Below are 72,089 nucleotides of genomic sequence, written 5' to 3'. Positions count from 1 at the left end.
AATAATTAAATAGATAAATTAATTAAATTTGCCTATTTAATTAGGAAATAGAAGAAATGAATTAAGGTGGGAGGAATTAGAAATAATGAACTGTATAAATAAATTATTAAAGTTATTTATGTAGTAGAAGAATAAAAGACTTTAATTAATTAAATAACTTTGTATTTAATCTGTATACAATTGCATTCCCTCTTCTTGCAAGGTGTCATAATCTATCTATTATTGCTTTGTTCTATTTTCAACAAGAGTGACATATTATCATATTCTTTATAACTTCACTCTTATTATAATTCATAATAGCTATTGGGATTATTGTTATTTTGTTTTGTCTTCTCAAAAAAATATGATTTCATTTCCTTTTTTTTATTTTCTAATGATGTGAATATTCATTCCTTGAATGCTTAATGAATGTTATCATGTTTTTTTAATAATTCACATTTTATTTGTTTATTTGAAATCTTATTGCTAACATGAGTAAACCTCTTGTAGATTCTCTATATTATCACTTTACTTTATCAATGGGACTATATCTTTGTATTGCTTTTTTGCATACAAATTGGATCAAAGCCACTAGTCGGTGTCCTACAAAGAGGAGGCTTTCATGGGACCTATTTTAAGTGTGGAGAAGAGTATCATAGAGCTTATGATTTCCCTCATGAGGAAGAAAGAACAAAAAGAAGATATGAAAATCATCCAAGAGTAGAAAATTTGAATGAGGAAGATGCTAAGTCATCACAATCAGAAGATGCAAAAAATGGAGAAACACTTATTGCAAGAAGAGTCTTGATGAATGCAGAAAAAGAATCGGTTAAAAGGAAGAGTTTATTTCAAACAAGATGTAAGTGCAAGGGTAAGGTGTGCAATATGAGTATTGATGGTGCAATTTTAAACAACCTTATTTCAAAAGAAATGGTAAGAAAATTGTAGTTAGAAAGAAGGCACCTACATCCATATCAAATTGCTTGGTTGTGGGATGATCAAAATGTTTTGGTGAGTGAATAATGTCTAGTTAAATTTAAGATAGGAGACTACCATGATGAGGTCTTGTGTGATATTATGTCAATTGATGAATGTTTGTCATATGTTATTGGGAATACTATGCATTTTGATAGGAAGGCGATGCACAATGGTTAAATCCAAACACATATACAGTGATGAAGGATGGAGTTCGACACAAATTGAAACCCTTGAGTAAGAATGATGAAAAGGAATGTAAGAGAACTAGTAGATATTTTATTAATGGAGTTAAAGAACTAGTCAAAGAGGATGAAGATGAAGATTATGATTTTCTCATGCAAGTTGTAGATGTGTTGATTACATTCCAGAAGGGCAAAATGATAGTTTTAATGGAGAAGGGAAAAGAGGTAAAATTTGATTTTTATGAGAACACACTAATACATTTGGACTATATTTTCGACTGAGGTTTCCGACGGACAAGGTATATTGTAGCCAAATTTGATTTTTTTTGAAAAAATGCCCGAATTCGTCATAATTCCGATGGAAATTTCCCATTTGGTTTCAACAAAGAAGGCATTAGCAATGAGAATTTTCTTTTTTTCAAAAATTGCTCGAGTTGGTCGTAATTACGATGACAACGGCCATTACTTAAAAAAAAGAAGAGGGAAATTCATTTGTGAATTGTGCAATATTCCCGCGTAGGCATCCGTGGTGACTTCAACCCGAGCAAGAACATCAAACCCACGTCGAAGGATTTTTGGCATTGCTTGCAATCTTGCATAGGATGTAGATTCAAATTGCCCTAGTTTTTAATTTCATGTTGCAAAACATATACATGTGGTGGTTAATTGTCCTAGTTTAATCTCGTAAAACCATAGAACTGTGATTGAGGAGTGAGCATTCAATTTTGTAGCAGTAATCCCTTCCTCCCATATACGCACGTGTTGATTGTTCACATGAGATCACATCTCTTTGCGGCATCATATCAAATAATTCACAAGCCTTGTCCATGTTTCCACATTTTGCATTCATGTCAAGTAGGGCATTTGCAAGTACAACACCTAACAAAACTCCTCTATCTATTATGCTTTGATGGATGTCCATACCATGTTCCAAAGCTCCCATTTTCGCACAGGCAGGGAGGATGCTAGCAAAGGTTGTGGAATTTGGCTTTATGCCTTCCAATTTCATTTGCTTGAAAGTGTCTAAAGCCTTTTCGTCAAATCCATTTTGTGCATATCCAGCAATTGTTGCAGTCCACGAGACAACATTTCTTTCAGGCATTCTATCAAATAGTTCACGTGCCTTGTCTATGCTTCCACATTTTGCATACCTGTCTACCAGGGCAATTGCAACTACAACATCTGACAAAATTCCTCTATCCTTTATGCTTCAATGAATGTCCATACCCTGTTCCAAATCTCCCATTTTGGCACAGGCAGGGATGATAGTAGCAATGGTAGTGGAATTTGGCTTTACACCTGCCGATTTCATTTGCTTGAAAGTTTCTACAGCCTTCTCAAAAAATCCATGTTGTGCATATCCGGCAATCATTGCAGTCCAAGAAACCACATTTCTTTTGAGGCAATCCGTCAAATAGTTTCCGTGCCTTGTCTATTCTTCCACATTTTGCATACATGCTAACAGAGCAGTTGCAACTACATCTGACAAAATTCCTCTATCTTTTATGCTTTGATGGATGTCCATACCCTATTCCAAAGCTCCCATTTTGGCACAGGCTGGGAGTACGCTAGCAAACGTAACTAAAGAAATGCAATGATCAGCTCCAAAGACATCAAACCACTACTAACAAAACCAAGAGTCTAAAATATGATAGAGAATATTGTGAGATGTCCTGAAATAAAATATTTTATTTTCAATTTCAACTAAAACATAATTACTCAGCCATTTAATGTTATTAATAAGTGTTTAATTTATGAAAGAGATAAATGGTTGGCCACAAGTACATGAGTTACTAAATGCACACAAATAAGTGAATTTGATATTCAAAACTATCTACAATGAATTCAATTCTTGTCCATTAGTCATTTATGTTTGCAATAAGCATCTTTCTTTGTTTTTCTCAATCTTTATTCATAGTTATGTGCATATTTCACATTCTATAATTAGGATATCAATTGCTATGGTTGAACACTAGCATGATGTTTGTGTTCTGGTATAGATGAGTGGAAACATAATTATGGGATTATTATATTATAGAGATCATAAATCTAGATATCGCATATTAGTTCTAGCTCTTCTTGGATTGAGTCTAAAGTTGACATACAGTCATAAAGCCATTATTAGCAGATATATCCATTTCTAGTAAAACAATTAAGAAAGTCATTTTGATATTGAGAGTTTCTTATCTATTTACCTATTGATCATTATTAAGCCATAATATTTAGGTCTATTTATCTCTCTTGCAAAACCTCTATAAGTGTCCTAGATTGTCCCTACTACTCACTCTTCAATGAAATAGTGGAGTTCTAAAAACTTGTTGCACAAGATGGTGTTGAACGTATCAACAAGGCTAGCATGGAAGGCATGTTCAAGCTTCCACTTGTACAACTTACAACAAATGATTTGTTGATAGAAGAAATTCTTGAAATAGGCATACAATCAAAAGACAAGTAAGTACATACAAACCTCCTCAGTTGAAAGTAAAATATGTGTATAAAAAGAGTACATTGAATCCCAATCCATAAACACAATAGAGATACCGATGGAGACTTAATTGGATGTAGCATATCACACCAAAGTTGTTAGAGTATGCTAAGCTAGTACATAATGCTTCCTAAAGCCACATTAGTATTTTACCCAGATCATTATCTACCAAAACTAACTATAGTAATCCTTTTGAGGATTCATTTCATGGTGCTAGATCTTCATTTAGTTCCACTTCTTGTTGGAGAAAAGAATAGCTATTTCTTGAGGTAGATGAATATCCCATCAGCAAAGGAGAAGACCCTTTCTCGAATATAAAAAATTCTACTCCAACAAAAAATCATGGGGGTTTCACTAGAGATATTGAATAAGAGATAGACTTCTACTGCTGCATTAAAGCATTGGCATGTTCTTCATCTATTGATGTAAACTCTCTATGATGCCACGATAACCAAAAAAGGTGTAAAAAGTTGTTTGCAATGCATGGTTTTTTAGGATTGTCCTTTGAGAAAACAGAATTAAAGTATGGAAGTAGGATCTGCCAGCTCCTGAGGGAATCCTGATGAAAAATAACTGTAAAATATTTGGGCGAGCTTATATGCAAAAACTCATGCTTCCTGATGGGTTTATGTACAGAAATAAGCACGAATTAAGTGGTATAGGGGCTTCTGGAAACAAGAGGGACAGAGAGGCAGTGGAAGTGAAAACTTCTGGTGTTGTGTCTGCTCCATCTCAGAATGGGAATGGTGAAGGTGTTGTAAGAGGAGCTGAGAAGGGTGTTGGAAGAAGTGGGGATGTTTACATTCCCCCATTTAAGCTGGCTCAAATGATGAAAGATGTGGAAGACAAGAGCAGTGTGGAATACCAGCGCATGACATGGGATGCCCTTCAGAAGAGTATCAATGGGTTAGTAAACAAGGTAAATGCATTTAACATCAAGAACATCATTCTAGAGTTGTTTGCAGAGAATCTCATCCATGGGAAGGGTCTATTTTGTAGGTCTTGTATGAAATCCCAAATGGCATCCCCTAGATTTACAGATGTTTTTGTTGCATTGGTTGTTGTGGTAAATACAAAATTTCCTAAAGTTGGCAATCTGCTTTTGCGAAGAATTATTTTGCAGCAAGCACATGTTGATAGCAGCAACCAAATTCATAACTCATTTAGTGACTCAACAAGTTGCACATGAGATCATTGCCTTGCAACTTCTCACCCTTTTACTAGAGAACCCCACAGATGACAGTGTAGAGGTTGTTGTTCGGTTCATGAAAGAATGTGGTTCTTTATTGCAAGACCTTTCACCCAAAGGTCTCTCTCAGATTTTTGAAAGATTTAGAGGTATTCTCCATGAGGGGGAAATTGACAAACGAGTACAGTTTTTAATTGAAGGCCTTTTTGCTGTTCGCAAAGCTAAGTTCGAGGGTCATCTAGCTGTGAGTCTAGATCAGTTAACACATGAAATTTTCCTAGAAGATGAACCTGATCAAGAAGCTGGTTTGGATGTTTTCAAGCCAGATTCTGATTTCTTAGAGCATGAGGTAACCTATGAAAAACTCAAGAAAGATATCCTTGGAGATGCTTCTTCAGATGAAGCAGAAGGGGAGAATGATTCGGTTGATGATTCAGATGATGATGATGTTGGTGATGAAGAGGAAGGTGAGGAAGCACTGAGAATACAGGATGAGACAAAGACAAACTTGGTCAATTTAAGACGTATGAAAGCATGACAATGAGTATGAAAAAAAAAGAAGAAAGAAAAGGGCGAGGACATCTGACTCAGAGGATGGAACTGACGGTGAAAAAATCAAAAGGAAAAAGAAAAGGAATTAAAAATCTTTCTAGTCAGTTATTCAAGGCTCCAGTAGACACCGTTTTCCTGGACTGTGACAAACAAAAGAATCACTCCCAAGTGCTTTGGTTTTATAATAGATGATTATAAGATGCTACAATGTTATCTTATGTATTTTAATAGCCACGGGTTTTAGAGTTTTGTACTTGACAAGTAATGGATAAACAGTGTTAGGAGGAGAAAATATTGAAGGCCAAGTGCAGATTGTGATAATACTAGATCAATGAATCCTGCTATTTATTGAGTATTTCTTGTTTTCCATGTTGTGTGATGTACCATAAGCAAACTATAAATCTAAATTCAATAAGATGCTTTGTTCAATGATGATAATTTCTTCTTTTTTGCCTATGAAGAAAGACCATGTCAGACAATATCAAGGAACAACAAAATAAGGAGACAATTGCTAGATTGTGGTCTAACTTGAAAAGAAAAGGTGATGGAAAATGTTATTGTCCGTGCAAAATTTGTAAGCGGTTAAAGACTAGAAGACTTCTAATCAAAACAACGAAGAAACATTGTAGGCTACATGGTCACATTGAAGGTGGACATGATTATCATCCACTGGTAATTTTTTCATTATATCGTTTTGACAATTTATATACATAACAAATCACGTGATGATGAGATCATGATCACGGTTTATTTAGGTTTGTCAATTTTATATAGGTTGAGCACCCTGGAGCACATGGTATGGATCAACACAACCTTGAGAATATGGTTTTCAAAGTGGACGAACATGGAGGTGTGAATATCGAAGCTGAAGATAATGATCCCATGGAAGATGACGATCATGAGCCAGAAAACACAATTGAAGATGATGGTACAAATACATTGATCCATGACTCATTTAGTACTCACGCAGCTGATCATGATGATGAAGATGACCTTGATGTTGTTCATGATGTCCCTCTACTTGAGAAGGCATCTGAGGCCCTTTACAAAGGCTCGCAGGTAACTCTTCTCTCTGTTGTATTGTTGTTGGTGAACTTGAAGGTTATGAATGATTTATCCAACATAACAATGTCACGTATGTTAAGGCATGTCATATATGTCATAATAAACTGTGAATCATGGTGTACCATTAATATTCTTTATTATAACAAATTATATTTTTTTGCTATAGATTGATAGGTGAGTTTTTGTTACCACCATCAAATATTCTACCTCGCTCATACTGAGAATTATCTATCGTTATGAAAGATATTGGAATGGAGTATCAAGCAATAGATGCTTGTCCCAATGATCATATTATATATCACAAATAACATGAATTTCAAACTGAATGTCGTGAATGTCATGCTAGTAGATATCGAACAGATCAAATAACAAAAAAGGTTCCTCGCAAGGTTCTTCGGTATATTCCCATTATTCCACGTATGCAACGATTATTCAAGTGCACTATCTTGGCACAATTTATGGATTACCATGCACGCAATAGAAGTCGAGATGACATTATTCGAATGCCTGCGGATGGTTCAGCATTTATGGACATAGAGGAAAAGTGGCCACACTTTAAAGAAGAACCTCGTAATCTCAAGCTTTCATTGGCAGCGGACGTTGTGAATCCATTTGGAGAGATGAGATATGTTTACTCAGTGTGGCCTATTTTTGTTATCAACAATAACATTCCTCCATGGATGTCAATAAAGAGGGAGCACATAATGTTGGCAATGATTGTTCCAGGTCTTTTATCATTTAAATATATTCGTCTAAATTTAATTATAAATATTGCAATAAAATGGTCATAATAATTATGTAATGTTTTTGTTCATTCGATTAGGTAAGTACCAAGTTAAATATATGAATGTATATATAGAACCTCTTATTGACGAGTTGTTGGAGTTATGGAATGGTGTCACTATGTATGACATCTCTAGACCAATAAGACAAAGACAATTTCAATTCCATGCAATGCTTCTATGGATAATACACGATGCCCTGAGGCTAACATGTTTTCGTGGTATGTTATAGTGTTTAAGTTGTGCATGAACATTATAATTCAAAAAATTATCATATTTAATCCAATTATATATTATCTTCTAGGTCTTCAAACAAAGGGAAAAATTGCATGTCCTATTTGTGGTCCAAAGATGAAATCTCGTCATTCAAAAAGTTTAGGAAAGCAAGTGTTTGATGAGTATAAGCACTTTCTCCACAAAAATCATAAGTATTGAAATACTAAAAAACATTTTTTCAATGGGAAAGAAGAGAATACATCAAAGCCACGAAGAATGACACCTCACCTGTGGAAGTTGGAATATAATAGAATTAATCGTCAAGGTAATGCCATTCCATCTATTGGTTTGTCATAAAACATCTTTTCTATTTTGTTTTGTTTATTGATGATGTGATTGATGATCATGAAGGTCGTGAAGGCATAAATAACCACCTTCCTAAGGGACTAAAAAGTTATCCCCGACAATTTAGTAGGTTGCCCTACTACGAGCAGTTACAAATTGTTCATTTGTTTGATAGTATGCATATTAGAAAGAATATAACAAAGACAATATGGAAAATATTGGACAGAAGGCGTGACAAAGAAAAAATTGTCAAAATATGTAGTGACATTCAAGATTCCAATCATGCAATGATAAATGTCATTCAATCAAATAGCCATGGAGACCGGATTAATATAAGTGAGCTTCCTTGGTTATTAACTGACCAACAAAGCAATGTTATAAAAGAAGTCATACGAAAAATTTGATTTCCCACAAGATTTGCTGCAAACATAAACAATCTCATATCAAAGAAAAGTGAATTTGGGCCAGGGATGAAAACACATGATTGGCATACCTTCATTAAGGTAATTCATGTTCTTGTGTTTTTAGTATGTATTTAAGTATTGCGCGTACGTGTACTTTTCATTATGTTACAAAAAAATAAAAAGATAATTTTATAATTGTTGCAATACGTTCTACCTCTATCTCTCCCAGACGACTTCGACAATAATGTCAAGCAAGTCATATATGATCTTGGAAAATACATGAGGTAAGTAGTGATATTTGTTCAGTTCCTTGTATAGATATTATATTTGCGATTTGTTTTACTTGTTATGTAATATATTTTTTTGTGTCTTGAATACCTTGTAGGCGGTTGTCATGTAAAGAAATCCATAAAGACGATATAAAATATTGGAATAGAAAAATTACTCATTTAATGTGTGAAATGCAAAAGTGTCTACCTCCAACTTTTTTCAATGCACAAGAACACTACCTCATACACCAAGTTGAGGAGATTGAATTGTGTGGACCTGTACACACTAGGTCAATGTGGATGGTTGAGAGGCACTTGAAATTTTTGAAGGCTTTGGTTTGACAAAGAGAACATCCTGAGGATTCTATGGTGGAGGGATATATGGTATACCAGATTATGGTGTACATTTCCGAATATCTTCCTAAGTTTGTAGCAAAGATCCATGTGGATCGCATTTGGGATCCCAACACCATTAACAAATTCGAAGGGGAGTACTTAACGGGGAAAGGTAGATTGAGGAAAGTGAGAGGTAATTATAAGATGTTATTGTAGTTAATTAATTCTTAATCTTCAAAATAAATCGATTGTAAGACGTCTATTTATTTTTTGTACAGTTGGTCGAGAGTGGGATGCACTACATTTGTATATTGCAAACAATCTTGATTGGATGACGGTATGGATTGAACGTTGTCAACATTCTGGATGCACATTAACATGGGAAGGTGTGGCTTCATTGGTTAAAGAAGCACATCGTAATGGAGATTCCAATGTTACACAAAGGGAAATTGATTAAGCATATGGTTTAAGAGATAAACAGGTACGTATAAATTTATTAATCACCCATATGTTTATCAACTCACAATGCAATAAATTTTACATGTTTGACATATCGCAGGTCAAATACCACAACGCTATGTGCTGCAATGGTCATAAATTTCGCATAAAAAAGGTGGATGACACGAAGAAAACTTGTGATTCTGGCATCACTGTAGTATTTGAGGTGACAAATATTTCATCGAGAAATGACATTCATCCTCAACATTCTCAAAATCAATACTATGGCATTTTGGATGATATACTTGAGTGTGACTTTAATTCCTTCAAATTAGTTTTGTTCGTCGTCAAACGGTACAAGCTACGATTGAATAAAAATGATCCTGATAGGACTGTTATTGAACATGATAATGGTTTTATAATGCTAAATACAAGGTCATTTGAACCAGTTGGGGATGAGCCCTATGTTTTTCCAAGCCAATGTGAGCAGGTATTTTACTCAGAGGTTCCACATAAACTGGGTTGGTCATTTGTTGTTAGACATGATCCAAGAGGAAGGCCAATAAAGTATAATGTGATGGAAGAAGAAGATACCGAAGAAGTAGAAGATGAAGTGGATGATGATCATGATCGACAGTTTCTCAATTGCAATGAAGAAGAAGAAGAAGAAGAAGATGAAGATGATGATGATGATAGTGATGGTGATGGTGATGGTGATGGTGATGATGGTACTGATGGTGATGATAATGGCGAAGATGTTGATGATGATGATGATGACGACGACGATGATGGTGGCAAAGACATTGACGACGACGACGACGACGACGACGACGACGACGACGACGACGACGACGACGACGACGACGACGACGACGACGACGACGACGACGACGACGACGACGACGACGACGACGACGATGAGGACGACGATGAGGATGATGATGATGATGATGATGATGATGATGATGATGATGATGATGATGATGATGATGATGATGATGATGTTGGTGATTATTTATTACCTATGTGATGATGGATGGTGATTTAACTTATAAATGTAGTAATGCCTGTGATGCTCAATTGATGGTGTTGATTTCAGGTATAGTCCTTGTGTGATGTTGTCACCCTTGGTGGGAACAAGTCGTTGACTACAGACATCGTCAACCATTTAGTTGAGGATCTTGCATAGTCTACATAAAGTAAAGGTAAGGAATTAAAAAATTTACAATGATTTTGATGACAACATCTTTTTATTATTTAATACTCTTTTTGTCTACAAAGTTCATGTTGTTCATGTTGTGTACTATGTAATTTCGCTAACGTTTTTTATACTTTTTCTTTGTCACAGGCCGACATGGATCCATCACATATCGCAGACAAAGATGTAGCTTGCGACACTTCTACTGAGTAGGTAAACCTCATTGTAATTGTACAAATTAGATAGAAGCAAACTGTTACATTATTATGGTTTTTTTTTTAGTGATTTATACTAATTTTGTAATTGTAAATGATATTCTTGACACAGATGGATGTTTGGGGAAAGGGAAAGGGAGCTGTAGTACTTGAGCACCTTTCTATGGATGTGGAATCATTAGGGTTAAGCAATGATGACCCTGAAGATCCCACAGACCTTGTGAAATTCTTTAAAATGCCTCTTATAAAAATTAGAAAAGAGATTGTTGCTTTGACAGTCGTGCATCCTACCATTGATGAGATACGACAGAGGGTGGAATTATTGTTTAAGATAGCAGAAAACTTGCAAGTAAGCAGTAATGAAACCTTTAATTATAACAAAAGTTCAATAATGGTATATATTTTTTTCTCTTTTATGTCATTAACTAAAATATGTATGTATTGTTTTTATAGCAATTTATTCACCCTCATGAAAGTCGTTCCCACGATCAGGGTGTTGCGGGATGTTCAGGTGATGACGATTTTCTTGTATTATCACTTGCTTGGCTTATCACTCTGAGTACCCAAAACACATCATACTTGATACTGTCAATTTTCAAAATAAAGGTTCATCCTTGTTTACAATTCTTGCACTTTTCATATATTTAATGTTTGATATATTTAATGTATTATTCTTTAGGTGTTGTCAATGTTATTGTGCAAATGCCACCACCGCCTCATCAAAGATCACCCTCACCTGTATTGCCGACTGCAATGTCGGCAACACGTAGCATGCAGACATCCTCTAGTGCACGTCATATTGGCCCGCCCACTGTTGGTAGATCCCTCTTTTGCTCTATCTTATGTCATGTGTTTATTTCCCTTCGAGCGTTCTTTCTTGAATTCTAATGCCATTTCATAGTGGATTCATTTTTTGTAGGAGGAGATGCACATGAGGATGTGCCAAAGGCGACTACTACTGATAACATACCATCATTTCCTAGATCTTCTCATATTGCTAGTACGGAAACGTTGCAGGCCACATTGGTGGTGAGCAACAAAGAAATGATTCCCTTAAAGATACAAAAGGTTCCAGGTACTTTAAAATTATTATTATATATACTCTAATTGTAATTTACTTTATGATCACTCATTTTGGACTAATGATCCCATGAATTTTTTTGCAGGCAATGATATTTTCTATAAACATCTTAGTGACATTGCATTGCAGATATTTGGGCCCACCATACGTAAAAGGTGGTACATCATATGTGAACTAACCCTAATCCACTTTTGATTTCATATCAATGCTAGCATAGTTTTCCTTTGATCCATTTCTTGAAGTGTAATAAATGTAGCTTCAGTTCATTTCTGAATCTAACAGGTTCGTTTTTTGCTTTAAAAGGTGGAATGACCAAGAAAAAAGGTTAAAAGATGAATTGAGAAACCAAATGGTTGAGTGGTTTGGAAATGACACCTTTGACAAAACCAAGCTCCTTGAAAAAGCTGGTACATATCTAAAGTATGTAAGGGACCAATACAGGACCCATTTAGAGAGGAACCTAAAGTACGAGCGTCCCCCCATGATTCTAGATAGGGAATGGAAGGACCTGATTTTGGATGCCAAGGAGAAAATTGAAAGGATAAAAGGAAATACACCACTAGACGCCAGAAGAAGGTATGGGATACTATTAAGAATGTAATTATGTACTAATTAATTACTCTTTATATTTATATAATCTAACATATTTCAAACTTTTTATAGACTGAGTGACACGTCAAAGGCAACCAAGGTAAGGAAAGAAAAGCACGGGCAACCCAAACTCGGCTTTGGTGGTTACATGAAACTTGATGCACGAATTGTAAGTATCTCATGTAAACGAAATATTGCATCAAAATATTAATAAATTGCAAACGTTTTTTTTTATCAAACAATGCAAGCAAAATTCATGGTACCAAGAAAAAATGCAGGGCTCTGAATTCAATAGAGCGCCCACAGAAGATGACAAGAGAATTGCCTACCAGCAAGGCTATTCAACTATGGCTGATCGGCTACAAGAATTGAGTGGGCATACACAACATTCGAGTGCATCCGTCACACAGGTAAATATGGTAAATGGGAGTTGTTTCAAATTGAATACTTTACCAATAATCTAATTGATGTTGAGTTCCAACATAAAGTGACTATATTTGTTTTAAATAAGCAAGCAATGATAACAATGTGCATGTCATTGGAATGCAGCCTGCTAATTGTGAAACACCACCTGCACACGAAGGTTCGGATGTGCATCCCAGTAGTGGAGGTATTAATTTGCTATTCAAATTTATTTATTTAGCTATTAATACAAGTATATATATATCTTAATTTGTAATTAGAGTAGTAATTAATGTAACCTTTTTTGTTAATATTTTAGAGCATGTAGTCGGTGGTGAGCAAGTGGAGCATGATCTAGGTACACAACCTCAAGAATGTGATGTTCCCCACTCAGGTAAAGAGGACCACTGTTATTGCTTTAAACAAATATAATTGCAATTGGTGTTCAGCATTAATGTAACCTTTAGTATTTCAACTCCAGATGATCTAGAGGGTGTTCAGCATGTTGAGGTTGAGGCTACACAAAATGATGTGGCCCCATCAAGTAAAGAGCACAACAATTATGTTCTCTAAATTAATGAAATACTTGTAACAATAATAATTTTTGTTTTTGAATTTAACCCATTTCTTTGTTATTGCAGAGGACCCCCCTTCGCTTCAGTGTCCTCCTCCTCAGTATAGGACTAGGCATACATTGAGATCATGAGCAGTTGGCGGAACATCTGCGGAGGGGGGAAATGATGAAGAAACCGATGTTCCACTTAGTCTTTTCATAGCTTCAAAGAAAAAACAAAGAAAGAAATGATTGTAATCTAACTAATTTGATAATGACTGATTTTTATGTGTTAGTGAATGTAATTATGTGCTAATTAATGGTTATGGATGATATGTGTTAATTAATACGAATGAATGTTGCGTGTTAATTAATGTTAATCAATGTTATGTGTTAATGAACATTATGTGATATTAATGGATGAATGCTATATTTTATTAATGGTAGAAAGAATTAATGAATGAATGTTATAAGATGTTAACGGGGAATTTAGAGTGATGTTAGGCAGGGGGGAGGGGCCAAATGAGCTTCCACCTTCACATGGTTGGCCCTGTTAAGTAGAGAATATTAAACTATTCTCGAAACCAAGCGAAGCTCAACAAGGTAACACACTTTTCAATATTTTATTATGTTGCACAGTTAATCTTATTGAATTATGTATATTGAATCTTAATTGCAGGGTGCAAGTTGAGCCAACACGAACAACAACACCACAAGTTGTTGGGTATAATGAACTCCCATATTGTCTTGTTTGTACACGAACAATATGAGTTGCTTCTAGTGTTGATATCCAAGGTAGGACTGCAAAAGTTAAGAATATGCCTCATCCTTGTAAGTTTTTTATTACTTGTAAGTAATGAATATGCCTCATCCTTGTAAGTTTTTTTATTACTTGTAAGTCATGAATATTGCTCTTTAGTTGATTAAAATTAAATGAAAATCTTTAATGAATACACAAAACTATATACATATGCAAGCACACCATGGTTGAGATGGTCCAACTCCCTAGTCTCATGTCATTTGTTGCTATAATACTTCTTTAGACTTCTCATGTCATTTGTTGCACTTCTTCACTATTTTGGACTGAGTTTCAACTATGAATTTGCCTTGACTTATGACTGTACCTAGCTTTGTCCTATCTTTGTAAGCTTCCTCTTTGAATTGTGGTCGTAGCTTTGATAATACCTTTTTAATGTTGCACTATTTGTAAGGAGGACAACTCCTAATGCATGTTGCAAATTGTGTTCTAGTGACTGAGACTAACCTAATGCATCTCAGAATGCCATAAATTGCCAGGATGGAGATATAGCAGATGAGTTCAAGATTGTTGTTGTAGAAATTATTCGATTTATGTGCTTCAAATTTATGTATATACACTATTTATAGTCTACTCTATATTTCCTACTCAGCTACTCCTATTGCTTTAAAATAAAATGTGAACTGATGAATTGTGTTCTATAGATGACCAGTGCCTTTCTTCATTGTTTGGGCTACAGAGTCCCTTTTTATGTCGAAGAAACCCTGGGCTTCAGTGACTTCCTTTAGTTTTCCATCGAAATGCTTTTTCCATCAATATCACTATGCTCCTTCGATGAATGGGTCTGTTGTCTCACCAAAGCCCCTTTTATCCTCTCTTTGTCGCCTTCCACCAATAAAGTTGTATCGATGAAACCATGTGTATCGAAGACATGCCTTTTAGTCTCCTCAAAACTCATATTCTCATCAAAATCTTTTTGTTGTTCGCTAGGTTTCATGTCGAAGAGACTTTGGACTTCGGTGACTTCTTTTGTCCTCCCATCAAAACTCATATCCTTATCGATATCATTCATCAATGTAGTTTTCTTCTATTTTATCGATATCACTTTTTCAATGAGAATGCTTCTTTTGGTGAATCTTCTTTATCTTGCATCGATGAATTGTTTCTTCGAAAGCCTTTTCTCATCAGTGGGGGCCACCTCTGCTTTCTTCGATACCTTTTGTTGGTGGGACCATCTCTTTCGGTGATTCTTTTTTGTACAGATAGAGTTATATCCTTGAAGACCTTTTCTTGTCGATGAGAACCATCTCCACTTTCCTCGAAATATTTTATCGTTGGAGTTACTATCTTCGATGAGTCCTTTCTAAAGTTGATCGGCATTTGCTTTCTTTGATGCCCCTTTTATATCGATGAGACATCGCTGGGTCTCATTGATAATGTTTGAATCTTAGATACTTCGATAGAATGCTTTTAGACTTGTTCGATAACTTATGGGTTATTATGGTATCAATGAAAATGATGATTTCTTCCAATGAGAGATGGCTTCTATGATTTCTTCCACCAATAAAGTTGTATCGATGAAACCATGTGTATCGGAGACATGCCTTTTAGTCTCCTCGAAACTCATATTCTCATCGAAATCTTTTTGCTATCCGTTGGGTTTCATGTCGAAGAGACTTTGGACTTCGGTGACTTCTTTTGTCCTCCCATCGAAACTCATATCCTTATCGATATCATTCATCAATGTAGTTTTGTTTTGTTTTATCGATATCACTTTTTCGATGAGAATGCTTCTTTCGGTGAATCTTCTTTATCTTGCATCGATGATATTGTTTCTTTGAAATCCTTTTCTCATCAGTGGGGGACACCTCTGCTTTCTTCGATACCTTTTGTTGGTGGGACCATCTCTTTCGGTGACTCTTTTTGTACCGATAGTGTTATATCCTAGAAGACCTTTTCTTGTCAATGAGAACCATCTCCACTTTCCTCGAAATCTTTTATCGATGGAGATACTATCTTCGATGAGTCCTTTCTTAAGTTGATTGGCATTTGCTTTCTTCGATGCCCCTTTTATATCGATGAGATATCGCTAGGTCTCATCGATACTGTTTGAATCTTGTATACTTCGATAGAATGCTTTTAGACTTGTTCGATAACTTATGGGTTATTACAGTATCAATGAAAATGATGATTTCTTCCAAAGAGAGATGGCTTCTATTATTTAATTTCTCAAATCAAGATATTTTACTTAATTCAGATTTGATGCTCAACAGAATGACTGCACTATCACCAATCTATCTTGAAGATTCGACTACTCTTTAGATTATGATTATGATTGTCATGACATTTCATGAGACTGCTCTATCCCCATATGAAACCCTTTGTTCCCACAAATCAATGCTTTGAACTTGACTGCAACTTTATAGTGATCACTGTCTTTGTACAGTAAGCTTGCTACTTTCTCAACTTTTGATATATTGGAGGCTCCTAGGATGGTTTCTATCTTATAGTCACAATACCTTGCTATAATTTGTAGCTATTGTATGTTTATTTGTTTTCTATGTTTATTTGTTTTCCACTCTTAACTCATAGTTCAACCGAATATGGTTCATCTTGGAATCAATGCACATCGGTTATAATCAAATTATAACCAGTCTCCATGGTTGCAAGACCTGAAGAAGGATTCTTATCATCAATTAGATGCATACTTTTGGGAATATAGAAAGACAAAAAATTATATTAGAACCGTATTTTTTGTTGAGTCATAATATGATGTGTTAATTTAGCTAAATAAGGGAACCAATGTTGTATTAGGTTTAATTCCATGATGACAGTTGAAGCTTGTTAGAGATAGGGGATTTGTAGTAGTTGGCTTGTTAGGTTATGTCACAATCCTATGAAGGTCCTTGTAAACCGTTAATGTCAGTAGACATGAGATTGTTATGTAACAAATTGGATCAGCTAAACCTAGAAGTTTTGTAACCAATGGATCAACAGACTCAAGTGTATGTTAATTATCTTATGATGGTCATTTATGACCGTTATTCTTGGTAGACATTAAGCAGTTCGCTAGATAGTTGGTTAGTAAACCAGTGAGTTAGTTGGCTCAAGTGTATGCCAGATGTGGAATATTACATGTGGTATCAGAACAACCAAGTTCGACATTGAACCTCAGGCTTTCCACCTATAAACAAAACTATATACTTATGCAGGCGCACCATGGTTGAGATAATATGCAGGTGCACTATATACAAAACTATATTTGCAAGTAAATCTTTTATTCAAATCCACAATATGAAACACAGTTTTACTGGAAGAACACAAGTAACCTTATCTCCTTTAGATAATATCACAAGCAACTGCCTACAGAAAGATGCAGTAATCCACAACATATACACAAAGGAAAGATGACTGATTATATTATGTATGTTCACAAAATGGTACAATAGTAAGCCTGGGGCTATATTCTACTTCTTCTCTAATGATCCTTATTGTTACAAAAGTTCCCTCATTTATATGAGGGTATACATTGTCACCAAGCATCGTGGCTTTTCAGCACATAACTATTAATTAGCACTTTTGTTAACAAACTGGAAGATAAACAAGTTCAGTATTCCTGTGTGTTGAATGTACTTATCATCTTTATACATTAGAACGTCATTGTTTAGTGTCCTTGTGTCGCTTTCTGTCTAGAAATGATTGGATAGAATATGGTTAACACAAAGTGACAATTCTTTGTCTCGATCCAACTCTGCTACTGCTTGATTCTTCTCATCACTTAACTCTTGTTTCCACTGTTCCAACGATACTAACTCACCATCACTATAAAAAGAGGGCACCCTATGGGTATTCCCATCATCCAGCCTCTGAAGCTCTTTCCTTAATTGATTTTCCAATTCATCATGGGACTTCAAGTAAGCCTCAGCTTCAATTTTCTCACCTGGATTCATCAAACTGTTGTCATTCATCATGTCTTCCAACTGAGACCTGAGCCTTTCATGCTCTTTCAAAGCTCTGACTATTCCAGTGTATGTTTTCCAATAGATTTCTACAACTTGCATCATACTTATGAACCTATGTTCAATGATCTCCAGAATCAACTTATCCATCTTTTGTTGTACCTTTTCTACTTGTCGAGATGTATTTTCGGCCATATTCCTCCAATACATAGCGTCTGTCAAGGCATCCATGGCATCTCTGTCAATACCATATGTCATCCGTGTTTGACTGGTACCTGTATCAATCTGAAGCAATCTTGCTTCCAGCCTCTATTTTTCTTCATCGGTTTTCTCATATAGGCTTTTGTATGTAGAATTTTCTCGGACCAGAAACTCTATCTGATCTTGGTTCAGTTTAGCGACATCCAAATTTAGTTTGGCAGTTGTTCTAGGGTCAGTCTTTCCAACCTGTTGCACCATCAAATGTCCAAAAGCTTCTTTTGTATCAACCAATATAGGTCTTTTATCTTTGGGATAGATAGCCCACTGTAGAAGAGCCTTCTGATCTAGATCATATCCTGATCCTCTAAAGAGTTTATCAATCTCTTTTGGCATCATTTGCCTACTTGGGTCCCGTTTCTTGAGGAATCCATCAAACTACAAGGCAGAGTTCATGTCCCATCCAGAGTATAATAGCACACCAGCTTCCTTAAGCAATTGTCTTCCCTTCTCAGGTGTCATTTCTCTCATCACAAGATCCATCTCCTCTTGTAACTTTTGAAGTTGTTGCTCTTCTTCACTATTTCTCATGTTATTCCTAATTTAAGATCCTTTATGTTGATAGAGGAATGCAGTGAACTCCTTGGAAGCAATGAAGTCACTATCAGCAATGAAATCCTCATGCTCCAAGAATCTGATGTCAGCCACTTCTTAGACATTTTATTGTCATGTTTCCAAGTCTATCGGTGTATCCTCTTCGTAACCAGGGGGGTAATCCTCTCGAGGAGTGAATGGAACGATGCCAGATGTGGAAGCAGGAGACATATGAGCCAAAGGCTCTGTATTCCTAATAGTATCAATGTAATCCCTAAAAACATGAGGCAGGACTCCCTCAAGTATTTCAAATTCATGCTCCACAAGTTTGTTGGCCAACTCCAAGGGGTCTTCAATATTTTGTAGCACGTTCTCATCCATTTTCCTTCTAAAAAGCTTCCATTTATAAGCTTGCATTGCTTTCTCAAAATTTATTCGCTTCACTCTGGCCTCTTCTCTGCCAATATTCTTAATGAGGTCATCTGGTAGGTAAGATTTATGCTCTCCAACCTTCAGCTTTCGTGATGACCGAGTTATCCTTATGTATCCTTCAGGATCAAAATTAGGCCTTGGATCCCCCATAGCCATGCCATAATAATCCAATTTTTTTTGCAATAGGCCATAACTCTTTGAACTTTTCACAATAAAATCTGAAAATACTAACAACCCAGGTACAATTGATTGTTTCCCATGGCTTGTTAGATGTTTTGTACTCACTATTGATAGTTGCCTCACAATTTCCAGACAAGCCACTATGTTAGGGACTGTAAGTGGTAGTAAGTATGGTCTCCCTTCGAATATGTATACCCTGACTTGTGTGCAGTCTGAAAAACAATACCAATCTCCCCAATTGTGTTCAATTGAGGGATCTTCAGCGAAATATTTTGGTCTTAGGAATATTTGAACCTCTGGTGCAAGGGCATGATCGTACGGGCATCCCAATAGTCTATATAATGGCTTGACAAAGAACTCCTCAAAATGCCAATATTGATTATTCGCATACCTTTGGTCCCATGAAGAAACCCATAGTTGCACTAGTTTTCTCATCCCAGCATTGTCATATGTCCTGACACATAACTCTTCTGGCCATAACCCTTCATCTTGGCCCACATACAATAGAATATGCATAAGTAAGGAATAATGCTTGAAATGAACATTGATGACATCCCCTTTTAACTTTTCTAACCCATGATTCAAAACCTCAACCAAATAAGCAGAAAAATCAAAGAAGTGGGGGTCCTTAGATTGCAAATCGGCACAAATGACCATGGCTGCAATATCCATCAAAGGATGGGCTTTTATCCCTAGCACTTGGGCAACACAGTAATAGGTATACTTCAAATATGGATGGAAAGAGTTGACATCATAGGGAGCTTTGTCATCCTGACCTAGTGGCACTAAGGACCTTGCATTCCTAGGTCTATGTATAGGGAGTCTCCACGTTTTGTAAATGTGCTCTAGGTTAAAATATTCACTTGTTAACTTCTTGAGGTCAATCAATTCTTCAAATCCCCAATCTAACTCGAACACGGTGTCAATAACCTCCTTTCTGATTGCAAGAATTGGCTCACCCATGTAGTTATATATGGTCCTGGTTTTAGGGTCATAATTGTTTGCCAATGCCTTCATGAGCTCCACATTCACGAATACATTAGCCACAGCTAACCTTCCTAAGTTCAATCGCCATAAATTGTTGATAGGTTGAGGGGCAACTCTTTTGTTGTACCCATATATGAATAATTCATACCCTCTCAATTCTGTCCATATGTCTCCAAGATCCTCAAACCGGTCCTCCAGGCCTTCCTCATCAGCTCTAATCTTCTTGGACCTCAAACTGGATGATGGGCATTGGTCAATCAGGTCCTAGGCCAAAGAACGCCCTTCCCTTTTCTGTCTTTTAGGTTTTTCTTCTCAGTGATAGGTTATTTTCCCTTTCTGGTCTTATTAGTTTTAGAGGATGATTCCATTTGAATTTTAAAAAAGAGGTCTATGTGCAAACAACTTACTTGGAATTATACTGAGCTTTGTCTGTGAATTCACCCAATTCCTGCTTTCAGTTCGTCACCTGTGAATTCCTTAATGTTGTGTGCTTTGATGTTGATCCACTACTTATGGCGTATTTAATCAGTTAGTAATGGCTGTTTTGGACAACGGTCATTCGGGCACACATTCGAATTTAATGGCGATGTGACCTTTCGTGGGATTTGTTTCTGATTTTCACGGAAATCAATATGTCTTTCGATGAGAATATGTCTTTCGATCATTGATATAAAAGAGCCATCGAAGGAAGGAAACACCAACATCGATAATAATTTTATTTTTTTTTGATAAAAATTATCATCGTCAGAATTATGACGACTACCAAGCTTTCGAGCGACGATGTAATCGGCGGACATACAGTGTCGGCAGAGTCCATTGGATTGTCGTATTTCCAACGAGTATGGCATCGTCGACCAATCCGATGCTAAGTTTTCGACGGTTGATTTTGTCGGCACTCCAATGAAAATTTGTCGCAAATCTGACTAACAGCCGTCAGAAATCAGGTCCAAATGTATTAGTGACATTGTTGAATCTGATTCATTTAAGGATGATAATATTGGTATAGGAGAGGGTGTTGCAGTAAATAATCCATTGGAACATCAAGTTATAAATGGGAAAGAAGATGAACAAGTGAAGGGTGAGTTAAAGGATGATCTCTTGCTTGATAAAGAGATTGTTGAAGATGAAGGTTTTGTAACTAATAGTTTGTTGCGGGATGGGAAAGAAAAATTCATTAGTTGTTTTTTCTAATATTAATGTGAAAGCAAAGGAGTAAAATATTATAGCAAAACAATGTCTTTTGGAAGGCCTCAACAAAGAGGAACATGATGTTACCATAGAGAGGGATGAAGAACAATTTTTGTAGCAATTTCAGGGGATGAGGTAATACAAGAATTTGATTGTTTAACTGAATGGAATGACATTAGAGATTTTAATTTTTCAAATTTCCCTAGTGCATATTGATGGGAAATGGATTATGTAACAAGAGGAAGAAAAAAGGGGAAAATGAAGAATGGGAGAGACGTCAAATTATAGAGGAAACTAGTTAAGCATATTCAGGAAGATGAGGCAAAGAAGTGGAGGCAGAACAAACATAGGAATTATAAATGTTTATGAGTTTCACTCATGAAAAAATTATTTCTGCCTTGGGAATCTAATGCAGGGGCATCCACGTGGATGGACCCCAAATTGAACATTTAAAATCTTCTTCTCCTTTGCATTAGAATTTTGAATGGTTGCACTTGGTAAAGGGGTCTCATAAGATGCTAATTTTAGTAAATGTATAATGGGTTTGCAAGTAACGTGTATGGGGTTAATTTTTTGTCTTTTATTGGAATTTTCGATGGATGTTTTAGCATTTAAAGGTAGCAATTTTTAAGTTGGAGGGGGTTGTTTTAGGGGGGGAAGTGTTGTGCGTAGCGTTTTGGGGGTGTAGGAGAGTAGTAATTGGAGTTGGATTTCTATTTTTGGGGAGAGTTTTGAAAAGGAAATAAATTATACAATTAATTTTTCTTTTATTCTAAGGGTAGAAAATAAGGCATAGAAGTTGTAGGTCTAAGGACAACCATGATCTGAGTTGAATGTTGGTATGAGAATTCAATGGACTAATCCCACTGTTATGTAAACCAATTCAAACTGCAATAATAATATCATTGTTTTCGTTACATCAGTTGGAGTCACGCAATCTTTTTATTTTTCTTAAATTCAATTTGCAAAAGTATTGAAGTGTGTTGCAGGTGTTAGTTTAAAGGTGTTTCAGTTATTCTCATCATCAATTTACTAATAATTCATACAAATTCAGGCCTTTTAGACTCAATCATGTAGTCAGGGTTGGGCTATAATGTGCCATATAAAAAAATTGACAAAACTCTTCTAAGAAAAATAAAGGAATTGCAAATCTTAAACTCTAATACCATGTTGAAGTCACCAAATGGACTCGCAAGAGTAATAATTATCTCCAACATAAAAAATAGCCTTCTACACAAGAGAGAAGTAATAAAAAATTGTTGTTGTGCCAAGACTAGTAGAATAGTATACAATGGAATAGAAAAAAGAAGGTGCATGTTATATAGGCAAGGGTGAGACATAAGAGAACACAAAATGTGACAACTGACATGATCTCATGACTTGAGACATAAAAAGTAAATATCTTAAGTAAAATAGGTGTGAATGAGATCCAAAAGGGAAACTAGTCAGGGAATAACTTCATTCACACCAACATTTTCCCCATAGAAACAAGATTCACTATCTTGTGGCAATGTATCAAGATTGAGCCTTGTTTTCCATGCTAATGTCATTTTGTGATTTTTTTGCCCCTGAGGTTTTAGGACTCAATTTTCTAGACTAGGATGGAGTTGAATCTCGTTTCTTCTCTTCTTGAAATTAAACTAAGAAATGCAACAATCAAAAGAGTAAAATGAAACAACTAAAAGTGAATGGAGTTAAACATGAAATACATATTAACAAGTGTAATCCATATGTATAGTTTTGTATTCTATTATATATACATTGAGTAAGTGTACAAGACTTTGATCTAATCCTTAGATATCAATGCAAATGTCATTGAGAATATCTCATGATGGATGGGAGCACAATATTCAACACTATAATATGTTGAAATCATTGTCCTAACACTCCATTGTTTGAATTCTATGATACTTTCTATCCTTTTTTCATTAGATCATATGCATCCTATCAATGTTAGTAATATCCCGAGTGTATACATTGATTAGTATTGGTAAATCCCCATGTGTACTTGCTTAGGATTGTATGTATTGGTGTTATTGGCATGTGTATGTGTTGGTCATTGTTTATCCCTTGTGTACTTTGCTTAGAAACTATTATGTATGAGATATGATTGGTATGTGTATGCTCAACGATTTTGTTCGCATGTTGTTGAAATACGAAATTGATGACCACTTAGTTCAAAGGGGTAGGGTCAAATGTATCCCTAGAGATACTTGGAGAGCCTACACAATTCTGTTGATACATGTGTTGTAGAACTTTCTTGTTACAAGTAAATGTACATTTGTTTGCATTGGTTAAGTTGTGTAAATGTTAGGAACTATCCTTGAGTTGGCCTATAATCCATGCACAATTGAGATGTGAGCTCCATATTGTAATTGTATATTGAATGACCTTCAAGTGAAATTTGTTTTATGCTTTGAGACATAATCTTGTTATATTTCTATGTCCCAATTATAGTGTTTAAGGTTCATGTTCAATTAAAATTGAAATGATACTTATTCATGCAATATTTTCATTATGATAATATGATTATGTTACAACTTTAGTAAGATGTAATTGCTTATAACCTTATGGGTTAGGGGATATAGATATTTTATGTATTTCCCTACATTAATTTTGAATAGAATTTTTTGGTCAAAGTAGATTAATGACTTTTGTGGAATGAGAGTATGGAATACTATGGTCTTATATTGATGGAATTCAATGTATAAAATTATTCTCTAACAACACCTAAATCAAGGGATCTACAACTCCTTAGTGTTAATACTAGAATTAGCCTAGCCTTGTTCTTGTTTGTCTTATTTTAAACTAGGTTCATGTCCTCGGGAATTGAACACTTTATTTTCTGGGTTACTTAAGCTATTGATCTTATTGAGGAGTCACATAACACCTTTTGAATCAATTAATAAGCCTTTGAGAACCTTATTGTGCTTTTTGGGCCCATGCACTATCCAAAAGCACCCATTTTGGCAAGGGCAATTGGTATTTGTAAAGGTGACATTCCAACATAGCCAATGTAATTTCAACTAGCAAAATAGGCAATTTGGACTAAAATGGGTGATCTTAAAATATTCAATAGTTGTTGATCACATACAAAATGAAAATGATAAACAAAATTCCTATCACCTTAGTTTCATAAGATTTTCTTTTTTTGTGTGTGTTGGATTTTGTGCCTTAAGAGGAAATGGCTAATCTCTTGTGAGACTAGGTGGTGATAATGACTTGACTTATCATTCAATATCCTAATTCGACATTCCTTGAGTCTAGATGTTTCCACATCATGTGGGATGAGTGAGTGTGCCAGGTTGATTTGGTGGGATGTGATTATGCTCAAGTTTCCTTGGACTAGGAAATGGTGGTCATTCCCATATGCTTGTTCCTTATTTGCAAGAGATGGAGATTGTGGTCTACGACCCAATCAATGTTGCCAAAGGTAACTCTATCTTCTCATATGGTCATCACAGACAAGTTGTCACATGATGGTGTAATATTTCCACTTGTCAAATCAAGCTTTGTGCATTAACATTGCACACTATTGTTGAGTTGTGTTGTGACATCTCTACTACATATGTTTGTGTAATAATTGTATCATAAAAATTGTGTTCATCTATTTGTTTGTTGTTAATGTATTGGATGAAAACTTGAGACATTACACATTTTCTATATTAAACTTGTAGGGAATTTAAAGGACGCCAAAGAAATTTATATTTAATTACACATGTAAATTTCTTAAAAAATAAGAAAATATAATTTTTATTTGATAACTAGTAAAGAGTAGATAAATCAAGTATCTCTAAATTAAAACATGTTGAAATGTTTAATTCTTTGGTGTTATCGTCTACTAATTTGAATCACGAGTAAGCTCTCTATAATATGATGCCAAAGACTTCCCATTGAAAGTTTTGTAGAACTAAAAATAGAATATACTAGAGCCTTGTGTAATTGATTGCAAAAGAATAAAAACATTGTTTGCTTCTACCATGCTAAAGAGCATATAGACACATCTAGTTGTATGCTCAAAAGATCCAAATAAATGCATCTAACATTGCCACCATAACAGGATGATGAAAATAATATATTTACACAAATGATGGATTTAAAATTGATGTAGTAATTATACACAAATGTAAAAAGTTGAGTGGGGTCATCGATCAAAAAATATAAAAAGTTGAGTGGGATCGGCGCACAATAATGGTTCCCACTTTTTGGCCAAGTCAGCATGGTAAAATCAACATCTTACACCAGATCGTCACTTTCTCACAGTTATGCCACCTGAACTATTAAGAATTTGAAGATGAAGCTAAATATTGATTTGTGAGGTTTTTTGTGTAGATTATAAATATAGTTAAAAATAATAATAAAAAAAAATTGTGAATCTATTTATGCAACTTTTACAACAAAAAAAAATTTATAGTAATCAACATTTTTTTAAATTGTAATTTATATTGTCATGCATAATGTTTTTTTTTTTTTTAAAAGGATAAAATTCTAAAATATATATTTGTCGCACCAATATAAAAAAAGGATAAAATTCTAAAATATATATTTGTCACACCAATATTGAGTGCACGGATATTTTTTTCATAATTTTTTGTTGCATATAATTTTTTTTAAATCAAAGTAATTATAATCTCAACAAAGATGTATGTCATCATGCATAACCTTTTTTGTATGTATTTGAATTTTTATTTTTTTTTGAAATGAGGATATCAATACCTAGGGAAATTATTTTTATTTTTATTTTTCTGCATGTGAAACAAAGACTTAAGGGAAAGGGTTTGATGGTGGTATGGGCTTGTATAGTTGGGATAGTGGTTCATAGCTTGAGTCCCACTACATGTCAACTAAAACATTAATAGTTGGCAAAAAATTCCCCTCTTTTTTTCAAACAAATTTTATATTTGAAAAAACAACCAACCATGTGATGCCCTATCAACACACCAATAAACATGACTTAGTGGACGTCTATTGGTATTACTTATTTTTTGGACCATTTTGGGCACCTTGGAAAAAAAGGCATGTGATGTGGCATCATATTTGACCACGTGAACTTAAAACCCATTTTTTAAAGTAGGGGACTTGACAAGTTAACAACTGTATAAACTTCAAAAAAAAAGACAAATTTTGAGAGGCACAAACATAGCCCTCACCACCACAAGGCCCTCTCCCTTAATGTACATGAAAAACCTACATCCACAAGCAATAAAATTAAATATTCTCAAAATTATACTATTCGAAAAACTTGTTATAAGAGCTACATACTTACAAAACATTACCCCTAAATGAATTGTTGACCCCCAAAACAACATATGCGATTTCAAGAAGATATCAAAATGTCCCAAATTTGTAACTCATTATTATGGAATTACCCAATGATGAGTCAAGACATCATTGTTTTGCTCCAAATGCAAATACTCAATATTGAAAAAAGTATTACGATTTTCAAGAAGTATAATAAACAAAGTGAAAAAATCACAAGAATAAAATAGTAAACCTTCTTAACAAGTTTTATTCCTCAAAACCAAAACTAATTTATCTTTTCACACAAATATTTTAACAAATATACAACCAATTAATTTCAAATAAAGAAGACTAACAAAAGTTCAAGCAATTAGTATCAGAAATATATGTTTCCATCTTTATTTATCTTTACTTGTAAGAATGTATAGGATTTTGGTGCCACTTCTATTATTTTAATGGTAAAAGCGCGTGAAATGGACATAACCTAGCATTTTATTTTATTTTTAGAAATTGAGTTACCTAATATTTTAAATTAGTAATTACTATGATGTAAACCTATGGATTTTTCATTGTACAATAAATAATTTTGTCTTTCCAAAAGATATTTGAGCAATTGTAGAAAATTGAAAATCACCATGGTTGAATGAATGAATGTTTTTAATAGCGTTCATGAGGCCAAACAGCCTATGGGACTCACAGGTAGCTAACAAAGAAGAGTATGCAAAGACCAAAGTGCAATATGCTAAACCTCCTTTTCCTTTTCATTCTACATCTTGGATCTTAAACTGTGTAACTTGGTCAAGAAATCTGCTACTCTTGTTATCTTTTCTTCTTCAAATAAACTATTCAAGGTGTTTACATTTAGTGTGTCAATGTAGTGGAACCAGATAACATTGGAAGTTGAGCATTCCATGATATAGTGTCATTTTGTCTCCACAACCCCTTGGGTGCAATATCTACATTTTCTATCTACCCACTCCTCTTTAGGTATCATCCATCTTCTGGTTTCACACCTAAGTTGATGTGAACTAGTTCTGATTTGAGCAATTAACATTTTTGCTTTCCATTTTATATCCATTCCTATGTAATTCTTTTGTGTATGGTCATATGTGGGATTGAAATGTCTGATATAATATTGTTTTTTTCTCCCAAGTTGTCATGTCCAAATGTTTTCTCTAAACTTTTCTTGCGTGTACTTTTTAATTTCTATTTTGTTATTTGGGCAGTCACTTATGCTAATATTCCATTTATTGAACCATTTAATGTTTTACTTCATCCATGTTTTCTTTCTTCTTTCTAGCTTCTCTTCCACTGCTATTTTTGGCCAACAATGTGTCCCCATGTTTTCTACTCTTTTTAGATAACTTAGTAACCCGGCCATAGTTGTTGCCTCAATAGGAAAAGCCCCCGCTTTTCCTAGAACAATCTTCTATGGAATAAATTATTTAATCTTGAGGCTATTTGTGATTAATGTTTTTGTAATCTCTCTATGTGCCTTCATTTAATTTCTGAAGTGTTACTTCCCCATACCTCACAACCATATAAACCACTGGAACCATAAGAAGGCCAAAAAGAGTCTTTTTAGTTTTCTAGACCCAATAGCTCGACTCTTCTACATCTATTTTGCAATGAGTATAAGGCTTTCCATCCTCCTTGGATCCTTTTCGCTCTACATGTTTCTCAGCTGGGTTTATTGTGAAAATCAAGGCCAAGGTATTTATTTTCATTGACCATTTGTAATGGGTTTCCCTCAAAACAAAAATCCCTGTGAACCTTTTTTCTCTTCAAGGTAAAGATCATGATCTTAGTTTTGCTAGTGTTCACTTGTATCCCTGCCTCATGACAAAAAAATTCTAAGGCCTTCAAGTGTTTCTTCAAATCTGGTGTTGATTTTGTCATTAAAATAAGATCATCGGCATATAAAAGCAATTTTATTACATAATTGGTCAAATGAACTCCCCCTCCACCAAACTTGTCTATCCAATCTTTTAGTTTGTCAATGTATAACCCAAATAAGGTAGGAGAAAGTGGGCAGCCCTGCTTGACCCCAATGCCACTTCCAAAGCATTCTAATAATCCCTATTTGGTTTGGAGTTTGGCCTAGACTTGGTCATACAACCTATAGACAGCAACCCTATAATGTTTTGGAATTTCTAATTCTTCCATTATGCTCCATAGTTTACTTCTAGAAACTATGTCAAAAGCTTTATTGAAATCAACAAAGCAACAAAAGAACTCACCTCCTTGTTTGTCCCAAAAATTTTCAATTAAGTGTTTGAGCATAATGCAATGGTCGATGGTGGAATGTTTTGACCTAAATCTTGCCTACCCTTTCACCCTTTTTCTCTCTTTTTCAGCCCAAGTATTGATTTGTCTTTCTATCATACTCCCAAAAAGTTTACCAAAAAGAGGATTGATCATTATAGTGCAATAATTTGAGGGATTGTTGATGTCACCACTCTTATGCAAGGGGATGACAACACTTGTCCAATTTGTTGGAAATCCATTTTGAATGACCCCATTGGATATTCTTTTAATGTGTGGTGTGAGAACTTCCATGCCCCATCTTAAATATTCCACTTGTAAGCCATTTGTCTTCAACTTTACATGTTGCAATTTTTTTAATTCCTTCTTTAATGTTGTTTAAGGAGAAGAGCTTAGTTCTTGACTTTATTACCAGCAAGGGGTCTTTATCTTGCACTCTCTCATAGAGTTTCTTTGCATATTCTAACCACTAAAGATTCGTGATGTTATTCTCTTTGACTATGTCTCTTTGTTGTAGCTTTCTCCAAAAGCCTCTTGGATTGTGCTTCCCAAGCAAAATCAGCTCTTTTCTTCTAGTTTTCATAGAGACCTCTTTTTTCATTTTTACTAGCTCGACATATTCTTTGTTATTGCCCCATAGTTTGACCATTTTCTTTGTTGCCTTACATTCTTCGTCATACCATGGATTTGTCGGAAAGCTATTATTGCTACTTCTCTTAGGTCTAGACCTTTTGCATGAATTAAGTGTCTTGAGGATTATTGATGTCAACTTGATGCTTCCTATTATTTCTTTGCTTGAATTGGTCAACCCATTGACTCTTTTTCCTTGCAAGTATTTTTTGAGCATTGTTTGAAATATTTATTTGTTTTCATATATCAAGAGGATTGTACTTTGAGTGCCATCTTTATTTTCTTTTTGTTGTATCTTCTCATGATGGTGGTTATCTTTCGGCATGCTAATCTTCACATATATTGGGCTATGGTCTAATTTCATTTCTATGGGGTAGTCCTTCACCTCAACTTCTATAAAACTTGACATAAGTTTCTTTGAGCTTATAACATAATCCACCACACTTTGACCGTTATAGTTGTGTCATGTGAAGTTCCCTAAGCTTGGCCAAGCTTTTAAACCATTGCATATAATCAAATCATATAGACTGCAAACTCCCAACAATTACCCCTCCATGGCCCTTTCCACTTTCCATTAACTTATTCCAAATGGATATCTTTGTGTAACCCTCAAAAATTGGAATCTAACAACCCTCATGCACATGACTTTCAAGGAGGACAATTATGCCCATCCCCTCAGCTATGGACCCTAAACCAGGCCCTCTCCTTCAAGGATAACCTCTACAATTCCATCTTACCATTGAGAGGTGTGTCTGGGAGGTCTAATTTTCCTATTTATTATATGTTGTTTTGTTGTTGATCTAAGCTTTCCCTTTGTACATCCATGCTTCATTACCTGCACTTGTCGTTGCAACCACTTTTTCTCACTCTTTCCTTCTCTCTTCTAGCTCCAAGGGGGTTAAATCTTCATCTATGAAGAATCTTGTACCTTTGAGAAACCTTTTGTTCTCAAAATTTTGTTCTTGTCCTCTATTTTTCAATGTTACTCTTACTTTCCTATTTCTACCATCTTTTAACACTGCCAATTTTGCTTGCTTGATGAATATGCCCTATCCACTCGACCTTGTTTGCCAGAAAGTTTTTTACTAACCTATCGGTGTGCTCACCTTCTCCATAGTCCTTCAAACATTTTATGATTATATTTGCTGCCCTATCCTTCTGATGCCTTTCTTCCCCTATTTGTACTTAAATCTGCTTCTCTATGATTTCCCTTTGGCTCTCTATTGATCCTTTTGTTACTTGGGCCCATGATTTTGCCTCTTCTAGTTGTTCCTTTAGTTTAGCTTCATTCATCTCTATGTTTGCCAATGCTGATTGGAACTCTTGTAGGTGTGATATATCTCTTTCCTCTACTACTTAAAAAAAAAATCCACTTTTAACCTATTTTATTTCTTCCTTCATGGTCACAATTTCTTGCTGCCTTGTTTTCAAATTGGCTTGCAATTTGACTAGTTCCTCTTTAAGGAACTTGTTCTCTTGCATAAGTTTATGATTGGCATTCATCATCTCTTGCCATTTGTTATGTTCCAAACCTTCCAATCTCCTTTTTAGCCCCATTAGCTCCTAACCTTTTTTAGCCCCATTAGCTCCTAACCTTTCTATTTCCACCTCTTGCTGTTTCATTCCCTCAATGCATTTAAGTTGGTGATTTTGCTAGGCACACTCTTTCAGCTTGTTTCCTAAAATTTTCAGATTATCTAGCATTTTTATTTTTGTCTTTCCTTGCTCTTGTTGCTTCTCATGTATGACCGTTTGGTTGAAGCTTACTATCTTTGGCAGCATTGTAATAAACTTGGTATGCCCTAGCCATCTTAACCTTCTAGCTATTTTGGCTTGCCTTCACTGTAATATTCTCTTGTATTGTTTGGCATTAACATGTGTAAGCTTTTCACTTATTTCTGAAACTTTATCTTGTGTGTAGACATGGGGTTCCAGATCTTTCACAAGGAAAGATGGAGCAAAAGATGCCTCATGCTCCTTTAAGGTCCCTCCCACACATTTTCTATCAGGTTTTACCAAAAGCACATTGTGTGCCTCCTTGTAGTTTAAAAAGTCTATTGTGTGCCTCCTTGTAGTTTAAAAAGTCTATTGTGTGCCTCCTTTAAGGTCCCTCCCACACATTTTCTATCAGGTTTAATGAGAGCCCAAAAAATCCCGTTGCCAAATATTATATTGTTGTCAAATTTGTTTGTGTTGAAGTTGTCACAATTTGATATGCATTCAAAGAAACTAAAAAAAGGAACCGAGTTGTTGCAAAATCCACCACTAATGGAGAGAAACAATAAGGACTTACCTCTTTCTGTTATGCACTTTTAAAATCCCCCGTGAAGCACTTATGGGATCCACGGTATCTTCTTGTTTTGATCTGTAGGGCCCTTTGAGTCTGGTTTGTCCTTGGCTGTGCACTATCTCCAACCTCTATGGACCTCACAATAGACCAAACCCTCAAAAATCATTGCCCTAGCATACGCATAATCTGAAACCCTGTGCCCTTGTCCCAGAAGATGGGAGAAGAGCCAAAACATTGACCCGTAATTTATGAGTTATATATGAAGGTTTGCAGATTGGAGTATTTGTGCAAACTAAATATCTAGGTTGGCACAATAAACATGGGTCATTCAAGGCCACCGCAATTTTGTGGTTGAGTCTGCTTTATATTCCATACTGAGATAGTTGAGAGATGGGCAACAAACTTTTATATTACTAAGCCCAACACAACCACACCATCAAACTCTCAGTACATGAGCGTTTAGCTAACAATTGCTCAAAAATGTCATCACATTGCAGTTCTTGTGAGGCGCAAATTTTTCAGACTTGAAAACCACCAAAATGGTTAGAATGCATTTTGTTTCTAGATTATTGAGATGTAAAGAGGTGAGGCATTTATGGAATAAACATAAACACAGATCCTCGGCACAAAATGTAAATGCCAAGTGTCCTCCTAGATGCTACATGTGAGTGTCGAGGCCCTCGAAGAAATTGCGTATAAGCAATTTCATCAGGGGAGAATGAACTGATATCACTGTAGGTACAATTGTGTGATATTTCCCTATTTCATTCTATTCCAAAATGGAGAGATAGACTGGGCAAAATTCAAGAACCCAAAGAAAAGACGTTAAAAAAGAATAAATAGAACAAATATTTTTAGAAATGTTGCATCCATTATAAAATATTCTATTTATTTTTCTCTACAACTTCTTGGGGTGCGGGGATAGCATGTCTCTGGAAATGCAGGTTTACTGCTGATCACAGTACACAAGGGCTTGCTTCTAAAATCAGCGAGCACTGACCTGGAAAAAGAAACTCATCAATTACCTTTTTTGTCTTCAAGCAATTTCTCTCACAAGCCACTTGAATGCCAACTTTTGGATCAGAAGCAATGTGCTCTTCTGGTATTTTCGGATTTCACTGTATATCAAAATAACATACAATACATAAACATAATCACCCAGTCAATGTTGCATTCGTCTCTGCCTCAAAATCTATGTTGGCAGATTTCAATATAGCCATGGCATATGCAAGTTGCAACCATATGGAAAGCCAAAAATTGCAGCATTATTTTTCGACTTTCAAACTATGCATGCAGCCTACCACTTGCTCAAAATGCATGTAGCCTGACACCTTGCAACCCAATGACCAAGATGGCGGAGAGCAAGTTTTTTCACACAAAAATTCCACCTGGAAAATCGAGCCTTGTTAACAATCAGGTCATTCTTGCCTTTTATTTTTTTGTTATTTTTCCAAACTAAAACTTTGTTGGCCCACCTGGGAAAAAATCCTGTCTACCAATAAATAATTGAAGAAAAATTACTGTTTGCGACTCATAATTGCCCATTTTTCATTAAACATCGGCAGAATAATCTATTAGCTCAAAGCGAAAAAGAAATGTGTCCATGTGAATTTTATAGTAAGGGACTAATAACACAGCCATGCATTACATAAACGGCAAAAGAAGAATTTGTGATAGATATGATAGACATTTATGGATGGCTTCCAGTGAACCAGTGTACCCCATAGGGGAGGCATGGATTTGAATTTAACATCTGGATTTATTAGCAAAGAACTCATTATAATAACATATTGATATATCAATCGGCCCATTACCAAACAAAAAAAACATATTGATATATCAATTAAAATATAATCAAAGAAATTAGAAACCAAAAATGCAGTGAATAATTGAATGCATTGAATGCACAAAGAGAAAACAGTGATAAGTTCCATCCTATTATAAGTATTCCTCCAAATTCTTTTTATAAATGAATTGCATCCACTTCATTTGTACATTCAATGTTCCTTGCATTATCAGTCTATGAGATATAATAAATAAAACCACATTTTCTTAAAAAAACATAAGAACATTTGTTGGCTTTATATGACCAGTCAAAGCGTACTTATGATATACTACATTTTACCATTCATAGACATCACAGCTAAATTATCAGTTACGAGTAAAAATGATATCATTTTAAGATTCTCATGCACTTGTAAGATGTTCTGCTGGCATAAGACTGGCATATGTTTGCTGCAAAAGAAACTCAAACCTTTAGGTACTACAAATGGTAAGCGCCTTACAACTAAAATGCAGAAAACATAGAATAATTAATCAAGACTTCTGTTGTTGACAAATAAGTCTCAGTGGAATCCCCATTCAAAGTTCAAATAGATAATCACGAAACATCTATCTATCTTGCAACGACATCATCTATAATACTTGCAATCAACCTTCTCTGGTTCCTGAAAACTAAGATAAAACATGGGCCAGATTCGTGCTCAGACGTAAAATAATCAACACGTGACTTAAAATAACTAATGTTTTTTTGTTCTATTTGTATCGTATGGTACAATGGAGCAATGTATGCTCATTTTAAACATTAGTAGTGCAACACAGGAGGTGTCAATCCTGACGCCACCTGAACTGGCACTGATTATTACAGCACTTGTAGAATATTGACGTTGGCTCATCTGCTGATCTGATCTGAATTAGCATGAAATATGCTTGGCCATAGTTACATTTGGGGCAGTTGGCTGCACACACAAAATGAATCACAATGAGATGTCATGGAATAGAACAATAAGATGACAATTGTAATGTGCAGAAAAATTATACTATGAAGATGACAATAATAAGACACAGTCTAAGGCCGTAATGTTACAAACTTGTTTTATTAAATGCGTTTTAGTTTAAAGGCCAATGTCAATAATAATGACAGAATGCATAAACAGCCATTAAAAACCAATGTTAGTAAATTTCCACAATCCATGAGACTTTCTGTTGCTGCTTTTAAAAGGTCTCTCAAAGGTAGTTTATCACATCCAGTCAAACAGGGCAAAAATTTGCCACATCTTTGAAATCTGCCTCGAATGAGGCTGACTTAAAATTTTCAAGTTGTCTTGCAGTCAAATTGAATGCCAGATCTAATCATCAATGCTTTAATTGTTATCCTGATATCCACTTAACACTAGGCTAAAATTAATGATTTAAAAAACAACAATTCGCATTCTACTTTTCACAACAGGATAAGTTCCCGAAAGTTGATGGGAGGCCTAAACTCCCCAATCTCACATGCGTAAATTGTATTTAGAACTAGTGTAAATATTGTTCTTAAAAGATTGAAACATTGTCATGGTATTGGTATTTTGGCCAGAGATTACCATCTGTGGAATGCTTTAAATTACTGTCTTGTTCGAATTGATCCTACATACAAGTTCAGGATAATAACTAAAACAACTAAAACTACTGTTTAAGATTTGAATCTCCCCGTAATGGGGTGGGCCACGTAGAGCATATGACATGACGAGTAGCTTTATACCTCAATAAAAACTCTATTTGTCAAGCTTGACTAGAGAAATGTTCCTGGATTCAAACCATGAAAGCGAGCTATGAGGCCACAAAGCAGAATGTGAGAATGTAGGAGAATGATTTTAGGAGGTTTGGCATCAATTAATATCAAAAAGGCCTCAGCTTATGTAAAATGTTCTTACACTGCCAACTGGACACCTAATTGCAGATGCAGATTCCACATTAATGATTGACAAACTCAATAGTCTAGGTGGGACTAAAAGGTCATGGCTGAGCATTGCCAGCATTGCCACAATGAAGATCCAGGTTCAAATCATCATGAGAATTGCTGGGCACAAAATCACACGATGGAAAGAAATGTCCCCCCACCATCCCTCCAAGTGCCACCCCCCCAAAGGTAGGTCATCCCTAGGATGAAATAACAAATAGAGAGGATGTCCCTAGGGCTGATTGTTGATTTTCGTGATCAGATTAACAATAATGAGCAGGAAATAATAATGCAGTCACAAGAATCAAAGCACACAAATAGAAAGGGCACACAACACAAGTTTACCCTGGGAAAACCTCCCTCTTGGAGGTGAAAAACCTAGCAACAAGATTCAAGTTTATATTAGACAATATCAGCATACAACTTTGCTTACTGCACTTAAAGCAACATATAAATAAGAACAGCAGACTGAAGATTCCAAACTAGGGCACAAGGAATAGCTTGATAGACTTATCTGCACTATCGAGATTTGTTGTTTGCTGTCATGCAGATCATTCACAGAGCATAGGAGTGAATTTGCTGACTGTGGATATGATTCGCTGCCACTGAGACAATTCGCTGTTCCTAGGAATGAATCGCTGACACAAGAAGATAGTTCGCTGCTCTTTTAAGGCTGATTCACATAAGGCTAGCAATGAATAATATATATATATATATATATATATATATATATATATATATATATATATATATATATATATATTGTGTAGAATGAATCTTGTTTATATATATATATATATATATTGTGTAGAATGAATCTTGTTTATATACAAGATTCATGTTTAAGTCTTCTAAGTCGGCCTTAACCAATTCTTTATTTTACATATTCTACTTTGCACTTTGGCGCCCAATTTGGGGCCTACATAACTTGCAATTTGTGCCACGTTACCTTTTGGACCCAGCCCTATTGCTTGTCCACACATTACATTGGAATAGGACCCAGCCCTATAGACATCAATTGCTTAATCTACACATTACATGGGAATAGGACCCAGCTGAGTCTCCACGTTACATCAAGAAGAAGGACCCAGCTGAGTCTCCACGTTACATCAAGAAGAAGGGCCCAGCCCTATCCTTATTTATTTTCTTCACTAAGTTACAATAAACTAACACTGGTCACCTTTGTGGAGTGTTCTGGGACACCTTGCCTTCCCCAGGATGGTTGGATCATGCTCATGTACCACAACAATTCCAGCTAAGGCAAGACATCCCCATACCCCAAACAAAGAAAAATGTTAAATTTATTAAGAAACCTTGTAAAAAATTTAAGAAACCCAAACCCCAATAACATTATGAATATTCAAGATGTAACTACATGCTTTATTTAGTCATGAAAAACAGTGAAAGTTATCCTGCAGGCTATTAAAAAAATTCACTTGACACAAAAAAAAGGTGACTACAACCATGAAGATCCCTATGGCCTCAAGTCATTAATTCGGGCTTGGTGGCAAGGCTCCGCCACTCAACCCAGCTTTGTATCACAATAGGGAAAGTGCCAAGCAGAGATAAAAAAATGTTTTGGGATGTGCTGGATTAAACCCTGAGTAATTGAATTCCATTAATAATTTGGTTTGTCAAGACAATTTGGATTCCAAGTAATGCTACAATGGCTATGGTCAAATGATTAGAAAGTAAATATAATGATCTTAGTATCTACTTTTAATCGTTTAATAAATAATGTTGGATCCTAGTACCCAGTTCTCACATGATGAATTGGCAACAGGATTTATCATCTTTAAAAACAGCCAATGCATAAACAATGTCGGAATTTGTTCAGGTTGTGTACATCAGAGCTAACATTGAGACATCAGAGAATGCACAAGATGACCCTACAAAGTCTAATAATAGAGTCTTAGTCAATGGTACAATTTCCACTCAAGATAGGGGTGAAGACATATAAAGATTCGTAATCTCTGATGCAAAATGGCATACATGAGTATAAATTTGGATAAATTTCAGTTTCTTTTACTCCTATTCGTTACAATTACATAATTGATAAATTGCAACTCCCCTCACTATTTTTTGTAAAGAAATTTTCAAATATTAAGTTTTATAACAGTCCCCCCAACATCCCAAAATTTTGGGACTTTTACCATTCTTCTATCCTCAAGACTCCACAGTACACTGACATGAGTAGAGTGTTAAAAACCCATGCCTGGGGGATTGGACCCTGTTTGTGTCCCAAAGGTCATATTATCCGTAGAAAGGCCTCTATCAATTAACCAAAAAAAAAATTAGTACTAACACACCTAATTAGTTTGTCCATCAAGGAATTGGAAATTAGATCATTCATGGCATAAAATTGGATCACAAATCAAATAGTGGGAAGATGAGCTATTATAGCCCTACCTTGAGATACTGTGAACCTTGTTCAGAATAACTTTGACCAGCTTAGGCTCTGGACAGCCATCTTAGACACAATCGACATTTAAATTTTATCTTACTGATAAGCACAATGGCTAAAGCTAGGTCATAGGCCTCCAAGGGGTTAACTTGACCACATAGTTGGCACTTATAATTCCCCACCTTAAAGTTGTGGCAAGAACAAAGAATCTAGGGGAATATTGAACTGATCTTAAATAGGAGCATAAAGTTCAGCATCCATGGTGGTTCGTACCATAGAAGCAAAAAACTCCAAAAAATCACAATTATGCCCTATTTTTTATGAATCGGTCCTGCAAGCGAACTCCCACCCCCCCCACTAAAAAAACCACATCTTTTTAAATACCATTGAGTGCAATTTTCAACTATTTTTCATGTTTAAATCATGTCTGAAATCTTAAGCAATCTCCTACCAACCTATGAAACCCTGCTGCAAATACACTCTACAACTTCATGCCATATAAATAGTATCTGCACAAAATTCAATTAGTGTATACTATATACAAATAGATAAATAATCTATTAAATAAAATTTTCAATGTGCACATTACAAAAAAGGGAAAGGGTACTTTTTAGTCCACGATGCCAGCAACCTGTGTATGGGTCTACAGATGGGTTAGACCAATATGGGACTGCATCATGCTCCTTGCGAGGAGGTACCTAACTGCACTACAAACGAGGCGTACATACCTTACCCCCTTGTGGATTTGAACTTGTGACCTCTCTTTCAAAAACACAAGTTCTCCACCACTAGGCCAACTTAGGCTGTACAAGGATCTTTCAATTAAATTAAAAAGCAAAGTGGCCAGATACTGTACCCACGCGTGCCCAAAAAATCTTGATTTTCCAACCATGCTGAATACTGTGTGATTTGATTTTTTTAAAATTTGACATAAATCTACCTAAATTAAAACTAAAAAAACTTCATTCATGGAAGTTTTTAAAAAATATTTGGTATAAAAAAACCTACACCAAATGAGAAAGACAAATTTTCTATTTCAGTAACCCATTTTTTTGGGTTATCTTCCAATGCAACTCTACTATTTTTGCATATTGTAAATTGTTAAATCAACTTATAATTATTTGTGTAGCAATTATGTGTCTATATTGCTTTTGAAGTAATGAGAATCTCCTCTGATATATGTATATGTGTTTTTTATAAATGTTGTATCCAGCCGTGTCCATATTGGGGTTCTTAAAAAATGGTTGCATCTATATCCGATACCATATCCATATTTGCATCTATATTTGTTTCCATGCAACTTTCTTAAAAAGATAAAAAATGTTGAATATAATTTATTTTGGTGGGGCTTCCGTCCAAAGAGATAGTATTTTACTATTATGACAGGAGAATGGTTTATATTCTGAGGTAGTATTTTAGGTCATTCTTCATACTTCATATTTTGTGTCTACTTCATCATGGTTGAATTTAATCTATATTCAGATGCCACGATTTCCATAATGCCCCTCCCATTTGCAGCCTTGAGGTGTGGAACTCGACATTGTTTTCTAACTATATATCAAAGTATGCATAGGCTGTCTTTGTGCTCATGATTCTTGTTGTTTCGGATGGGCATTACAATTTCTGTCAATACTCTGTCACACATGTTTTGATTTTGGGTCTACTTCTTACCTACACCAATTGTCCTTATCATTCTATTGCCTATTTTTGGTCTTCCAAACCCAAAAATGGGTCTACATGGGACCCTAGGCCTTTATGGTAAAGATGGTGCAAAGTTAAAATAATTCAAAGAAGAAAGTTTATTTACCAGGCCTTTGACTTTATATTATCGAAATAATTAATGAAGAAATAAAGTCTATTAATTTCCTAAAAGTAGAATAAGCATATCTCTCATGTGAATTATGTTAAACACATTATGCATGGTTTGGATGGAAATAGAATTTAGAAGAGAAGTCAGACTTTCCACGTTGCATGTGGAATCAAGAGTCCAAGTCTGCCTTTGTCACATTTGATACCTTAAGAGTTTTTCCACGTTGCATGCAGTGTCATTGAACCTTTATCCACGTAACAAGAGGGTGAACTATGGTTTTTTGGGGAAAGTTTCAGTTATTATACAAGAGAAAGAACCATAGTTTGCTGCATGATTATCTTCACACAGGCCTATGATGGCATTTCAGAACTCCAACAAGAACTCAAGATCAAACCCATGCCTGGATCTGGTCTCTACTTCCAGTTTTGAGTTCATTAACCAGTTTAGTGGCATTAGCAGTCTGTTCTGAAAGATTGGACTAAGAGTAAGTTGTGAATGCAAAACACATGTGAGATTGGTTTTCTTGAATACCTATCAGGTTCAAGCAGCGCCCAAGTGAAGATCATACACACAAACAACTCAAAGGGTCAGTTCTACCTTTCAAAAAACTCTTCCATTGTCATTTGTAGAAGAGAACTTCAAGATTGCATGCATGGGAATGAGTTGTGTTATTGCCATAATGAGTAGGTGTTTTTGTAATCAACTTCTTTTAGCTAAGAGACTATAATGGAAGGGTCTTTGTCATTATTCATAAGATTATGTATTTAACTCAGTCACAAGGGTTAGGGTATCAAAAAAGTTATGGTAGTCATAATGAAAAGAGAGTTTGTTATTGATACATTTCTATGAGATATTTGAAGCTATCAAAATACAAGATAGACAGCCCTTTCCCAGCATCAAAATAGGATCATAGCCTTTGAACAGAGCAAACACAGGTATGAAAGAGCCAGATACACCCATTGAAGAGCCATAGTCATAAGAGACAGTGCAGCAGTAAAACAAGAAAAAGACAGTCCACGCAAGTGTTGTGCAATAGCAAAAGAGCACATATCCACAATGATAATATCTATAATGATAAGAGCAGTAACAACACCATATTCAATTATTTTGTTCACTGTCCGAGAGGTGAGAAAGATATCAGTCCCACAAGGATTCAAAACAATAAAGACACCTTAATCAATATGACCAGAGCAGTGAGACAGTAACATTGGATGCTAAGAAGACAAGAATAAATGACAGTCATTGCCAAGGAATCAGTTGTAGCACCAAGAACAGAGATGGTAAATGTGTTGTTACCTCTTTCAACACAAAAAACAGTGAACACACAGAGGACAGTCATCATTATATAAAAAGACTGACAAGTTTGTCATGATAAATAGCAATGAACACAATCATGATAGTGTATATAAAGAGGCATTCAATTCTCAGTCCACAATAATAATAGCAACTTCAAGCACCAAAAAATACAATCAGCTCAGAGGTTAAGAGGGGCAGTATTTAAAATCCATTGAAGAAGACAAAATAGAAACAGTAACAACATCTCTATGAGATAGTGACTCGAGAAAGAATAGCTACCAAAGCAAGGACAAATCTGAGCTAAAAGAGCAGAACACAGTCTTCTTTAGACAATGTGACCATGAAAGAGAAGCAGTTTGATGTCAAGTTAGTACATAGTCCTAACAGTCACCAAAGTCTGCTACAAAACAGTGAAGAAGACAAGTTCTGAGACAGTAATAACAGAAAACATGATCATGCATACAAAAGGACAGTGCTAATAATCAACAAAGGTTGCAGTCAAAGGTGTAATGAACAGGGTTTGAACAGAGTTTTGAAGACCAGAATAAGAAGATCAAGGCTTGAGAAAAGGACAGTAAGGACAATGGTTATCATGGCAAAGGTGGCAATGATTGATAATTTGACAGCCCTAGGGCTCCAATTAGAGCAACGGTCTATGATAACAGTAAACCATGAATTTTGGACAAAGAGAAAACAGGGATATAGAATCTTTAGAGCTTGGTTGCAGCATTAAGAAAATACAAAGGTGAGGACAATGCACAGCCCAAGATGAAAAGAGAGTGCTCAAGTTATATTGAAGACAGATGATCACACTCAGAAGCCAAATTTCATGAAGAAACGGTGAAAGAATATAACCAGCTATAGGTTACAATGCAATCCATAAAGTTACTCACAGTAGAAAGAAAGTCTGAGATCAGTCACAGCATATGAACATTGTCATTTTTTAGAAAAAGGCATTCAAAGTACACTCATGAATAAACTTTGAGTACAAAATGTTAGAACATATGAATCTTTGAGTACTCAAAAATTCCACATAGATCTTTGAAGACAAAGTCAAACCATAAGCTTCTAAGGTCATGTATTCATTCTCAGGGCATTTCAATCAGTTGAGGAATCATCATAATAGCTCAGCAATCAGTTGGCAAGTCAAGAGGTGGAGCCTCAGAAAAAAGTTATCAGTCTAAGGGCTAGTTAGGCCTTAAAAAAAGAGAGCTTGGAGATGAATACATGAGTTCCACACCAGTTAAGACTCCACATGGGTACCTTATCACTTGAGGCAAGTTTTCCAGCAATTCAACTCCAATTTGGGGCAACTCCGACACTCCTTTTGCATGACTTTTCATCAAATTCGACCCCAAAGAGTAATGTCATGCAAAGTGGATGAAGAATTCGAGGTGGAGACAGTCAGTTCCAGCTGAGTTCAAGGATGAAGAAGTAGAGTTCAAGATCAGTCCCATCCTCAGTTATTTTTTAAGACTTCTCCTATATGTCTTTTCTTCTTCTTCTTTTCTAAGTTAGTTCTTTCTTTGCCTTGCAACATTCAGCAAGCACAAAGCATTGTAGCTCATTTACTTTTCAGTATTCAAGCATTTGAATTGTATAAAACTTCTTTCAGATTAATAAAAAGAGCAGCTGTTCCTTCTCGAATATCTCATGTTTTGGTGTTGCGAATGAATAATCTGATGTATTTCACTGTGTTTCTTTCTTGTAAACCTCTGAATATGTCTTATTTATACACTATTAAAACAAAAGATATCATGTTAGTGCAGGTTAGAGTTTTTGTTTGTTAGTTTTAAGCAAGTTGAGGCTGTGAAACATTGTTTCCTTCCATGCAAATGCTGAAACAAAACCTTTCTATGAAACATTTATGCATTACGTGTTTAAATCTGAGTTGTGAACATTAAACCATCTTTGATTAAGGCTGATTGTAGGTTCAAAATAGCAATCATAATCATTATTTTAGGTGCATCACCTCCTATTAGAATTAGAATTCCAATTTCAGCAATCTCTCTTCCATTTTTCCAATCAAGTTGGTAATTTTAAGAGGTTTTCAAAGACAACCAGCCCTCAATCTAGAGGTTGATTTTCATTATAGGCAACCCACAGATCTGAAAATCATCCCATGTTTCACAGGATTGCTGAGTTTCAGATTTATCATTCAGGGTGCAATCCTCGTGACAACACATTCATAATTTTCTACACAATTAAATTGTTATTGTGAAGATTTGTTGATTATTTGGTCCAAACAACATTTGATGGTCATCTTTTTCTACAGTTGCAGCTTTGTAAATCAGTTCTTCAGAAATAAATAATCCATATTCCTGGCTTAATGGCTTCCTTGTATGTGATGCTAATTTAGGCTTTGTCCTATCATTGCTTTGCTTGATGAATATGACAATGCTATAGTTTCATTTTTTTACCTAGTCTCAATCCTTGAAGTGAAAAGGTAATATTATGTGCAAGTCATCTTTATCTTCATAATATTTTATACTTCTCTCAAGTTGTAGTACAAATTCCCTTGGCTGCATAAAAACATCACCCTGATGTTTATAGTTTCACTTTTTTTACCTAGTCTCAATCCTTGAAATGAAAAGGTAATTTTATGTGTAGGTCATCTTTGTCTTCATAATATTTTATACTTCTCTCAAGTTGTTGTACAAATTCCCTTGGCTGCATAAAAACATCAGCCTGATGTTTATATGTAAACCCAATGTTACACCAAGATGTCCAATCTTTATGACATCAGAATCTTGGTCATTGTGGTTTTGTAATGCTTATTTTGATATAGGGATATTTATCCTAAAATGTATTTTGTGTTATCTTCTACTTCTTTATATGAGTCGGTACTTTGACTAAATTTGGAATTTTCAATTTTGGTTTAACTTTAATAGCAAAGCTTTTGAATGTGACTTGGTTTTGTATCTGGAATCTTTGAAAATGCGTAATTCAAGCCCATTTGACACTACCCGTTACGAGAAATGGTTTCTCTTTTATCACTTGACTAGAATTTGATTTGGATGATATGCTCTCTTAAGTTTTCTACTTGAAAATTTCTCAATGATAAAATGTTTTTCTAGTTGTTTTGAGGTCTTACTAAGTTTTGGAAGGTTTCAGAGTTTGTTATGATAGCGCAGTCTCTATGACGAAACATTCTTTTGATAAAAATAACAATTTGGAATGCAGTGTTGTTAGTAGTATTTTACCATCCACTCGCATCATACAACAAGACGAGAGGTTTACTCACATTTCATTCAGTGAAATCTTTTAATATTAACTTAGCAATAACTTTGTCAGCTTCATGTAGAACTTACCAAAGAGTCATTTACCAGTAAAGTTTGCATGCCACACTCCATTCTGCTATTTTAGTCAAATTTTTCATTTGGCCAATTCATGGGCTAAAATCTCTATTTTTGACAATTTATGGGCTAAAAGCCTAAAAACTCTATTTTATTTGCCCTCTATATCTCTATGCTATGGAAATGCCTTTAAACTTCAAAAACAAGTAGTTTTTCTCTTTTTCTATATTTTTTACATTTTGTTTTACTTTAAATCCAACTTTTTCCTTAATTTTTCCTGTTTAAACCCTGATTTTTTCAAAAAAACTTATAATTTTAGTTTGCCAATCTTTTATCCGAAAGAGTATTGCTGCTATGGGACTCGACTTGGGAAAACTATGACAATTGTGGTACTGATGGGTCTCATGGATGTGTAATTAAATCATTCCATTCCTGAAATGCACAAGGTCCAGCTCTTTATCTGAAACAATTCTAAAACCCTGTGCAACTAAACTTTGTATCAAGAAGGATACATTTAAAATTTGCCTTTTTATATATTTTAACACCTGGCAGAGTTGTTCAAGTTCCAACTATGTTGACATTTGGCAGGTGATTCAGACTTGTTAGGAAATGACAAGGGATTGTTCTAAGAGCCTATTTGCAAGTTTGTTTGAAGCTTAGAATTTTACTGCATGTTAACAGTAAATCAAGATATGGATTCTTTGTTTTAGAAGAATGTTGCCAACTTTCCATGTCATTTAAAATCATAATGTAGAGACAGACTAATGTACATAGTCAGATGAAATTGTAAAAGAAAATCAAAGCATAACCTCCAAATTCATATCATTAAAATATTATTACTTAGAAACATACATGAATAGACACCATGGACCATGGTTTAAAACAATGCCAAAGAAACTAGGTGGCACTATTAAATGTTATTTGTCACTGACAATTCTAGAGCTCGTGAGTGGAACATCCTATCCCTACCTTGGCATCTGCCAATGCCATGACTCCATCTCTAAATTCCTACTCTAAATTGTTTCCCAATTACCCAATTAAGGTCATTATTGTTTAATATTGCCCCTCTTGTATCAACAAACCGATCTGATGAGAAATCACTCTCATCCATCTCAATGGCTCTAACTTTCCAAGTTTACCCTAACCTCTTAAAACTATGTTAAACATCATAGTGCACAAATAATAAATCATTCATTTCAGTTTGCGTCAGCCAACATCACTTCTTAAAGTGTGTATATAGGCATACTTTGATAAAATTCCACATCCAAAAGCACTGATAGTATGTCACAACATTCGCATAACATGGATTTGCCTTTATTGGTGGTATTCATTTATATGTTAAGCAAATTGTTGAGGATTACAGGCACTAACACTTATGACATTACAAAAGCATTTGCTTATTGGAAAGCATGTTAAACTTGCACCACACATACCTTCTGTACGATCAACATTCTTCCAGGCATCCTCTCCACCGAGCACATCATCCACCTCTTTTTTGGAAAGAGGGGTTTTTTTGGTAATCTGCAATGCTAACCTAACCACATTAGCTTTACCTGCTTCATATAAAGAATAGAACAACAAATAATGCATTGAAAAGAATTAACCTATTTGAATGAACCACTACCTTGCGTCGGATTGGAAAGATATATGGGCAAGTAGGACAGAAAAAGCGCAATTCTTGCCTCATATATGGAAGCTCAACTTGAAGCATATTGCCACATGTGGGGCAGAATTCCATAGTTATACTGCATTCAACAACTTAATATAACAACAATTCAAAATGGAGCAAAATTATTTCCATAACAGCTAAACAACATCTTAAGCTAAGATGTAAAAGACTAACAGGTTAAAATACACTTTGATGCTAGTTTGGTCAAGTTCTAAATCAGAAGATTCAGAAGACGTCCTATAGCATTTCCCTTCAATTGTGCAAAACAGAAAATTTAAAATTAAAACGACTAATGAATATAATTATTTTTAATTTTTTATAACCTTCATTCTCAAAGAGCTATAGTAACTGTAAGCTTTGATTCTTTGCATCGCATTGAAAATTGAAGACATTTGAGAAGGTACAAAATACAGTCGAATGAAGCCAAGATTTTTATCGTGTTGTCAAATGGATCAGCATTAAGAACTGAGTCATGATTGCAAGCACTTCTTAGCACCCATTAAAATTCTACTCCATCTGCAGTATGCCCAACCCAAATGACACCTGAATAAATGGGACAAGTTCATATGCCAATCCCAAGCAACTTTAGCAGAACAAAAACAAACCCCAAATGTGGCATCTCAGCTAAAGGGAAGTATGCGTGTACCATGTAATTACCCAAGGGTGTGCATCTTGAAAAGATGCCTAACAAAAAATAAAGGATATGTAACACACCCATATTTGATCAAATTACCCTGCAGGCAATTAAAAATGGTGGATGGACCATTTAGTTAAAAAAATTCTATGTGAAATCAAACCATAAATCACGTCATAAGGAACCTAGCATAACAACAGATACTGAGATGGAATGTAAGCATAGTTAGTTTACACTAATCAATCTTGTAAATTAATGTAATGAATCATGCTGAGGTAAATGTAATAAAATCAGCTTGCTGGCATACTTAAGCTGGCTCAGTTCACCTTGCCAAGTCCTTAACATTGGATGATTGCCAGCACATGCACCAATGCTAGTGTCATAGCTAAACTGTAGAGTTCAGTTAGTGAGGATAGAAACTATCTGTGGCAGCAATTTGGAAAAGGTAATTTAATGTATTGCTCTAGTGACTCACGCTTGGAAGTGTAATCATGGATACTAACATAATCCCTTTTGTTCTTTCTGTATCAAGAAACAATTGTAGCGGCACTTGTGAAAGAATGTATCCTCATTTTTGCAATCTAACTGACAGCTGTGTAGGTTTTTTATGGATAATGGTGGTTGTTGATGGAGAGTTCTGCTCATGCAAGAAGGTAGCAACATAAATCTGGAGTTAGCTTAAATAGTCAATACTTTTTGCCTTCTAGCTGAAACAAAGTAAAAACCAGGAATACAATTTTTCCTTCTTAGCTGAAAAGAACTAGAAACCAGGCTGAGTATGACAACAATGTAAAACCATAGGGTGTAAGATCCCTAACCCAATATCACCTATACTTCCTTATTTCTTCTGTTCCAAAACTTCTGAGTTGCAGGTTTGTGTAAAATTTGAATTTTTGGATTTATTTAGAGTTTGCATAAGTTTAATATCATCCATTGCATAACAAAAAGTAGATAACGTATTGATCATAATAACAACATTTCTCATTGAATAGATCATTTAGAATTCAAAAAACTTACTGAGTAATGAAAAAAATGATTTCTGACCTTTGTTGACAGCAGTAGTATGCCTTATTGGCGAATTTACTCAAGAGATGCATACAATACAGCACTCAGAAATAAATAACAGTTGTGTACAGCCAGCACAGAAAGTATTCCAGATTGTATTACCCAGAAATGGATCTTTCCAACATACTATGCCATAATAATAGGAATCTCGTGGTCAGGTAAGGAGAAAGTGCGACATCATTATCCAGAAGTCCACGCAAATAGCAGGGATGTATCCACACCCAGAAAACAAGGTTCAAACATTAACATAAACCACATGCCATCATGCTCAAAACTGAATATTCATCAAATCAACCCCTGTAGATGATCATGTGAACACAGATATACATACAGATTTGTCTGAGATAAGATAACAGCAAATATCTTTATTACCGAAATTTATCTTCAAAGGAGGACTTTACAAATTTCTTCTGTAGTGATTAATAACCTGCAATCACTCCATGGAGAAGGGTTGGGTTTTCGTCCACACCTCAAACTCCAAGTGTTTGTGCCCTCAAAAGCTTTACTCCTCCCAGAAAAGGAAATGAGTTACATATCAATTTCGATCATAGAAACGGGACTCGGACTTGGCGAGGCCGACTCGACTCGGAACTCGGACTCGGCAAAGTGAAAAACTCAAGAAATTTAGAGATTTTTTTAGATTTAAAACTTGTTGCATGCACCATTTATAAATAAACCTTAAAGACACAATAACATCATCAAATGGAAGCTAATTTGATTACATACACAAGTATACATAAATCACATAAGCATAAACGCAAATTGTAGTTGAACGAAATAACAAATAGAAATATATAAATATTGTCAAATGTATACAATATTACAAAACTCATGGAATAAAAAGTCTATGTCATCATATGATCAAATGTCCCATACAATTATCAAAAGTAAAAACAACTACAAGCTTATGGCTCAAAGGAGCCTGCATCCCTCCTACGAAGGCGTCTAAGGTAGGTCCTGGATGATTCAGCAGCCATAGTCTCTGCTTGTGACACCATGTCACCCTCACCAACATGAAGTATATGAATATCTATGTCTACCTCTAGCTCTGTTGTCTCTACTCGTGCTCTCTACTCCTCCTCTGCCATGGCTACAACCTCAACCTCTCTATCTGCCTACCCAATCAATGTCCTCGTCACTAAAGACAGGTTCAGTAGCCTCAATGGTCCACTCGGCTTCAGGATCACTCCGTTTTTGTTTGAGGCGGAGGTTGTAGTGAACAAAGACAAGATCCTTCAATTTCTCCACAGATAACTTATTGCGCCACTTGGATGTATGTGCTCTAACATACTCCAATTGCGCTCCCAACCAAATGCGTTGCATGGTTGGCTCAAAATGTGAATGGCCAACTTTTGAATATTTGGTGTTTTTGGGCCAAAAAATTTCCACCAATTATCTAAAATGAGAAAAATAAAAAAAATCAATCTCACTCTCAAGTCTCGTTTGACAATATATAATAAAATTAAAATTATGCCTTAAAATGTATTTTTACCTGGCATCATAGTTGTCCTACTTTCTTTGCAGATAGGACGAGAGAAGTTCTCCCCTTGAGCACTAGAAAATAACTATATCTCTTACATAATTTCGGTAGTACAACCAGCAAGTGCCATCTGCTCTATGACTAAGTACAGTCCACTAAGAACCTCCTCATCCGCCTTGAGAGTAGGGCGGAAATGGAATGCCAGATTAAGATAATATGTTGCTGCATGGATGGGCCTATGAAGCTGGTTATGCCATCTCTTATCAATGATATCCCAAATGGGACGATACCTACTCTCATCTCCTCCATACATGGATCTGATGGCCTCCTTGGCCCTATCCATGCCCTCATATATGTAGCCCATTGTGGGCTTTTCCCCATCCTCAACTCGCAAGAGAACCATCAAGGGCTTAACAAATTGCAAAATTGCAAATATTGCGTAATTTATAAAAAATGAGCAAATAAGAGAAAATGATGAATAATTATAAAATAGAAACTTAAATTGTAGAATTTATAAAAAATTTACCTTCACAATCTCAACACAAGGGGTCCAAAAGCCTCCCTCGTCAAAAATGCAATCTGCCATATGTATCCCTGCAACAATAGCAACATAAGATGAGGAAGCCCACTCCTCACTAACAATCATACGTCTCAAAGCCACCTTACACCGAAGCATGGATTGTAATGTAATGAAGTTAGTGGCAAATCTGGTGATTTCAGGACGAGCTAACTCCCTTTGCTCCGTGTATTGCCTCATAAGAGCTAACACCCATGAATGATTATATACAAATTTGCAAACATTTTTTGCCCTTTCTACACATCTCTTAATCCATGGGAGTTTCCCAATATCCTCCAACATGAGGTCAATGCAATGGGCAACACATGGAGACCAATATATAGATGGGTGCCTCTCCATCAAAAGTCTACCTACAGCAACATAATTTGTTGCATTATCAGTGACTACCTGCACCACGTTCTCCTCACCCACGTCATGTATCACCTCCTCTATTGCCTCACATAGGAATGTGGCGTTTTTGTACGGAGGCATCAATGGACTTGACGAAAACAATGCCCCCTGAAATTAAAAATAAAGCAAGATCAATGATCATTCAATAAATCATTAAATAAAAATTCAAAAAAAATTAATGACTAAATGAAATTAAAATTAATCAATCACCTGCGGAAGAAACAAGAAACTTAAGGAGAGTTATATTTCTCCTATCTATCCAACCATCAGTCATGATGGTGCAACCTATCCTACTCCATATCTGGTGTTGATCCTGTAATTCACCCTTCACATCACGCACTATATCTGACAAAATTGGTCCCCTTAAATCAGATTCAGAAAGGGCTTTGAACCCCGCCCCGCACATGGTAATGGCATCAACCATTTCTTGCCATTAAGAAGACCTGTCACAAATAAATTAAATGAGATAAGTATACTATGTACAACAAAAAATCAAACAAAGAATCAAACTATAAATATTAAAACAATCAAACAAAAAATATTCCCCTGTCTACAAAGAATGGAAGTGCAGTAGTACCAAAACTTGTCGACCGCCAATCTAGCGGCATCATGGACCTCCTTGTTCCAACCCATACTCTCAAGCGACGGTTGGGAGCCAACAGTAGTGTGAGGCTCAAAGTAGGAATCCAACCTAGATTTACTAATTCTAGGACTAATGCTAACACTCCCACTACCACTAGCAGCGGCAGTGCCACGACCATGAGCACTATCAGAAGCAGAAGCACTAGCACTAGGACGATATGGAGGCATGGAAGGAGGCCCTCCAACACAACCAATGCCCGCCAAATCTTCCTTTTGCTTCTTCACCATTTCCTTCTTTTCTTCAAGTGCTTCAAGTTGCACGTAGCACTCACGTGTAGCCTCAATAGTTGCTAATGTGCATGGTTCAGCATCATGGCCAAATATGCCGGCAAGATGGTATTTTAACATATATATATATTCCTCCATGGAATATTGTTTTACAAAATTTACACTTTGTTTGTCCTTTTTTTTGTCCAAGAAAATCTTCATGATTTTTCCAAGCAAAATTTAGAAGTAGACATTGTATGATTGTAATGTGAAAATTGAGGCAAATAAAAAAGTCAAGGTTGCTGCAATAAGACATTATTACAAAAACAAAAAAAAATTAATATTTGAGAATTTGTGCAGTCATAAATTAATATCAAAACAATTGTACATTTTTTTCAAAAAACTAATGTGGGTACTAAGGTAGGGTTTGTAAATTTTTTTTTTTTAAATGTAGGGTTTGATCAAAATTTCAAACCCTACTTTTTCTTTTTAAAGAAATTTACAAATCCTATGGCTTACCTACATTAGATTTTGGAAGAAAATGAAAAACTTTCAAATGAAATGAATAGAAAATTAATCAAACAAATCACAATGAAATTTTTGCTTACAAGAAACAAAAGAAAACTCAAAAAAACAATCCTACCTCTTACAACAAGCTTGAAATGAGATGCAAACTCTTCCTTTCCAACTCTTGATGCACCAAATGAAAGTATAATGCAGCCCCAATGCGATTTATGGATGAAATCTTGAGCTTCCTCCTTGCTGCTTTTCCTTCAATGAACCCTTGTTTCTCCTCACAACTCATCTTTCTCCTCCTATTTTGCCAAATGAATGAAATGAAGTTCACTTTTAGTTTTAGGCTAAAAGCAATTGAAGACATATTGTAAGTTGCTTTCTTTTTAAACTTAAAATGTCATTGCTGGCGGTCGAGTCTGGGAGTTAGGTCTCGCCAGACTCGGCTGAGTCCGAGTCTGAGCCCCCTAGACTCACCGAGACTCACTCGGCTCGGGACTCACCGAGTTCAAGCAATTTTGGGCGATTTTCGTTTCTCTGATTTCAATAACAATCTGAACATGTTCAATTCATCCATAAACCCTTCCTTATAAGACTCCCATCAGCCTTCTAGAAGATAGGCCTATATTTAAAGAATAAGGCTCAGATGAACATTATTAAATAAAGTAACAATTAAATATTATATCATTCAAAACTATTATACAAGTAGACAGTGCATAAGATTTATATTTACAAAAACTAAGCATATTATCGAATGTTTGTAGCGAAAGATAATTAACTAGTTATTTACAAAACAAAATAAGATAAGTGTTGCTTTGAATATTATAGGTATGTGAATAGTATTTTGAAGTGTCCACTAGTTGAAGCAAGGAGCTTTTGATCTTTTTTAATTTCTCATTTGGGAACCTGCAAAATTAACAAAATTAACAAAATTAAGATGTTAATTAGCAAATGAAATGTGCAAATGTAGACTCTTCAAGTATCATATGCTTTAAAATTCCAAATGACTGAAAATTCTCAATTATTTGTATTGGTGTTTAAATCATGTCAGCATTCATACAACAGCAACTCAATCTCCACACAGAAAAAACCAGTTAAATTGTGGTGCCCTGTCCACATCTTTCTAGGGATGGTGCTTTACTGCGTAGGATTCCGAAGACCAAACACATATTAACTCATTCTTTATTTTACTCAAGTATTGAATGCGTACATACGTTACGCATCTTCTCTAGATCTGCTATGATCGGATAAGAATCAAACATGTAATGATGGACCGTTTTATTCCCCACAGAAAAAGAATTGAATTTTTAATGGAACGGTATTTTCGGCTAGAGGAAATTCTGCATGTTACAGAATTAGAAACTGAAATGATTATAATTGGGGCAAAATATGTAACAGCTGTACAGAATTTAGAATCTGATTATAAATGGATCCAATTCCGTAAAAGTCGTACAGAATTTAGAAACTGAAATGGTTATAATGCTAGCAAAATATGTAAATTCCGTGTGGAATTTAGAAATCGGAATGCTTTTATAATTGTAACAAAATATGTAAAGCTGGACAAAATTTACAAACTGAAAAAAACGAAAAACTGTGCCTCTAGTTCTGTGAAATGCAAATGAACCAGGAATGAGAACAGAAAAGAAATGGTTTCAAAATAAAATAACCACTTGTTAAATAGTTTCCAGACTTTTTTGGGGAAGTTTCAGGATTTACATTTATGGGTTTTAATGTTCATTTCTGAGTTCCTCAATTTACAACAATTTTACAAGAAGTTTCAGGATTTACATTTAGGGGTTTTAATGTTCATTTCTGAGTTCCTCAATTTTCAACAATTTTACAAAATGATTTATAATTTTACGATGTAGAAATCTGTTATATGAAAGCAGAAACATAATTTTATTGTAGAAATCTGTTATATGAAAGCAGAAACATTACTATCAATAAGAACATAAGAAAACTTGATTTGATATTCATAAGAACAGAAAGTTCAAATATAAATCTGGTTTGTCTGCATATGGTAGAGAGTTGTTATAGTGTAATAGTTAAGTATATGGAAAATTGTAAAAAGGCTCTATCATTGACTGATTGTCAAGGATTGTGTAATATAGATGCAAAGGATTTGACTAGAATTTTGAGTTTTTGGATCACTCAGGTATTACAAATTACATGGGCTTGTTTCAATTTTCAGTGGCTGGATACGTTTTGGCTACAACCATACAAACTTCATTGTTCTTATCGACAACAGCAGTATGAAATAGTGGAAAAAAAATTCTTCATTATAAGTATATAAAGCAGCAACGGCAGAGAAAACTACAAAAATTATAAATATATACATATTTTATTTTTAGCCTTAAACTAAATATAATTCACATAAACATAATTAGATGCTAGATAAAACTAAGAAAGATACATTTGATTCAAAATATCCTTGCATATTAGAAATATTAAAGACAAATGCTAGTGATGAGCTTAAAGGGCTGAAGTTTCAACTACCATGAGAAATACACAATGAAGTACTGTAAATTAGTAATAAATTTTAATATCAGAAGATGAGTAAACTACGTTGAAAGGTAAAACAGAGCAATAAATGTTATGGAAACCACTGAAGCACCACAAGAGACGCAGATGGTACTGATTGAATACAAGCATAAAACATAAATGCAATGCTAGTCAGCATTTCTGTTTTCAATGTTGTGATTACTATATTAGAGATTGAAGCCCAAAATAACCGAATATATTCTAGTAACAAAAACAAGTCCCTAAAACTACAATAAAGAAGAAATCCTGGTGCATCAGTTTTAAAGCTTTTTTTGTTCTAAATTAGCAACTGAATTTGAGATGAATGATTAGAGGGCTTTTGTTTGTTTTCTTGGTAATACAATGGATCTTAAAGGTTATAAGAAAGTTGTAAGCTTTTGCAGTATCATGCCAAAGCATTGTCAAATAATTACCACCTTGGAAGAGCCAATGACCTGCAATATTTAGACTAAAAGAAAAGCTTGGTGAATAAATGAAAAATTAAACGAACTAGACCCCTTACTCCCAATAATAAATAGAAAAAATGTAGATATAATTATCAAATTTAAAGATAATATACACTTCTACGAGATAATAATAATAAAATTCAGTAGTTTTTTTTAATTTGAAAAGAGATTATTTTCATGTGGTGTTCATGTGTTGTCTTGTAAGAGATAAATGAAAATGAGGACTAACAAAAAAGACTTTCAATTACGATTGTTATATAAAAATATTAGATTTAATTTAAAATTAGACATTGTATCAAAAAAAATTCATATAAACAATCAACAATATATTATTAATGCTAGTAGATTTCCACAATCCATGAAATTTTATTGTTGTTGCTGCTTTTGGATTCAATTGCATGTAGTTTTGTGTAGTTTTTTGCATCAACGGATCACACTGTATGATCCATCATCAGGATGTTAGAGAGCAGAAGAATCTTGACAATAGATCATAGAGTGTGATCCTAAACATTGATGCAAAGAGTACATACAATTAATCCAAAAACAAGAACAATAAAACAATATATATCTTACTATTTTAATTATAAATATGAATAATGTTTAAATCTAACACCAAAAATGGCTTTTTATGCAGTTTGTTGCAGGCTTTTAGCTTTAAATTTCTTATACTTTCCGGTGTTTGTCTGTGTGAGTCAGGGATCTCAAAAAATGTGTATTATCTTATTTCTATGATCGTTTTCTTTTTGTCTAATAGACTTTTCGTCTAATAGACTTTTCAAACAGTCAATGATTTCCATCTGCAACTACTGAATAAGAGGCAGAGCACTAATGTTATGCACTTTAAGAAAGTCATTAGATATAACTCTAAAGTTCAAAGTACTTACTTTGCAAATGTTATGATTCAAGTGGTAAATTCAACCTATATATTCAAGTCTCTACTACGACAATATGCCTAGATTGTTTATTTATGTGCATATCATAGAGAGATATCCATAGATAGTGATCGTGATCCATATTTTCGTGATCCAGACCCAGGCGTGGATTCAGTAGATTAGGCAAAAGGTGATTCTTCCGGGTGATTAATATTTGGATTCATCAGACTTTGCACCAGGCTATGGAATTTCATCATTCCTTTAACCACCTGGCTTTGACTTGATGACCAAAGTTGTTGAAAGTGGTATGGCATCAACATTATTGAATCAAGGTTGGACCTCACTTGAAAATGGTCTGATCATGAATGGTAATATTGCTTTCATGGAAGAAGGAGCTCACTTGGAGGCCATTTCTATGGTACATACCTCACCTCTTGATCTGATAAAGTGTTTGGTGGAGTTGGCTGAACAAGCTCTTCTATTGGAGTTATTATATTTCTGTTCGGATTTAAAGACGCAGGGAATAATTTTGCACATAGTAGAGTTTGAAAGAAATGATCAAATGGTTTTTGTTATAGCACCAGACATCAAATGCTTCCATAGAATCAGGGTACAAAGGCATTTAGTTGGAAACTTCTATCTACATGCTAATTGTTTATTTAGTTTTGTACTTTGAATTTGAAAATTTCAGCACTGAAATGTTTATAGATGTCGGTGTGTTGAATGGGGTGGAAAAAATTGAAAGATAATGAAGTGGTTTGTATTTTAAATAAGAATTCTGTGTTTCTCTGTTCATATAAAAGTTGTTTTTAACAATTAATACCTTGTATAAACAGATATTAATTGTGTTCGAATGCAAGAGATTATGAAAGGTTAGACCATGAGAAGCTCAGAATTTATGGAGCTTTATATAGAATGCTGGAATTTTTTTCCATGAACTGTAAAGAACTATAAAATGGGAGATGTGGGTCCTTGAATATTTTAACTATGGGAACCTTTCTATTGAAAGAGTATGAAAAAGAAGGCTTGTTATTGGTTTGGAAAGTATGAGTTTAGTAGGTTCTAGGATGGAGAGGAGAGTATTGATGGAAGGAAAAGTGACGATTGAAGCCCCACAAATTCATGAGTAGAGGTTTATAATGCGAAGTTTAAAAGATTGCATAATTTTGAAGTTACATAATTTTGTAGTCAATGGATTAATGGTTAAATCAATGAAAAATACAATGTGGTGAAGTTTCCCATTCATGCAAAATATCACAAATTGAAAATTTAAAAAGAATTTAGCAATGCAAAGAAACCAATGTACAAATTATTTATCAATGTAATGTTGAGAGTTTTGAGTGAAATGAAGAACTAGATTATTAAAGATACATTTGATGTGGTTAAGGTTTCCAGACATTGAAAAATATCGAATTGTTGTGACGTGATAGTCTAATATTGTCAAAATAGAGTTAAAATATGCCAACAAAAGTAAACATGGTTCAGCAGGGTTTTGGAAAGGGGGGACTTGGGGACAGATTTTGAGGACAGGTGGAATTTTTTGCACAATTTGGGGATGGTGGTCTAAATATAATATAATATTTGAAAAATAAATTAAAATGTATAAGAAATTAGAAATGGGGGGAGGTATTATGGAAATGCTAGCTGTGATGTGGTGCCTTATAAGAGGAACAGGGGGCAGATAATCAAAGAAAATGAAATGGGCAATGTGATTTATGTAAAAACCAGAATTGCTCCTATTATTCTTGGAGGTGTTGGTGCTACTTATGAAAAAATAGTCGTGGAAGAACTACTGAAGGTGCTTAAACTGGAGGAGACTTAGCTAGTTGAAACTGCTGATACTGAAGCTGAACTCAATCCTGTACAACGATCTAAATATAAAAATAAGGAGTAAAGAAAGTGCTTTCTGATATGGAATTATATAAAGTACAGATCCCTTGAGATTGTGGCCATAATATCGAAAAACCCTCCCCGCTTTAGCTCTTTGTTGAGCTTCACCACATATGATATTAAGTTGTTTTAGCGTACTTGAATGGTATGATATAAAAAAATAAAACATAAAGTTACGGTAAAACCCAAAATTCAAATCCACAGAAAACTTGTCTGGTATTAAAAGCTAATTGAATGGAATAAACATAAACCTAAAACTATGGCAAAACCCCATATTCAGATCTCCATAAGACATGTACTGGAAGAGCCACAGAATCTGTTGTAAATCATAGAACTATTCCAACTTTATGTGGCGAGGAAAGAACCCTCCGGCTCTTTGAATCCACTCAAACCTCAATTAAAAATAAGTCGCCCTCTAAAAATTTCATGCTTTAAACAAATTTTCAAACAAAGGATCCAAATGCCGAAATTGTACAAGACATGGATCACAATATATATACTCTGTTTCTAAATCTTGGACTAGAAAGATTTCTGCACAACAAAGTCTAACATGAACGAATTGGACGTATTATAGATTCAACATAACTCAGAATTCGGACTCAAAATTGAATGTAAATGCACACATATTATAATCAAACTTGTACATTTTCAGGAAATTCAGCTCTGGCAATGATATCAGACAAACAATGAACCTAACCTGTAGTCAAAGCAGGGTATCTAGCGAGCTCCTGTCGGTAGTTGTGGATGAAGCTGCCAACGTATAGTCTGCTAACGGCCTTGAGCTATTGACGCCAGCAAACACAAACAGAAGAAGAAAGTAATTTAATGCAAAGCAATCTCTGCTGTAATTTGCCACTTCCTTGTTTCGCAGTTGCATCCGGTTGAGTACATGAACGCCAGGGTGGGCCACAAGGTTTTGAAGCAGTTTGAAGCAGCATCCAGAATGTTCGCTGCTTCTTCTCTGCCCTAAAGTATCCAGAAAAAGTTTTAAAAACTGATTTTTACATAGTAGTTTTATAAAAATGCTTCTAACATTATAGTCTTCAACTAAAATATTTATAAATACTAGCTTCTATTTAATTTTCGAATATAAAAAAATTAAAACCTCAGGGAAAATGCCATGGGCCAATAAAAAAAACATAAAAACTGAGAAAATTGCAATTAGAAAATAAAATACTATCAACTATAGGGAATCGGTTTAATTTTTCTTCTGACACGCTTCCCGAAATCTTGTTAATTGCAAACCGAAAACATTAGTCTCCTCTCCTGCCTATATGTAGCCAGGGACTAATAATGTCACTTTAGCAAAATTAGGGACATTACATAGGGCCAGCCAATTATCTAGGCCCCTGTTCACTGTATTTGACAGCTTATCTAGGCCCCTGTTCAGTGTATTTGACAGCTGACCAGCCTAATGCAAGATTATGATTCATGCTTCTAGTGGATTAGAGATATGTACTTCTAAATATTTGTTACTGGTCAGGTTTGACCTTGTTCTGATTGGTGTAGTAATAATGCCTAAAGCTGGACACATTCATTTTCATGTTACAAAATTTTCCTCAAGGAAGATAAGGATGATGACAGAACCTCCCTTGTTTTGGAGCAAAATAGCATGCTTATTTTAGTATTGACCGTGTAACAATGTTTAAGAGTGGATGAAGCAGTATGAGATAAAGTTGCTTTCAGAAATCTACATTAAGATTACAAGAGGTTCTTAAAATCTTTAGATGGCCTTGGAATCCTAAAACATGTTCACAACAACGAGTAACAGCCCTGGCAAACACAAGAATAAAGTATGATTACTCATAAGACACAGTACCCTGATAAGGCATATACATGACACTTGACCTCTTATAGATCTTAATGAGCCCGGTAGAGATAGAATTCTGCAGCAAGAAAAGGGCACGTTGAAACCTTACCTTAGTATTCTATAATGAGTCTATATTATGTTACTATTAAACTATCTTGCTTTAATAGGATCTTAGGCATATGGAAGCCTTATGTGGTATAATTATAATGGTGAGATGAAAGGTTTCCTTTCACGGAGCTCTTGTTGTGATCATAAATTTCATATTAGATAAAAATAAGAAGTTTTCGGCCTTGTTTAAAATGATGATTTAAAGCTAGATCCATGAGATCAGTGTACTTAAAAAGGAGCTATCTCTTATAAGAGCTCGGTCATGTGAATGCAGAAAAAAAAAAAAAAGATATAGCATGTCCATGCAGCAAGCTGTCAATTCTATGATGTTTAGGAGTAACTGAACCAATTATTAAGCGTTAGATCATTTTTAAGAAACATGTTTTAGAAACATGAGGATTAAGAACTTATATCTTGTGACCTTAGTGAGCAAAACATGAGGTAGGGTATATAGAACACATAGGAACACCCTAGTTCACTGTTAGAGAAAGCAAGAATATTAATTAGGATAAGTGACAAGAATTTTTAGTTGCTACATGCGACGCTTAATTTACTGTTTTATTTTATCTCATAGATGATTTTGTAATGAAAGTTACATTAGAATAAAGGCTTGATCGAGATTTATGGAGCTTGTGGCTAACTTGGTCAAGTGACCAACGTTAAATGTTTCCTAAATGGGCAAATATGGTAGATGATTTAGTAGCTAGAACAATGAATATTATGAATGTGTAGGACTTCATTGAATGAGACACAATGATTCATGAATGTGTTTAAATCTCAAAATGTTTTAGTTGCTCTTGAACCATTGATATTATTAGAATATTAAAATAATGTTAATTTTAGTATTAATGCTCAATAGTGTATATTCTATTTTAGTAAGATCTTCTACGATCTTCTTAGCAGTTTCTTATTAGAAACTTGCTATTCTTGTAAATACTCTTGTATTATTTATGAGCATCTTGTTCATTCGGTTATTAATCAATTCTTTGAAATCCATTGTGTGTCTCGCACTGTTTTATGGTATCAGAGCTATAGGTGAATTTTTTTCGAAATTTTTCTTTTTTGAAAATTTTCGAAATCATTCTCGTTCATCCTAAGGGCTTTCATCTACAAAAATCGCGATTTGTATTCTAAGTATTTTTTTCCTCTACCCGAGTTTGTTTGCTAACTCAAAAAACGCGATTTTTCGCGTCCGTTTTTCTGGGTCTGTGCTTTTTGCGCTTGTTCTCGACTCTCATACAGCGTGCGCAATTTTATTTCTTTTTTCTGGAGGTTTTCATGCGATTCTTGTTCGCGTTTTCTAAATCTGCAACACGATTTTCGCATTTTTTTACTGCGGATTTCAAAATTTTCTGGCGGCTCTGCTAATTTTTTTCACGACCTAGGGTTTCTAGTTTTCGGCTAGGGTTTATACCCTTTATTTCAGGTTAGAAAAAATTTTCAATTATAGATTCCTTCTGGGTTTTTTGAGCTCTCAACTGGGTCGTTGTCAAAATTTTCTAGGTGCCTCGATTTTTGAGCCCGTGGATTCACATTCAAACAGCATATTCTTGGTGGGTTTTTCAAATCCTAATCTGGGTAGTTGTCTGATTTTTCTGGGTGCATCGTTTTTCATACCTCAATTTTTGAGCCAACGGATTTGAATTTGGTTTTTAGATTCCTTCCGAGTTTCCTCTCAACTTTCAGGCACCTATCAGTTTTTTTCGGATCAACCGGGACTTATCTTGAAATCTGTGCCTGTTGCAGTTGTACCTGTCTCTTCATGTCATTTTTCATGCCTTGGGAAACGTGCAAATGGCTTCTCTAACCAACCTGATGTTAGAAGGCAATCAACGCTTTAATGGCAACAATTACAACATCTAAAAATAGCGTATGTTGACCATTTTCGAATATAGGTGTCTTGACCAGCACACCTAGTGCAGATCGAGATAAGTTTGATGAATGCAATTGGGAGGCAATTATGCTTCTCAAACTCTCCGTGACTGATGATCAGTTACCACAAATTCCTTTCGGCAAGACAGCTTTTGACATCTGGAAGCATCTGAAGGAATTGCATGAGACATCTGACAAGAGCCGAGCATTCTTTCTGAAGAATCAACTATTCTCCATTATGATGGACAAATGCATATCCTTACAGGAACACCTCACGAGGATTAAGGACATTCGAGATCAGCTTGAAGCTATTGGTCGGACTATGGAGGAAGAAGACATGGTAGTAATCACTCTGAAAAGTCTTATGAAATCATATGAACACTTCATTGAGACCCTCAATATTACTTCAACTAATGTTGACCTGAAGTTTTCAAAATTGTGCACCAAACTTCTACAGCAGGATCGTTGGAAACAACAGTTTGGTAGTGGTACTACGTCAGCCTCCTCGGAAAATGCCTTCACAACCCAATCCTTTCACAAGGATAAAGGCAAATTTTAGTCCTCTCAGTCTTTTCAGTAGAAAGGCTCTTCTCAAACACAGGATGGTGCTAAGAAGAAGAATGTGCAGTGCAATTACTGTCACAAGTATGGCCATATGAAGAAAGATTGTCGTCAGAGGCTCGCTTCTGAACAAAAGAAGCAGGGAGGGTCACACCAGAAGGCGCATGTTGCTGAACATTCCGAGCATAAGGAGTCTGCCTTTTATGCCTTTATGGTTAAGAGGTCTTTAGATCATGCCAGGTCTTCTGCTTGGTACATCGACTTTGGTGCGTCATGTCATTTTTCTCATCGGCGTGACTGGTTTACAGACTTCTCATCTTTCAGTGATTTCATTGTATTTAGTGGAGGTGAGGAGTATACAGTTGTTGGCAAAGGCACTGTTCAGATACAGTCTGGTGGCAGGAATCTCATCTTCCTGAATGTGTACTATGTTCCTGGTATGGAACTTAATCTGCTCTGTCAGTCAGATTATGAGGAATTCTCCTCAGCTAGATGTGGTGTTCAGTGCTCACAAGTGTTCCATCATTGATCAGGAGACTCGTCTTATTGTTGTTGTTGGTCTAGAGGATCATGGCCTATATAGGCTTCTTGACACTAGTGATTCTCTTGAAGTGGCTCTGGCAGCTCGTGTTTCTCCTCTCAGCACTTTGTGGCATCAGAGATATGGACATCTCAACATTCAGTATCTCTCTCAGCTATCTCGGGAGGGACTTGTTTCAGGGTTACCTGATATTCAGACTCGGCATCTTGGAGTATGTGGCGCCTGTCAAGCTGGCAAACAACATCGGACTTCATTCACACATGGAAAGTCTTGGCACGCATCTAAGGTACTTCAATTACTTCATGCTGATATTTGTGGTCCTATGAATACATCTTCCGTTACTGGTTGCAAATACTTTTTGCTTATTGTAGATGATTTTAGTAGAAAGATGTGGGTGTACTTTCTTAAACACAAATCGGATGTATTTAGTATCTTTCAGAAGTTTAAGTCCTTCGTTGAAAAAGAGTCTGGATGTAGCATCATTACTCTTAGGACAAATAATGGGGGGGAATTTTGTTCTTTTGCATTCTCCAACTTCTGTGATACCCATGGCATCAAACGCCAATTGACTACACCCTACACTCCTCGGCAAAACAATGTTGTTGAGCGTCGCAATCGTACGGTTGTTGAGATGGCTCGCTCGATGTTACAACACAGGAGTGTTTCGAATAAGTATTGGGTTGAAGCAGTGTTTACTGTTGTCTACCTCCTTAACCATTCCCCTACTCAGGCTGTTAAGGGGAAGACTCCATAAGAGGTTTGGTCTGGTCGGAAGCCTAAGATCAGCCACCTGAAGATTTTTGGCTCTATTGCCTATGTTTGGATTCCAGATGCTAAGCACTCCAAGTTGGATTCCAAAAGTCAGAAACTCATGATGACAGGATACAGTGATCACCATAAGGCCTACAAACTGATAGATATAGACACTGAACGTCTTATCTTCAGTCGTGATGTTGTATTTGATGAAGACAGAGGATTCTTTCAGTCCCCTTCTTTTGAGCAGTGTTCTAAGGATCAGCCTCACAGTGTTCTTCTTCCATTAGGTTCGCCTGATGGGAGGGATGATGCAGAATCTATTTTCGATGATGCACTACCTGAGTTCCCTTTGGAGAATAATCCTCCTGCTGCTCCTGTTCCTGATCCTGAGCCTCTTCCAGCTCCTCCAGATGTTAGCACTTCTACTCTCCGGCCTAAATGGTGGGCCAAGACCATTGGTGATCTCAGGGATACTGAGCTCATTGAGGGTATAACCTCCCATAATAAGAGCAAACAGCAGCATACAGTCAATTTTGCTCTCATGCCTAACATACACAAAGTTTTTGAGCCTCTGACATATTCAGAGGCTAAAGGTATACCTGAGTGGGAATAGGCTATGGAAGCTGAGTTCTAGAGTCTTCAGAAGAATCACACTTAGGCCCTTTTTGTTCTTCCTTCAGGGAAGAAGCCCATTAGCTGCAAATGGGTGTACAAAGTAAAATACAAAGCTGATGGAACCCTAGACAAGTATAAGGCTCATCTTGTTGCTCGTGGGTTCTCACAGAAAGAAGGCATTGAGTACGAGGAGACTTTTGCTCCTACAGCCAAAATGAGTACCATACGGCTCATTCTTGCCTTGGCAGCTCAGTTCAGTTGGAAAGTCCATCAGATGGACGTCAAGAGTGCATTTTTGAATGGTGACTTACAGGAAGAAGTCTACATGACGCAACCCCTAGGATTCAAGGTTGCTGGTCAAGAACAGAAGGTCTGTAGACTAGTCAAAGCACTCTATGGTCTGAAACAAACTCCTCGGGCTTGGTACATGAAAATTGATAAGTACCTGACAGATCATGGTTTTCAACGGAGTCCATCTGATGCAAACCTATATATCAAGCATACTAGTAATGATGTTCTATTTGTGGTTGTCTATGTGGATGACTTAATCATTACTGGCAGTTCAACACATTTGATCACTGGGATCAAACAGGATTTGTGCCGCACCTTTGATATGACAGATTTGGGACTTCTACATTACTGCTTAGGAGTTGAAGTTTGGCAGACCGAGAACAGTATCTTTCTCTCTCAGTCCAAGTATGTCAAAAGTCTTGTGGACAGGTTCAGAATGCAGGATTGCAAACCTGTCTCTACTCCTATGGAACTGGGGCTCAAACTTTCAGCTCAGTCATCTTCACCAGTTGTGGATGAATCTTTGTTCAGGCAACTAGTGGGCAGTCTCATCTATCTTACTGCCACTAGACCTGACATCAGTTTTGCAGTGAGCTACATTTCACGCTTCATGACAGCTCCCAAGGCTGATCATTAGATAGCAGCGAAGCGTGTGCTGCGTTATGTGAGTGGCACTCCTGATTATGGACTTCTGTACACTCGGAGTTCTGATCCTACACTCAGTGGTTACACAGATTCTGACTGGGCAGGTTCGATTGATGACCGTAAATCTACAGCAGGGTATGTGTTTAGTTTGGGATCTAGTGCTATCACATGGACTAGTAAGAAGCAACAGGCAGTGGCTCTCTCCTCGACAGAAGCAGAGTATCGGGGAGCAGTTAAGGCATCTTGTGAGGCGGTTTGGCTTCGACGAATGCTTGCGGATATGCATGTCTTCCAGGCAGGTCCAACTCCCTTGTTCTATGATAATCAGGGAGTGCTCAAACTCGCCAAGAATCCAGTCTTCCATGAAAGAACCAAGCATGTGGAAACTCATTGTCACTATATTCGACAGCTGGTTGAAGACGGATCTATCCAATTGCTGTATGTTCCTACCTCGGAGCAGCCAGCAGACATCTTCACCAAGCCCCTTGGTCCTGATAAATTTGTAAAATTCAGGGGGTCTATAGGTGTAGTTAATAGATTGAGCATTAAGGGAGGGTATTAGAATATTAAAATAATGTTAATTTTAGTATTAATGCTCAATAGTGTATATTCTATTTTAGTAAGATCTTCTACGATCTTCTCAGCAGTTTCTTATTAAAAACTTGCTATTCTTGTAAATACTCTTGTATTTTTTATGAGCGTCTTGCTCATTCGGTTATTAATCAATTCTTTGAAATCCATTGTGTGTCTCGCACTGTTTTAGATATGGCATGTTACAAAATCATCAAGATATATTTATATGCAAATCAAAGGATGGTCCAGATTCGATGACCTTATCCGAAGCCATGAATGAGCACCTAAGCATTTTAAGCAGTGAGAAACTTCCATAGTCTTGAGCCTTGACTCTTGGTAAATGCTACATCTTTGACAAAATAAATGTTTTTATAACCTTCAAAGCAACATTCAATCACCAGTGATGCAGAGGTTAGGCCATTAGACTTATTATATTCATCAGGCAGGGTTGATTCTTCCTACAGTTAGATTTTATTCTCGTGCAAACCAGATTACTTTCCTTATTCCATCCGGTGCATGCCCCATGCTAGAGAATTTCTCTGCAACTTTGCTTTGAATTCAAGCTTCATAATATGTGAACTTCAACATTTCAAACCTGAGCTTTAAAATCTCAAAGTTAAAATAAAAAATCAAATTTGACATAATAGTCACCAGTCTCTAATCTCACTTGAGATGTGCAAGAAATGTATAAGATACCCTATGAAAGCATTATGGCCATTTCACATAACGACTAAAGTTTGAATGGGTTGCTAAGGAAACCTACTAGTTGTATGATTGAGGATTACAAACCTATGTATTTCCTATTTAAACAAGCTTGCAAACTAGATATACAACTACAAGTGATACTCGTGGTATCCATGATATTAAAAAGAGATGGAGCTTGTGCTTTGTAATTAACCCTTCAAATTAAAATATGGTTACGATATATTATTAAATCCAGTGGTCGAACTTGCAAATGCCACAAATTACTTGCCTATTACAAGGTCTCATTCTAGCAGTTAGATAGACCTTTGTCATTGAAATCTAGGGTTTAGGGTTTAACTTAAAAAACGGTGTAATACGCAGGAATACACTATTGTGCAATACATAATACAATTAGAGACCTAAAAATAATAATAATACTATTAGGCATTGGATGGGATGAGCTCAGGTAACAAAAGAAAAAAAAACTTTAACAAGCATAGGCCCGAGTTTAAACAGTCATAGACATGATAAAATATTGAACTTGGATAAAAAATATTGCACCCAAATTGCTGGGTGCGTCATATCCCAATAGGCAAATCTGCATAAATGTTCTAGGTGAATATCATCAAAGAAATACCCCTCAGTTGCCGCAAAAAAGAAAATTGCACCAAACGGAGTAATAAAAAATGATTTAGGACAAAAAAATAAAAACAAGTAGTTTAGCAGCCAGGTTTCATCACAATTCCAAAATCACCATGGAAGTTGCAGAAGCGAAATATTTAGGGTTAAATTCAAGCTGCCTCCAAAGTAATGGTGAGTGGTAATATGTTTCCATTAAATTTTAAATGTATAATATAAAGCATTTTGTCAATACTCACACAAAATGCATTCCTCTTAATGAAAAAATTAGTCATCCTATCTAGCAGGAATTTGATCGTGACAAACGTATTTCAACCAAATGTATTAAATTAAGTACTGACCTGCAACTCAAGATGCGCCCGCCTCTTTCTATGACAATCTTGTTTCCAATGAAATTTCGAATAAATATACACGGTGGTTGAAGCCAACCAACGATGATTGAACAAAATCTTCAATTTAAAGATAAAAAATATAATATATTATTATGATAATACACACAATAATTATTATTATAATTAAAAATTATATCATTATTAATAAATTTGTTATAAATTGTATTTCCAATGAATTTCGAATAAATATACATTGTGGTTGAAGTCAACAAACAATAATTTGAAAAAAATATTCAATATAAAGATTAAAAATATAATATATTTTTTATGTCAATACACAAAATAATTATTGTTATAATTAAAAATTATATATTATTAATAAATTTGATATACTTGTATGTGTGTTTGGTTCTCATGTTGGAGATCAAGTTTCAATTTTTCTCAAGGATATCTAGAAATAGTGTGTTGAAGTAATAGTCTCGCTTTAGTTGATAGAATATGTAGTAGGCACATAAGAGAGGTTAGAGGAAGAGATAGGCAAGCAGTAACAAAGATGATACGCTGCAATAGGAGGTAGGAGATGCAGTGCTCGTGCTAAAGGAGTGTTGGAGAAGTGAGCATAGGGAAAGCAATAAGGAGGAAGATGCCCTACAAACAAAGTAAAGAGCTACGGTGTTCAAGCATAGTTAGAACAATATCCCACATGTTGTAAGCGGGGGGGGGGGGGGGGGGGGGGGTGCATTTGAATGCTCATTATCAATAACTAAAATATTTTGTTGCAAAGTATAAGTATTATATTGTAATTACACCAATAGGCATTCCCTCTATGTAAATTAATGGAAAATGAATAGCAGAAATTATTTGAGCCTAGAAGTGTTTTCCATAAAGATAGAATCAAATGGGTACATTGTGGGTATTTATGCTAGAAAAAATATTGAGTTGATCAAACCATTCTGCAGAGAACCCGTTGAGAGAAAAGTATGCATGAAATCTTATAGAATAACCATAATGTAAAGATTAAAGACATACCATAAGATACCCAAGAAAAACCCTAAAGAGGGAAGAACTTGGCCTACAAAAGCATCCACGCTCAATGCATTATTCAATAATGAAAAATATTAAAATACACTCAATTACTCTCCATAAATACTTCTAAAACATCAAGCTCCTCTTATACATCCTCCATCTATGCAAGCATGTAACCACACATCCCATGCCATGCTTCACATATGCATGCAACATGAGAGTTCAATACAAATAACAACCAATGAGCCAATCCTAATTACTAACACATATGCTTTCTTTTATAGATTCAAGGTCACGCAAAACAACCAATTTGTAAGGTAAAACCATGTGCCTCAAATTCATGATTGCACAAAACAATTGACTCCAACATTGACTTTTTGGTGCTAAGTTTTTCCAATGTGCAATCTACATATAAAATATCTAACCAATGTCACATACAACTTTACAAGTGGACCCCAAAAAATATTTAAAGTGGTTAAACACATCTCCTATTGATGGATCATAATTAAATTTTTATTATGCATAATTAAAATGATTATTTCTTGTGCAATGATCACAACACCCTTTTCCTAATGATGTACATAAGGTACATCACAACTAGAAAGACTGCACATAATTGAATAGGCTTTTGTTTCAAATATGATGCATATTGTATTCCTAGGAAACTCCTATGCATTAATCTATGTAAAGAATGTGAATAGTTTTCCAAATACCAAAGCTTGTACAATCTTTCAAGATCAACAATGACTCTCACCTAACAAAGAAAAGAAAATTGTGGACAAAGAAAACAACACAAACCTAGAGGCTAGAATTGCTCACTATTCTTCAAAATCAAGAAGTCACTTCAACATATAACCACTAGGTGTGAATAGATTTGCACACATCCTATGCACTTGCTACCCTTCATAAAGAAAACCACTTGGAAGAGATTTTGCAAGTCCACATTAGGCGTAGACACAAGTATTTTTCATGTGATATTAATTGTGTGAAATTTTAATAATAATTGTGTATAGTTTTTTAAATATATCTAACTTCTCCATCAAATCAACTATGTTAAATCTTGCATTGTTCCTTGTCTCCAATTCTACAAGAAAAAATTGTTGGAAACTAAAACTTTCTCATGATCCATTCTATTGAAATATTTGGTTACCCTATTTTCCAACTTTCCATCATAAGTCATAAATGTTGTAGAAACATCCTAACTTTGAAAATAAAATAAAAATAAAACAAGTATACATGAAACAACCTGGTAAGGTATTTCATAGATTCAATAAAATAAAATAAAATGTAAAAAGAGTGTTGTACTATCAAATTTATTTTTTCTTTAATGGTGTTTTATAAAGGGGAATCAGTCGTAGATCTCCAAACTTATTTGAAAGATAAGCTTTATAACTAATATTTTGAATATTCTTGTAATTAATGTTGAAAAAAATAATGAATTTACCTCTTGTAATTAATGTCAGAAAAAATAATGAATCTACCATTGGTGGTATTGTGATGGAAGGAATTGATTCCATTGTAACCACACACCTAAATGAAAGAATATAATGCAGAATGATTTTTTTACAATTTGACATCTTTTACAATAAAAAAGGCTCTCATTTTTAAAAAACTTATTAAATGCAAAGGATGATCTTGAATGACTTTTATAGCTCCTCCAAACTGAAAGGAAATAAAGGTAGGGGAACAAATTCCTACACTAACCTTGATGAAGAATATATAAAATCTTTTAGATCTTTACATCAATTACAAAGACTAAACACAAATAACATTCATACCACAACATTGTAATTTGCGTTAGTAAAACCCTTTCAGGTCCCCACACTCCAAAAGCTGCTGAAAATATTGTTCTAAAATCATCAAGATTACAATATACTTGCAAAGGAAGTTTCATATATGAGTATCACCAATTAGATATTTAGAGGTAACTCAATAGCTATAACTACTCTTATAGACAATCTCCTTGTGCACCTAATATATAGGAGATACAATACATGAAACCATCAAATAGTATTACAAAACCATGAGCTAAAATCATCCAAAAATGGTGTCCAACTTATCTCTAATCCAAGATGCCCTATGATGTGTCAAAACACACACTAACATGTATAACTCCCCTCTATAGCTCATTTGTGTCCAACGCATTTAAATAGTTCCCATTTCAAGATATCCAACTTCTAAAGGCCATAAATTTTGATCTAAGAGTCTAATTGATGAACTATTTAAAGCACTAAAAATCTCATGAAGTTCTCTATCAATGTATAGTTAGCTATGTCAGTTACAACCACTTTCAAGCCCAAAAAATGCCTCTAAGGCCTTCAAAATGGACTTTGAAGCTCTAAAAAATGAAAACTATGATATCTTCAAATCCAAATATGATTTTGAACACAAATTGATTAACATGCTTATTTGGCCAATCCATATGCTTATTTAACCAATCTATAGTTCTGAGGAAATTTTTTGAACCAATTTGTGTTAAAATGTAAACTTACCATAAATAGTAACCTTATGTAATTACAAGGTTGATACACCATTTTCCTAACATGAACCCCTAGATGCTTGTAGTTCAACCAAATGTAATGATCATATGTTTCTCCTATTTTGGATCAAAATAATATCATTTCTCACACATTCCTTGTCCAATCCTAGGAGTTCAAATGTGATAGTGGTCTCTATTAAGGCCTATTCAATGATATTTCTATTTGTGGCTCACTTTGTGTTCTGGAACAAGGATCCTTCAAGTAGCTTCAAGGGATCAAAAATTCCTCCTATGGCATGTTTGAAGGCTTCTCTAGTGCTATAATTCATATCAAAATTAATAGAAAAAGAATTTTTTTTTGTCATGCATTGTTTAATCGATCATTTCTAACCTAGCCTTCCCAATCTCAGTAAATGGATTTTAGAGAACGAGCACCCTTTTATGAGTAATAGTTCAAAAATATACCCTCATTCCCTGGTGTTTTCATAGTAGTTTTCAACTCTATCAGAGATCAGACATTTATTCTCTATGATATTTTTTGGATTTGGGGACTACTAGGTCACAAAACAACAATCATGGTTCTTAGAATAAAATCTCACTAACAAGGCTAGGGTTGTTGGCATGCAAGTGAAATCAACTCGTTAATAGATCATGGGGGCTTGAAAGTCAACTCTATGAGAGTGAGTTATCTCTCCTACACTTTAAGCTTAGCTTGGAATTGGGAGGGTTTTCCTAGGGATATAACTTAACGGGTATTTAAATAAAACCACTTACTTAACACCAAAAACTATCACTAGGTCAAGCAAGACTAGATGTATGAGACTCTTATATAGTTAATAATAAACCTTGTACATGTACACCCACAATTATCAACTTTATTAATCCATTAATATATGTGCATTATGCTACATGCATATAGTGGAAAGGTGTTGGTACATTGGACATGATCTTGTGAAGGTTCATATATTAAGATTTCTTGAAATTATTCCTTGGTCATTTTACTAGATCAATGCATATCTAGTTATACTCCTACAAATAACATGATGGAAGTTGATTCAATGGTGGATTGACTAATCCCTCACCAATGTGGATTGGATCCTCCTCCATTAGGTAATAAAGACACAAAAAAAATAGAGGAAGGAGATAAGAATTGCATAACATCAACAAAACGAGACTACACTTGCATACTATAAAAAATGTATATTTCATGTATGATACATGCTTGACAATCCATAAGCAAAACTAATGATACCCACATGAAACAAAAGCATGAAAATAACAAAGAATTTGCAATTCATTAGGTGTTGTCACACACCACCAAACATTCATTACAATAATGCCAACAAATGTGGTAAGAGGAAACATATAACTATAATTAACATGTTTCCTTGAATCTTACTAAACAACAATAGAGACTCACAATTACATGAACATATATTACAATAATCCTCCTCGCTATCAAAGGGAATATCCCTTCATTTTTAGCTTAGACATTCAAAGTTTGAATCCCTATAACAACCAGTGAACTATTCCAAACTAGAATATTAGCTTTGTGATTGACCCATTGAATGATTGGAAAACTTGCACATATAGTTTGACCACTTGGGAAATTGGACTGTGAAGGAGAAAGTGTGTATAATTGATTGTTTAGAGATTCATGCTCCAAATTCCACAATAATAAATTTTGTGTGCTAGAATCACCATTTTGAGATTTGCAAACATT

The 72,089-nt window shown here is 35.2% G+C and overlaps 1 protein-coding gene across 3 annotated transcripts; it reads right to left on the bottom strand.

Annotated features, from left to right (window-relative positions):
- Positions 1-34,242: 34,242 nt before the first annotated feature.
- Positions 34,243-66,973, bottom strand: LOC131068367 (uncharacterized). 3 transcript variants are annotated; one of them, XM_058003553.2, is made up of 5 exons: positions 66,871-66,973; positions 58,132-58,400; positions 46,133-46,253; positions 45,942-46,029; positions 34,243-34,719 (listed from the first exon to the last, which is right to left on the bottom strand). In XM_058003553.2, exons 3-5 carry the CDS (start codon positions 46,244-46,246, stop codon positions 34,589-34,591), a joined length of 333 nt encoding a protein of 110 aa, XP_057859536.1. In that variant the 5' UTR covers positions 46,247-46,253; positions 58,132-58,400; positions 66,871-66,973; the 3' UTR covers positions 34,243-34,588. The 3 variants fall into 3 exon arrangements, with proteins under 3 accessions (XP_057859536.1, XP_057859538.1, XP_057859537.1); XM_058003555.2 differs by having other exon boundaries at positions 58,132-58,395; positions 66,871-66,937; XM_058003554.1 differs by having other exon boundaries at positions 46,133-46,266; positions 66,871-66,896.
- Between the last annotated feature and the right edge of the window lie 5,116 nt (positions 66,974-72,089).

Source organism: Cryptomeria japonica, chromosome 11, assembly GCF_030272615.1.
Source record: "Cryptomeria japonica chromosome 11, Sugi_1.0, whole genome shotgun sequence".
NCBI classification, from domain to species: domain Eukaryota; kingdom Viridiplantae; phylum Streptophyta; class Pinopsida; order Cupressales; family Cupressaceae; genus Cryptomeria; species Cryptomeria japonica.
The sequence above is the reverse complement of the archived record's forward strand: the minus strand, read 5'-3'. Positions and strand labels throughout refer to the sequence as shown.

Coding starts and splice junctions, on each gene's coding strand:
- LOC131068367 (XM_058003553.2), bottom strand. CDS start 46,246: ATGGAATTCTGCCCCACATGTGGCAATATGCTTCAAGTTGAGCTTCCA. Junction 46,030..46,132: donor TCTTTCCAATCCGACGCAAG/GTAGTGGTTCAT, acceptor TTAGCATTGCAG/ATTACCAAAAAAACCCCTCT. Junction 34,720..45,941: donor GAATGTTGATCGTACAGAAG/GTATGTGTGGTG, acceptor TTGTGTGTGCAG/CCAACTGCCCCAAATGTAAC.